Consider the following 72,089-nt stretch of genomic DNA (forward strand, 5'->3'; position numbering starts at 1 on the left):
TACACCTTTTTCAGGTGTTTTCAGCGCTTTTTACCAGTGGTCTCTCACACCCCTGAGCCTGTCATGCTTTGCGTTTGCTTTTGAAAGCTGTTATCATCACAATTAGTTCATGCAGCAACCTTTCATATAACAAAAGGGATTGCATCATCATTGTAGAAATGTTCATTGTTCACAGGTGTTGCAAATGAAGTTTGCGCCTATTTTTCTGTTTGGCGTTGAAATAAAGCAATCAAAAATAAAGAACTTGGTGGGTTTTTTTCGCTTCTTCTTGGTAAAACATCTAATGTCCACAACTTTGCATTCCTTTGATATCTCAAATCTTTATTTACACGAACATACTCAACTCAATCTTTTAACAACATCTGAAGAATGGACGGATTATCAAATTTTGAAATTTTAGCTGTTAATTTTAAACAATGTACTGTATAACAATTCAACATTCAAACGGAAGTATAAGGCACTACATACGCAATGCAGGAGGAACTATGTGTACAAAAGCAATCAATCTTGGTCTTCACAGAATAAAATACAGTACATCAGTATTTACGTATTTACATTATGTACAATGGAAAACATGTTTTGGTTCTACAGTTGCAACAATTTAATTTCCATGCTTAAAAACATAAACATCAACTAGTGTAACATCAACTAGTGTTTCTCTTTCGTGCTGCAACAAACTGGTGCTTGAGATCTGAAGTTCGGACGGAGTGATAATTTGGAAGAAATTAGCACCGTTAACTGAAACTTAAGGCATTAATTAATGTAGGAAGGCATCCTTTGGTTCTATTTACGTTTAGAAATCTGATGAACCAAATAAATATCTTATCATGAGTGCAGGTGATGGCTAATTTTAGCTCTAATTTTGTAAACTGTTGACCATGTGTACATATGGACCAAAAACAAAATATGCATCTTCATTTATAACCAGTTCACGCCGGATGACGTGTGTACCCGCAAAGGTTTTGCGGTATTCGGAACGGCCATGACGGATTAACATGTGTAAAGTAAATCTTACACGAGAGCGTTCAATTAAGCCATCACGTTACACTCGTGTCTGCCCCGGTGTCAACCACCACTGCCCCAGCTCGCGAACGCATCTTTGGTGGCTCGGCTGACCTGGTGAAATGGCGTAACTGGACGATTTCGTGGCTAGTTAGATTGCAAACGGCGGGAACTTGAATTCGAAGCGTGTACATGTACAGTGGCGAGATTAATCACACAGATACTTCCTGATTAACAACAATGTTCAATTGGATGGCCATATTTGTGATAATTCAGAGCATATCCTCTGATTTCAGCTATTATTGATCTGGTTACAGTGATAAAACTAAACTTACCAGTGAGGAAGACAACTCCACAGTGTACCTGGTGTGTTTACATTTTAAAGTACCCACTCGAACCTTTGACCTTAATTTTGCCCACAACGCCCTGGCGAATACACCGCAGCATTCCCTTAGCCTCATTTTGTGGCTTCCCTGATGCTATGTTTCCTGCACAAGTACATGTACATGTAGTTTGTAAAAGAGACTAGTTCTTCCCTCATCCCTGATATGGGCACTTTTACTTTTTCAAAAAAATAAATAATGATAATCTCATTACCAAGGCATGAATTTCAAGCTTATGAATACTCAATATTGGATACATGCATGTCATGACAACAATGCGCCTCATGTTGCAAAAACCAATGCTCAAGTGAACATTTGGGTCCATCAAATCACGACATCTCCAAATTACACGCATGCAACTTTTCCTCAGATCCGTTGATTTCCTCGCTTTTTGCTTCTCATCATGAATGCCATTACAAATTGAAAAACACTGTACAAAGTCTTGTGTGGTTTAGAGTTTGCTCATATTTGTTTTCTTATAAATTCCCAGCAGCATGCCTGAAATAGACATCCTTACTTCTTAAAAATGCAGTCATTATTATAATATATACACATACAAGTTCAAAACAAACAATATTTTGTCTCTACCTAAAACACATTGGAAATCTGCTTTCTCAATAAACAAATTTCATGGAAACACCTTTTTGGAAAATTAATACAGACTTAAAAAAAAATCCAACTTGAGAGCCAGTTGTATTCATTATCACCCAAGTTTTGCGGAGGTGTTCCCCCGCTGGCCTAACCCAATCTTCCCTCCTGATGACAAATTTACAAGAGATCATTACGCGGGAGAACTTTCTACTGGAAGAGCGCCACCGCCGGTCCCTCTATCCTCCTCTCAACCTCCTTGCAGTATTTCTCGGGAACGCCGGCATTTCTGTCAAACGAAACAAGAAATTGATAAGTTTGAGCACTCTCCTCCGAACTACTTCTAATCTACCTTGGTGTATCACCTGCAACTCGTAAACTTAACTTCCAAGGTCCGTGGGCTCTGTGCGCAAGTACCCCCTCAACGGTAAGGAAGAGTTTGGGGAGACAACTGGGAGAGACATTCGAATGCATTGCCGATGAGCCTGACGCTCAAGTGAAGACGCTATGGCTTTGGGCACGTTCAGAATAATATGAGTCGTGCTTAATACTTAGTGCTATATGCGCGCCAACCAGTACGCGCATACGGTGTATCCAATCCACGGGGCCCTCGAAAGGGGAATCAGGTTGGCGTAGCGGTACTTTCCTCGCCTTCCACCGCTGTGACCCCGGTTCCAATCCCGCCTGGGCCAACATGTGGATTGGGTTTTTAGTCCCTGCCTGATTCCGTGGCTTTTTACCAGAATGTATTCTGGGCTTTTCCTCCCACCTATAAAACTGTAATTTCATCTCATTGTCTTCTCTCTAAGTTGGTGTGATGTTTCCCATGGGATGCGCTTTACCGACTATAATGATTCAGATAAAGTGGTAAATAAACACTCTCTCTTGTTCCCTCGCAGAGCCCATAACATCCACTGATTCAATTGTTTTGCCTCCAAACTTAACCCAGAGGTTAACATGTATCAAGACTACATCAAACTAACCCTTCACCTACCAATCCTATCCTGAACTACCCCTCAAATACCCCAAGAACGCTTGACCCTTAAAAGAATCCCCCACCCGGCCATTGACACACACCTGCCTTTTAAAGGTTCAACTGGAAATGACCCACTGGATCCCTAAAATTGCCTTGATTGATAGAAACCTAACATAAAAGAAGTAAAGTCTGTCATGAGCCAATGTGGTCCATCAGGCCAACGTTTATCTCCCGTTACAGTAGCATGAAACGACTATATTTCTACTCCCCCTGGATGGGATGCTAGTCCATCGCAGGTTGCTCCCCAGCTAATGCCGGTAACCATTTATACTCCTGGGTGGAGAGAGGCAAGTGGGGATGAAGTGGCTTGCCCAAGGACACAACACATGACCAGCAGCTGGATTTGAACCCCTGACCCTCTGATCACAAGTCACAAAACCTAACCACTGGGCCACACTCCCCCTAACATAAACCTCTGTTATTATTCAACATTCTGCTAGGATAGCCTACGGAAGACTTTCAATATGTTTCCAGTGGGTTCTCTCTCTAGGAGATAAGGTACAGAGTAAGAGGTGGGAGGGAAACCCAGGAATGACATTCTAGGGAAATTAATCAACGGAATCAGGAAGCGACTGAAACATTCAAGACCTGGCTTCCAAAACCCAATCAAGAATTTAGTTGCTGCACACCTGACCCTGACCAACGTACGTCGACAACCTTCTGGGTGTTTGTACGTTTATGGAACAGAAACAGAAGCGACTGAAAACCCAATCCACATGTTGCCCTTGATGGGATCAAAAAGAGGTGCACGGAGGGCGAGGAATGTACCGCCAGGACAACCGAACCTCTAGAATGGCTCCTTGATGTCCTACTCTCATCCCCTTCCCTTCTCCCACGAAAAGCCCCCTTCAATCCCCAAATCACTCCACAGAACCCATACATCGCCACCTATACCAGGTGGTGCACCCTTTTACCTCTATAATCACCCCTGTGCACCTATCAATCACCCTCAACCTCATAAATTTCACTTTCACCCCTCTCCTACGGAAAGCCTGTCAGCCCAGCACCCCAGGAATCATCCATGACCACCCACAAATCTCCCCTCCCGTGGGCGACAGGGAACCCCTCCTCACCTGAGTTCATCCAGCTTCTTCTGCTTGATGGCGTCCAGCTTGCTGCGGCGGGCCCGGGCCTCCTCGTTCAGTCGCACCCCTTCCTCGAAGAAGGAGTGCCGCTCAGACACCTTGAGCTGCTCCTTCTGGCGGATCTGCTTGCGGACGTCCTCGGCGTGCCTCAGCCGCTTGTCGTGCTGATCCTGCTCCTCGACCTGCTCCTTCTCCATGGCCTCGTTCTGTGCACTGTTGTTGGAGAAATCAGGGTAAGTTCAGATAAAATATTTGAAGGTTCGCATGGAGGAGGTATAGCAATAAGATCAAGATTTACGGTAGCACCATGTGACAAATCTCTTTTATGAGTTTGTGAGGTTCTGAAAAGAAGCGGGGAGAACTCAACGTTTCGGACAGTATGCTCTGCACGTCGTCAGGAGACTCATGCCGACGGGCAGAGCAAGGCAAGTTCAGAGGAGTTATCACAAATTCCAAATATGGACTCTTGGCATTTTGTGACCACTCGTGAGACCTGTGTGTGCAGGACATACTGCATATACACTCCTTTGCTGGCGTGCAGCGCACAATTTGGATGATTTATTTCATTTTTGATGTGCACGAAACCCAGCCGCCCAAACCCACAGCGTCTTTTACATGGCTGCCAGAAGAATGATGGCAATGGCGTTCAGGTGTCTGCCAAACTCTCTCTCTCTTTGTCGCCATTTTGGGAGAAAAAAATACGGTGGAGGGAGCATCTCAAGAGTCGGAACATTCCCGTTCTGTATGGAACATTCCTTTTAGGAGCACTGTGTGTTCCAATCGGGAACGCGTTGTGTTCCCGGCATATTCCCAACTGGAAAAGATCGTGCCCAAGTAAGTGTGCACACGCATAGACCAACGTTCCCACGCAGAATCACCTGGCGTTCCCAGGCTGTTCCAAGTGGAAACAACCCAGTTGCAAAAGGTGATGGTCCCTGACGTTCCCTAACTGGCTTTATCCAATTCTAATCTGTACCAGCGATCAGTAGTACACAGAAACTGAATCCTTGGCAGATTTAATGGAGAGTTTGTGGTGACGCTATCTCTCTTTCAGTGGTCAAAATGGTGCCACATCAGACCTGGCCTAGATTTCAAACACAACAGTCAGAATTCTACATGCAGAATTTTTTTGGAGTCTTACTCAGAGACCTAAACGAGGACATGCTGAAACTTGTACTTTATCCTACATTTGACATAATGTTAACAACACAAACTCAGGACTCTAGCATTCAAAACATCTTTGGAGTCTGATCAAGACACTTACTTGAGGACACGCTCAAACTCGTGACGCTCCCGCTTGGCCTGGACGGCCAGGAAGTGCTCCTTGTTCTGGACCTGCACCTCCCGGGCAATCTTGAGCATCTGCTCCGTCTCGGCTTTCTTCACGGCTTCCTCCTTCTCCTTCTGTCTCCACTCCCGCTCCCTCTGCTCCTGGTTGCGCTTGGCCCGCAGGGCGTCCTTCTCTGCCATGTAGTCCCTGGCACGCTCCTGTAGATAAAGAAACATGAAACTATTAGCTCTATGGCAGTGTTGTTGTGAAGTCCGTCATAAGTTTTGTCACAAGTAAATCACAAGCATAGAGCTATATTAAATTACTAGAGCGCTAACCCGATGTACAAAATAATGCCTGATGGGCGCATCCATGTTTGTGCACAAACCTATGGAAAACTCGAAATTTTGTACGGCTTTTGTACGGCTATTTGCATATATCTGCGTTTGTATTCCATACCGGTGCGTCATCGAAGCAAATACGCTCATACCCGAAATGCACGATCAGCAAATGAGCGTTTCATTTTGCTCAACGCAAACAGCGCAACGTGTGCGCGTCTCTCCGCTGCAGATGCTTTCGCCGTGACGTTTTGTTGAACCGTCATGCCGCACTTATAAGTTGTTTGGATATCTTCTACTTGCGCGTTGCATTTAGAGTACACTTTTAAAATTCAATCCATCTATTTTGATTGTGTTCTACAAACACGCACACAAATTCAAAATGTCTGCGCCCAGAGCGGCTTCAAAGCGTCTCCGTGCGCAAGAATGAGGAGTTAGCACTCCAGTAATTTAATATAGCCCTATGATCACAAGTCATTTCACAAACACGGAAACAAAGAAATGCCAACGTGTCACAGTTCATTTGAATAGCAATTTTACTTGACTTGTGGCTGAATTAATTGTGTGGACTTGTCAGAGGGTACATGTGAGAGGTTGCAAACTTTGATCAACCCTTCCATGTACATCGTAGTGCTGTGTTGGGCTGCGCACTGACATCAATCAATCAAGTCAAGGCCCTTTGGCAGCTCGAGCCCTCCCAATGATCTCGGTCCAGATGTCCTGGTTCAGCATGCAGGAGCGCAGCTCCTCAGGGGTGGTCAAGCCGATGTCCCATTTCAGCATGTCCACAAAGGACATCAGTCAGTACATAAATTGAAAATCGTAATCAACTTTAACACCTTGATTTCGGCTGACGGCTCTAGATGCAGCTCGATAAAAGCCGATTAGCCGGGGACTGCTATAGCCACACTCCTGCTGCAATGCGCATCCATTCATAGACAACGGCTGAATGCCTGCACGTAAACATTCCACCCAAAGTGCAGCTGTCCGTGGCCGAACAATACCGCCGTCAAGGGGTTAAGAAATGTTTACTGGCAATGGATCCCCAGAGCAGACCAAATGTGTCTTGGATAAATGTAAGGACCCACTTCAATGCTAACAAAGCGTTGCTTTTCATTTTGAAATCCAACCACCAGAAAGACTAGTATTTGTGTTCCTGAGCAGGATGCTTTACCACAATTTCCTCTCACCATTCAGGAGTGGCTAACACAATAATACAAAACCAACACATTTCATGTGAATCAGCTTTCTAATTCTGAAAGCAATGCACCGATTCCATCCTCATTCTCGTCGCAGATTTTACGGTTGCACGTTCAAATTCTGGAGGAAAAGAGTGCCCTCCGGAGGCATGCGTCACTACCGTACCTGCATGGCGCGCAGTCGGGCAATCTCCTTCTCCTTCTCCACGCGGATGCGTTCCTGCTCGGCCTCAAACTCGGCCTCCCTCGCCGCCTTCTTCTTGGTGAACTCGGTCACCTTCAGGTCGGCCAACTTCTCTTGCTCCTGGCGTCGGACGCGCTGCTCCTCTGCCTCCTGGTTGGCCCGGGAAATCTCCTTCTGCGCTTCCAGGGTCATCTGATGCTTGCGCTCCAGCTCCTGTTAAGAATAAGAAGAGAAAAAAAAAATGACAATTCAAGATTTATACTTATCAACTACGTGCACTTATGTATCTTCAACATGCAAATATCAACATATCACCCTATATCCTTCATGAACTTCATTGGCTTCCAGTTTCCGAGAGAATCAAAATCAAAATCATGCTCTTCATCTGGAAATGCATTCACTCCTCAGCACCCTTCTACCTAAACAATCCCCTCACTTTTTATCACCGCGAAAGCCGACTCCGTAAACTACAAGACTCAACAACACTCTCCACACCCATATGTAACAAATCAATCGACCAGGGTGCCTTCGGTTATTCTGGCCCCCATCTGTGGAACAAGCTCCCTCAAGAAATCCGTCAGTCTGACACGGTGACAACATTTCGGAAATGTTTGAAGACAGAACTATTCAGAGCTCATTAATTCATTATTATTGGGTAATTTTTTTGTCATGCGCCTTGATCTAGCTTTGTTTAGGATATGTGCGTTTTAGAAGAACATGATTATTATTATTATTATTATTATTCTTAATCTGGGTCCAGTTTCTCGGGCTGGGGCCTTCGCCAACAAAGCTGCTCTATAGTCCGGCACCAAACCCGATAACTCTATTTTACCAATCACACCATGTTTCTTGATTGTTTCAAGGCCTGCTGATTTCGAATCTGGATGATGCCGCCTCAGCATCCAGCATTCACTGGAGACGCTCCCTTACCTTGAGGTCTTCCATCTGGAGTTTCTCCAGATACTTGAGCATGTGCTGGGCCTCTTGGTCTCGGCGCTCCTGATCCAGCAATCGCTCCTCCTCCCTCTGGGCAATCTGGGTGAGAACCTGTGACGCACCCCTGGTGAAGCACGCAAAGGTCAAACAATGTATGCTTTAAAGGGAATGTACATCATTGGCTTTTGCCGTAATTTTCAGAAATGAACTATTTGAGGGGTTAGTATAATAGGTCAAATATTGTTACACTGACATGTTTGAAGTTTTGTGTTCGAAAATGCTGGAAAAACCAAGAAAAACGAAAATGTTCAAGTAGTCTGGTTCCCCGACTTCACTAAGGATAAAATGGATCAATTTACAGATGCCGGAAAATTGTAACGTAAGGGAACCAGTGTAGCTGGCCTGCACCCGTTCATGAACATGTTACCAATAGCAAACAAAATTTGGACTGAAAAAATTGTAAATTTGAAGCAGAAGTTGAAAAGTTAAGTTAGGTGTTTCCAACGGTGATCGGCCGACCACTGTTGGAAATGTATACAAAAATACCAATTTTTTGAAAATGACTTCACACCAGGAGCCATAATTTTACAGGATGCTTTTTACTGTCATTTACCAACATCAAGTAAGGTATTTCGTAAAAACTTGATAGTTTTATTTTTTCGATGTTTGCAAATGTTGTATATTCCCTTTAATGGGTGAGGCATTCTGATTTCAAAAGGACCTAGCCAAATATAAATTGACTTCATTTTATGTTTATGTGCCAATTTACTACTTGCTGTTGATCGTTTGCCTTAAAATAGGCCCTTGGTCAGATGACACACACACACACACAAGTGTGTATTTGCCAGCAATCGGGGACCCCCTATTGTCCCTCTTTTGTTTGTACTCTAACTTTTCAGGAAGACCTCCCGTATGTTTTGTACACAATCGTCAATTGGGGACCTTCGGGAATTGGGGACCCTATTGTCCTCTATTGTTCAACGTCCCCTGTTGAATGCAGAAACAAACTCACACACACGCCGAGGCTCCACTGGCTAGACTTGAACCCATAATCCTTAGGACTGCAAGGTTTTTCAATCTTAAGGCCACAGCAGACCATAATTTGACTTTTGATCTGACAAAGACAACCCTTAGTTCTTGTTCATTCCATGTTGCTTAAGGGACTGTGACCATTCAGCCCTGGTATGGAAAGGGCCCCCCGGTACCTCGTCCGGTCCAGAGCCAGTCCGGTCTTCAGCCCAGTCTCGTCCGGTACATGGTCCTGTCTGACCAGAAGTTTTGAAGTCAGTCAGGCGCATCAATTTATTGCCCTTCAGAAAACGTCCAGAGCAGAACAATAGCAGATTTACCGGATTAAAGATAAAATCCTTCCAAACGCCTTTCTAATTTACTGTCCCATTGTGCGTGAAACCGCATGGCAGGGGTTTTGATCTGTGCCGACGAAAGCGTTCTATTGTTTCGCGCTGAGTGATGAAAACCACAAGCAGGTTTCTTCTGGGATATATTACATGTGTCAATACTTGCAAACAATAGACCCCAGGACAGAGGAGTTCCTGATTAGCAACCGGACCAGCTCCTGGGCCGGTAGCTGGGACGGTACGAAAGGACTTCTAGGGAGGGGACGAGCTTACCGGGGGGCCCTTTTCATACCAGGGTTGAATGGTCACGGTCCCTAATCGTGACTGGCCTTGTGAATTGACTTGTGATTCATCCGTGACTGGACTTGTGAAGGACTTGAATCCAACTCTGGCGTAACTCTGTCTAGCGAATCGCTGAAATTCAAGTTAACAATGCTCTATCTGATGTTATCAACGACCAGGTCAAAAAAGCAAACAGCGTGCTCCATCTATACTCACTCATATCTCTCTTCCTTCTTTTGCCTCTCGATTTCTTCCTGCAGCTCTAGCGACCTCTTGCGTTCCACCTCCATCATCAGGTCCAGCCGTTTCTCCTCGTCCGTTCTCTCCTCTTTGATCTGTCCCTTCTCCAGGATCTGGGCGTCCCGGATGGCGTGGCACTTGGCGTTGAGAATCAGCTGTGATGGGGAGGACAAGAGTAGGAAAATGTGGCTGGGTTAAAACCTGGGCCCGACTATAAGCTCTAATTGTCTCATTTTTCTTTCTTTTTTGGTAACTGTTGATAAACCTACACACTACTACTGAAAACAATCAATGCATCTACTTTCTGTGACCGTAACATTTTAACTCAACCTTCCTGTTTATTCCCGGCAAAAGGACGTTTTAATTTAACACGCCCCTTAAGCCCACGTTTAAGGCAGAGGGAGTGCCCGGTAAAAGGTCGTTAGCATAAAAATGTAAATAACTTCAAAACTAAGTAATACTTTGAATTAAAATGTACAATATTATTTTAATTATTAACAAATTTCATGAATCCGAAGTTCAGCTTTTCTTGATTTTTATTTTGGAAATAGGAGCACCAAAACCTTTTAACTTGATTATCTCTAATAGAGTCTTTCACGTGCCTAGTGCCTAACATGCCTAAGCTGCTTTTGACCTTCTCCTTGGCACACTATGATGTAGTGATTGCATGCGGTGTTCTGTGGACTTTTGGTCACGCTCGCAATTAATTCCCAAAAAAAATGGCATTCGGTATATTCAACAAAGTAATTAACTGGAGCAGCATTCGAACCTCTGAGCTCCAGGACACCTTTTCAGAGCTCTACCAACCGAGTTAACGTGACCCGTCAAAAAGTTCATTCACGGGGTGCCGGGAGGAAGTCATATGAAACATTATGCCATGCAAAATGCAAAAAAGTGGAACATTCGAATTCTTTGGAGTTCCGAGACATTTCGTGAGTCCCGGCTGATCGCGTACCTCGTTGAGATGTTTGATCTCATCCTCTTGCTCCTCCTGTTGCTCCTTGGCCTTCTGCAGGAGGTACTCTGCCTTCTGTTTGGCCTCCTCCTCCAGGTCGTTCAGTTTCTCATTCTTCTGTCGGGCGCGGTCCCGGGCTTGCATCTGCAGTTTGCCTTCATTAACTGCCTCCTATATTTCCAAAAAAAATACAAAATAAATCCAATGATTTTTTTAAATAAATATTATTGATGTTCTTCATTTCTGCCTAGTTATAAAAAAAATTGTGGGAGTGATTGTGTTGAAGGTTACATATAAATATTCAAATCAAAACTGTGTCTACTTTTTTTGTAAAAGACCTAAGTGCAGAAGCACAAAATACAATGGTTAATGGGAGGCGCGCTTTTTCTTCTGATTATCATATCAAGATTTTCCATCTTGTCAGGAGTTTCTTATGTTTTTCTTTATTTCTCGATTTTTGCTGCCCTAAAAGGGTAGCCAAATTCCAACCAATCATTGGCCTTATAAATGCGCGCGTGGCTACTACCCGGACGTGTGACGCTCGTACGCGCCTAAATCAAGTTAGAAAAAAGGCTTGAGGCTTCGCCACTTGCGAACGCTGGCTTGGTCTTTGCTCCAGTCGCTTCATGGTACGCAGCTTCACCGCTCTAAAACCAAAGTGGCCTTGGCGAAAAACTATCTGAATTAAGTCAGGGTTAATTGGCATGTGAAAAAAAATGATTCACTTGTTTTCTTTTGTTCTTTTTGGAAACTTTACATTTTTTGGAAACTTTACATTATCTCCATGAAAACACTCTACAACGTATTCTATTACGCAAAACATGACGTTCATGATGAAAAATGTGGCAAAATTGCTTCACCAAGATTTATCACGCCCACTCTTGATCAACATGCAAATTGAGGTCAAAGTAATGCATTAGTATAAGACTCCAAAAAACAACAAAAAAAAAACCCACCAATTAGCGAATTCACCCCTTCGTGAAAACGCTAAAGTGAGTACGTGCAGATTTCGCCCTACTGCAGTCCGAGTCATGGCATTTTTTGTACAGTACGCGCAGAATTTGCCCCACTGCGCGTGCGCCTTAAAATTCGCCCCGTTGCGAAAACTTTTCATTGCACCCGCCTGAAATTAGCCCCTTCATGATAACGCTTCATTGTATTACAATGTATTGATTTACTGAAAGTTTCTTAATACCATAGAGTGCGGAAATTCGCCCCTTCGTAAAAACGCAAAACAGCACTTGTGGCAAATTCGCCCATTCGTTAATTAGATTAATTGTGATTCTAATTATTTTTTTGAAAGTATAGCTTCACCAGGTTGTAGATATTGATATGTTTATTCATTTGTACCCAAAAACAAATTTTGAAAAACGGACATTTTTCATGAAATTTGCCCCTTTGTGAAAACAGTGACAAAATACCCCCTCCACAGTTTCAAAGATAGAGTAAGAAGAAACCACCAGGGCATTTTAATGAATTGCCTTGGCTTCTACACACTTTGTGCTGCAGTGATTGTGCTATTATGAAAATTCCTTCCATATGCCACATATTTTTTTTAAAACTAATTTGCATTTTGCTAACCTGTGCAGCCTCCTTCTCCCTCTGTCTTCTCTCCTCGATGGCGTTGCGTTCCTCCTGCGTCAGGACACGCGCTGCGTTGATGATGCGGTGGTACTCCCCGCGGGGAAGCACCACGGATTGGCCGGATGGGTCGTCCCTGGGTACACTACCGAACCAAGAAGAGAAAACAGAACAAACTCTTGGGGTTAGGACATGCTTGACAGAATGTCTTTGCCGTTCTTCTACTGGTCCAAAAGTTTGGGACTCTCAATACTGTGTATGAGAATCCCAAAATTAACCCTAACAGAACTCAACCCATCAAACCCCAACGGCATGTCTTGTTGGAATCTGTCAGGATGGGTACAGTACCCCAAAACTGACAGGCTTTTACATTGGGTTGGCACACCTCCAGAAACAAAGTCAGAAATATGTGTGTGCACAGTTTCCCATATGGTGTTGGAATTTGCCAGGATGGGTATGGTTCCTAATATATCATGCTAGGGAGTTAGGGTTAAGATAGTGAAAACATGCAATAACAAGAAAATAGAATGGCACATGAAACAACCAGTCCAAAACCCTTTTAGTACTGCCCTGACTGTGTCATTGTGGTACTCAGTCTGTATTTCTACACATTTCCATAGCCTGCCACCAGAATACCGAAGTGTCAATCTTCTCATTGGTCATTGGGCGCTTCGACGGCGCCCAATCAAGGCGCCCTGTGATTGGCCTGTCGAATGCTAGGCATAGCCATCCACAAGTCAAACACAGCTAGTCGATTCAAAATGGCATCCGTGGGGCATTTACAACGGAGCATTCTCCGATAAACGGGAAATTTTTCACTTTTCATCCGGATCGTAAGTAAACCTTAGTACCTCTATCTTTAATCATTGATCTGTACTTGTACCTCAGGTGACGTTTAGATCTTGTAATTTTGTGGCCATTTTGAGGATAAAATCTGATGTTTTTGTTGGGCAATGTTGGGTAATTTGGTCAAATGAAGAGTTGTGTCACGCCATGGCAGCAGCCTAACTTGGACCTTACTATCGTCAGACCATGTCCAAATGTTAAAAAAGGCGATCGACTTGTGTTCGACTTGTGATTATTTTGAGATTGACTTGTGATGGCTTAATTGCAACTCTTGTTGGCTCCCAATACATGCAGCAATCGCCCCTAAATTCTTGGACAATTCTGTCGGCACTGAAGGCCTCCGTCTGTTCTACACTGTCCACTAGCGATGGCACTCACATTAGGTTGCGAATCAGGTCTTTGGTGATGACCTGCACCACTTCCCTCTTGCCAGAAGTCCTCTTTTTCCCGTTAGTCGGTTGCGTCTCCAGCACGGGCTCAGCCGACCGCGACTCGTTGCGCCGGCTCCTGGCCACGGCGTTGTGCTCGCCGAACAGCGACTCATCCACCGTGGAGGTCTTGCTGACGGTGAAGTACTTGCGGGTGTTGGCGTGCCGGGAGCCGCTGCTGCCGGCGGACTGTGTACTCTGCACACTGCGAGGCTGTCATGGGAAGAGAAAGAATTACAAATTGGTTATCAGGGGTTTGATTCCGGAATGGTAATAAAAAAAAAAAAACCTATGTTGTATTTCCACATAAATTTTGGGGACATCTATTGTGTATTTGATCTTATTGTGCTATAGGCCTAATGATAGGCCTACTGACTGTACTGTCTCTGTTGTTTTTAAATTAATATTAATGTTTTTCAATTTTTGGCAAAACTTTTATTGAATTATTAATATAAAAATTAACATGCCAAACAAACTAAGGCAAAAGAAACAAAAAATAAGAAACAAACTTCAAATCAACAAATGATAAACAATCTTCAACTTTAGTTCAAGTTCAATCATGAAATGACAACACATGCAGATGACACAGTATTGCCTCAAAGGCTCAGAGGGGTCGCACTAAAAAGCGTCAACACAGCGTCAACACAGCGTCAACACATGACAGAAGCGTCAACACACCGTCAACACATCCAAAACACAACTTGAATTGACAAAAATGGTATATAATTATAAAGCATAGAATAAAAGAGATTTTCCATTGGATTGAGTTTCCATTTCGTGGTAAAAAATATAGTATTTTCACGCGAAAAAATGACCTTTCACTTGCACGGCTGTTGTCCGCCATCTTGACTTCGCACAAAGCTTGGACTACACCATTTCAAGTAGGGGTGTGTAGGTAATGACATTATCGTGTCATAAACATTAACAACAGAGGGATACCAGATCTGTAAGGACTGAGAATCGGAGTGGTGCAGGTGGATCATTAATTTGTGAGTTGTGTTTATGTTTCATTTTATACTTTATTGAAATGGACATCTTTTGGTATTGGCCGGCCGCGCCTTCTCTGTTGGTTTATTGTACAACGTTATCACTCTTTAGCATAATGGTATGGTCTACCGAGGCAACATGGCAGCCGATTTCGGAGCGGCACGGAGAGCCAATATTCTTGAACGGATAATCGCAATTTTCAGAAGCTTAACAGACGTTTAACCTATTAATTTTAAGCCAAATTTTGTTTCTGTCCATAATGTATGGGTTACATACTGCTTTTGTCACTTTTGATGCATTTTGGATGTGTTGACACTGTGTTGACGCTTTGGAGTGTGTTGACGCTGTGTTGACGCTTTTTAGTATGACCGCTCAGAGGAAATCACAATTATTCTCAATTTTAAAACAAAATGTAAGTTTACACATGTACACAAACTGTGTTGAACATGATACTCCTCAATACATGAAATAACGATGGAGCAATGACCCAGAAACAAATTCTATCAGTATTACAATCGGCCTCGAAAATTCAACCGGCTCACGAAAGTCGAGACTCAAATTTCATTCAAGAGTCAAACTCAAATTAATGTCACTGAATGTTCAAGCGCGGACGCTAGCCGCGAAACACCACTGATCATGATTATTTAGCAACACTGACGAAGGAAATATACTCACCATTTTACTTCAGGGTGTCTTAGTTCTCACACTCAAGTTGACTGAAGGTTTTATTTGATAAAATTGTGGGTAAAAATATTGATGGGATTGACTTCTATTCGTGTAGGCCTGCTTCGTTTCTTCACTGCACGACAACGTACAGTACATGCAGAGCATGCGCAAAAAAACTATTTACAGGGCCGTTACCTTAGGAACGATGGTAAATAACGGAATATCTCGCGTGAATCTCCGAGATCGATGATCCCTCGGGCTCGGGGTCAAAGTTCATTTTTTTTGAGATCGCATGTGTTGTGCACGATGAGAAAAACGTGATACCGATTTTTGTTGATTTTTTCTTGCATATCTAAGGAAGAAAAATGAAATTGATCAAGAAAGTAGCCTTTCTTACACGGCATATTTCCAGGTGTAAGTATTCGAGTTTAAATGAATCAGGAGCGCGGCGGTCGTTGTTTAAGATAACAAATGTCGGTGTCCAGTTTGGAAACAGGTCAACTCGTACGCGAACCAACTCGTACGCGAGTCAACTCGTACGCGGATTGGTCAACTCGTACGCGAGACAACTCGTACGCGAACCAACTCGTACGCGTGCCAACTCGTACGCGTGCCAACTCGTACGCGAGCCAACTCGTACGCGAGCCAACTCGTACGCGAACCAACTCGTACGCGGGCCATTTTAGGAGTGGTTTCGAGGATTGGGTTGGCATGGTTGGGAAGAATTTGGGAATAGTGTGACGGGTAGTCCGTAGTTCAATGTGTGACCGTTGTGTGTGATTGGGAGTGAGAGAATAGACAATTGCACTAACTGAAAACCCAATCGGTCCTTTTCAGGGCCACCACGCATTTGCAGTGATACTAAATAAAATTCAATTTTTTTTAAAATAAATCAAATTCAACTCCCCATTGTTTTATTTTACAAAATATAATTTGGAGACATAATAATTAGGACTAAAAATTATCGGACCAAAGCTAAAAATTAAATTTCGGATCCAAGAAAAAAAAATATTTTCAGGGCAACCTCGAATTTCTGGTGAAATTAAATAAAATTCTAATTTTAAAAAATCAATGAAATTCACCTCCCCATTGTTTTAATTTACAAAATATAATTTGGATATATAATAATTAGGACTAAAAAACTATCTGACCCAAGCAAAAAACTGGCGGACACTGTTCGTACAACTGTATAAGCATGCGTGATGCTATATTCCTTTTTTTTATAGTAGCTCCTTTTTATACAATAGACCTCGCAAATATCGGTGTTTTCTTGTCATTTTACTTGTCTAACCAACCAGCAATTGTACCGCGGCATACACAGGTTACAGCGATTCAATCATGAATTCTTTATACACAGTGCGCGGTGCGGCGGGAACCAATCATACTGGTTATCGCGAAGACAACTTCCCAATCAATCAAGCGAACTTGTAAAAAAAACTGTAAGTAGCACTGTAAGTAGCACTGGCGGATCAAAAATCAACTACATTTAATTTGAAAATCTCAACCTTTCAGAAAAGGTAAAATTATGCCGACCTACCGTACCGAACCTAATTTCATCTGTCCATGTGAGCTAAACCAATCGTCTAAACTCACGCGTACGAGTTGGTCCGCGTACGAGTTGGTCCGCGTACGAGTCGGTCCGCGTACGAGTCGGTCCGCGTACGAGTCGGTTCGCGTACGAATTGACCCGCGTACGAGTTGGTCGCGTACGAGTTGGTTCGCGTACGAGTTGACCTGTATTCTCCAGTTTCCGGACAATGGTTGATTTGCACTAGCTTGCACTGCAGCGCATTTGTCATGCTTGGCAAGTGACAAATGCAAATTATTATACTAGAATGGGAAAAATATATTTGGTACAGTGCGATTATTTGTAAGAAATCGTGAAATTGTGAAATTAAATAAATAATTAAAAGTCCCCACATCTTTTTGGTCTCTTTCAAATTTCAAGTTTCATTTTTAATATTTTCTTGGCAGTGGATATTTTGCCGGAGACGGCAAACCTTTAGTAAATGTTAGTTTGCCGGATATGCACTGAACATGCGCAGTTTCTGTTTTTTTTGTACTTAAAACATTTTCCGGTGACAAATTTTAGTCTGGCTCCATGCCAATATTATCGCAGACTGGGACCGTGAGTGCATAAAAACGTGCAAAATTACTACTGACGTTTTTTTACTCACCATTCAGCTAATTAATGCCCACACAACACATACATCAAATTGCTTAAGTTGCAAGCATGTCACCTGCAAAATTTGAGACCTTAAATCCAATTTTAAGGCAAGTTTTTGACAGTTCAAAAACCATCCACGTCATTCTCCATGCTTTAGAAATGGTGGTGTGATTCCCAAGGTATTGTAGGAAGAGCCTTGCAGCTTACTTGTTTTTTAATCGATGGCCAAATGAACATAGCGCCCTCTGTTAAAAAATGAAACATTCTGCATTCACTCAGATCAACAAGAGGGCGCTGTTTTATCTACACGATGAAAATGTTTTAGCTGAGGAGTCTTTTTGCACAATGCATTGCAGTACACATCAATGTGATGTTTCGCGTTTGGATTTCGATAACTCCCTGCAAAATTAGAATTAAACGCTGAATTTTTGGTGATGCAATGCTCACAACAGCAACTTTGCAGGGCAGAAGTTTCGGGGATTATTGAAGAAACTGTAGTGAGTAAGAAGCTTGCAAATTTGATTCACACTGGTTTTATTATGCAGCACAAACTTTTGCACAATATGGATACCTTAAGTTTTGGGACTCTCATACACAGTATTGAGAGTCCCACATTTTTGGACTAATATTATCGCTGTAACCTCGTATTCACAAGATGGGATTCAGACCATTTTATAATTTCGGACTTTATTTCCCTTTTAAAAAAAATCCTCCAGAGCCACAAATCTGAAAAAGAAAATGTAATACTCTGCAATAAAATGTTTGAGACATGTTAAAATAATAAAAGAAGAATATTCTTATTTATTTGGGGATGGGAAAAAAAAACTTAAAAATGTGGCGGGGATCGGGATCGAACCCGAATCATCCCGCTCACCAAAGCCTTTGCTTAACCACTACACCAAACGTGCTACACAACTTTTGATGGGAATTTAATACATCTTATAATTCAGCCCTATACAGCGCCCCCTGTTGATATGGATTGCCGCCGGCAAACCTTTAGTAAACGTTAGTTTGCCGTCATTACCTCCGGCAAAATATCCACTATCTATTTTCTTTTAAATTGTTTTCCAGGACCAGGCTGGGCCGGGGCCCGATCAGGCCGGGGGGGGGGGGGGGGGGGGGGATTTTGTGTTTGCTGTTATTGTTCTGTTTACAATACATATTTAAATGACTGACCTTCACTGAGTCTGAGATTGATGGCATGATGCACAATATTTGTCACAAAATAAACACTTCCAAAGATTGGCTTCAAACTCAAGCATTGCCTGTTTTGTTTTAGTCTCAAGATAAATCAACGAAAACTTTTGCGAGGATCCACATCTTCAAATTTTCATTTCAAGTGGAAAATGTTGTAAACCAAATTAATACAAATGTATCTCACCACATATATACATGATGATTTATATTCTATCAGGTTTTTCATCAGAGGCGACAGCGGCAAGCACTGCCATCACGCCCAGGCAAAATGAGATCTTCAACCAGGAGAAGGAACGTCAGCTGTCTCTCATCAAAAGGATTGAGAAGATCGAAGTGGACCACATCGGCGCAGACGAACCCTGCAAACTCGCCATGAACAAATATCTGTCAACGCCTTACAATGTTGCCATGCGTAAGAATGCCCCGGTTGTTGATATTCTAATGCAACATCAGTCCTTCTGATTTGACTTGAGGCGTGCGATCACACCCCCACACCATCGCACACCTAAAAGCTTCCAAAGAAGTGTGAATAATTGCACGCCTGAATTTCCCTGGACCACAGATCACACACCTAGAAAACCACACACCTAGAAAAAGCACACACCTAGAAAAATCCAGGTCTGCCTTTTTCCACACGCCTGTGATTTTCAAATCAGAAGGACTGCAACATTTACGAAAGCTTAAGACTGCCTAAGTTGTTGAAAATCTAATACACGTACATGTATGATGTGAAGTGGTTAAAGATCCCTAACCCCTTGGAGTGATTTACTAGGAACCCTTTCTCATTCCTGCAAATTCTAACACCATACCGTAAACTCCACACCCAAACTGTTGGACTCTGATTAGTGTGGTGTGCCTGACCCCATGTAAAGCATAATCAGTTTACTAGTGCAGTACTCACTCCAACAGATTCCAATCCCTTGTTCGGCTTGTACCTTACAATTTATATGTCTTAGGATGTAGCACTGATGCATTTCCGGTAGTTTGTATAATTACTCAATGTTTAGCGCAGTAAAGGTAAAGGTAAAGATCCCATAGCCATTACTGGCCATAGGGGCAGTGGGATGTTAGAGGTCCACTGTGTCTTGGGCGCGGCATATGAGTGGCGGTGCCCAGTCCTCTCCTCTCGCTGTCTTACCTTCCCTGAACGAATCAGGTACCCTTTTTTCTGTTGGGTCGTCACTAAATGATGGGCCTGTTGCGCTTAAGATGCCACTATTATTATTGAGTAACAAGTGTATCTTCCCTTTTTTTTCCCGCACAGATTTGAATCAGAGATACATGGATCGCTCAGCCATTGCCATGGTGAATGGCAAACCCTGGCACATGTTGCAGCCACTCACGGAGGACTGTGAGCTACGATTTATCACGCTGAAGGACGATGATGTCACAGAGGTCAACCAGGTGAGTTATATGACATGCTAGGTATGTTGCCAGATTCCATTTCTCGAGCTTGGGCACGCTCTTGGTGACAGTCGTAGTATAAAGCGGAGACTGATGTTGGACACAAATCGGCTTGGACAGATCTGTGCCGTGCATTTAGAACTCACGGTAAACAATTTGTTCGAACAAACATATATGTAAATAGTCTGACATTATTATTTTTATAATATTCACTCTCTGTAATTATCCGAGGGCAGTGTTGTAACCAAGTCAAGTCAAGTCACATGTCAAATATTCATAAGTCAAGTCAAGTCACAAGTCAATTTTTCCCGAGTCAAGTCCAGTTGCAAGTCAAATTTTCACCAAAAAAAGTCAAGTCGCAAGTCAGTTTTTCCAAGTCAAGTTTATTATTTCTCAAGTCGGGTCAAGTGTTATTAAAAAAAAGTAGCGACTCGCCCTGGACTCGAGTCCAAGCCAGCGAATTGAGTCAACATCACTGCCAGAGGGTCAAGTAAATATCTGTACCATATGATCCTTCTCATCGCAGAGCCACTTCTCTGTTTAGAGTTGGTTACATTTGTGTGCCACAAAACATGGAGTAGAACATCTTCCTAGTGCCATCATCATTGTTCGTTTCCTGTTATTTGTGTCTTGACATGTGCCCTGGCCTGTATTACGACTGTTCCTATCATTATGACAGTGTTTTCATCTCTATCCTCGCCAGGCATTCTGGAAGTCATGCTCCCTGATGATGGCTGCCGTCTTGCAGTCGGCATTCAAAGACGACATCCCGGTAGAACTTGCGAGGGCGCCAGACATTCCAAGTAAGACATAGCTGTACATATTATGAGAATGAGGCAGTTCTAGAATTCATTGGCTACAGACCAGCAGTGTCACACAGTGTCTATCGAAAACGGCGGGAAAAAAATGTTACAACCTGACGCCACTTTTTTCTTCATATATCATCTCAATGGAGGGCAGTCATTGCAAAAATGATGATAAGACATGAATCTGGGACTGAGAAACATTTCCAATTTCGTTAGGAAATACTTAGAAAATTGTCTTCACTCTCTGTGGACTTTGTACACAACCGCTAAAGTGGCATCAGGTTGCAACATATTTTCCAAAGCAACTTCCATATGCCAGTGTGTAATTATAGCCAAGTTATTTGCGCTTAAACTCCTCATCCTTTCGCGCGGATATACTTTGAAGCCGTCCTGGGCGAAGACATTTTGAATTTATGTGCGTGTTTGTAGAAGATAATGAGTAAGATGGAGTGAATTTTGAAAGTGTACTCTAAAATACAACGCGCAAGTACAGCATACACAAACAACTTAAGCGCGTCATGAAGGTTAAAAACGTCACGGCAAGAAATAATCTGCAACGGATACGCGCACAGGCGTTTGCGTTCTAATTGTTTGCCCAGAGCAAAATGAAACGCTCATTTACTGATAGTACGTTTCGTTTTTGGGCGTATCCCCAATTAGTTCCCCAATTAGTCAATATATTTGTTCAAGGGGCGCAAATCAGAAGCCATAAGCCTGGTCAGTTGCCCTGTGTGGTTCATTTGAAAATTACAGGTTGTTTGTTCCAGACAATAAACAGTTTAAAATAAAATACAAATATCTTTTAAATAGATCAACAAAGCTGCTGATTAAAAAAGGCACCATGGGATGAGAGAATTGTTTGTGTAGGTCCTAGGGAGCGGTCGTTTATAGGAAGATCTCACATTTTTTTTGTTAATTGTATTATGCTTCATGGGGAAGGGGTGTCTCAAATTTCTCATGTACTTCATTTACCTGTCTTTAATAATGGACATAATTTCCAGCACCTTGAGTACCTAATTGTTGTTAGGTATTATAGATATGTGCGTTATATAAGACTTCTGTATTATTATTATTATTATTATTATTTCTTTAACCCTAAATCCCTATGCCTTTTTGCTAGGATGTAGCCTCAATCCTGCAAAATCCTCCATTATTTCTTGGATATGGTCCGTGGAGGGGTGACCACTGTCTGAATCTTGCGTCAGTGACTGTCAATATGTCGAGGCTTGGCCAGTGACATCCTGGAGCAGTACGGAGGATTTCAAGCATAATCCAAGCCTACATATATGCATGGCTGAGCAAAAACAACACAAGGTCCAGCCCAAGACCTTGACAAAGTGCATCCTGCGAAATCAGTAACGCACTTTTGCCATGTTACCTCAATCCTCCAAACTCAAAGAGGATTTTGAAGGATTCAGGGCGGTTAGGGTTAACCTTGTGATTCGAGATTAGCCTTGTTCTATGAATAACATTTTCACAGAGTCAACTTTTTTTCCCCATCTTAAGTCACAACCGGCTGTTTTGCGTACGACGTCAATCTTCCCTTCAAGTGGCAACCAACCAGGGAGGAGCTGATATGCCTCAACCGACAGGCCTTCATGATGGCCGACAGAAAGGTCAACTTTGAGAGGTTAGAGGTCAGCAGAGAGGTCGCCAACCGAATATTTGAAGACAATGCGTAAGTACTGACATGTAATAAACCTATCCAGTTAGATTGGTCATTAACCCTGACCGCCCTGAATCCTTTAAAATATTCTTTGCCAAAGTGGAGGAATTTGGAGGATTTGGGTTACATGGCAAAAGTGCGTTACTGATTTGGCAGGATGCACTTTGTCAAGGTCTTGGGCCAGACCTTATGTTGTTTTTTCTCAGCCATAGGCCCGGATTATGCTTGAAATCCTCTGTACTGCTCCAGGATGTCACTGGCCAAGCCTCAACATATGGACAGTCACTGCCGCAGGATTTTGCAGGATTCAGGCAGTGGTCATTCCTCCACGGACCTTATTCAAGAAATTTTGTTTCATATGATGATATTGGAGGATTTGAGAAGGCTCTACTAAAACACCAAGGAAGTCCGGTTTAATTGTTGACTTAAAGTCCTTGATCTTTTCCATTTGGTTCACTAGGTACAAGAAGCATCAAGTTGAACACACCGAAGCCGACAGGGTAGTGCTGTTCAGACTGGGAGATTTTGTGGACATCACCGACGGACCGCTGATCACTAACACAGGATTCATGGGACCACACAGATATGTCTTCACTTGCGTAAGTTTGATCATTGTTACTTTACTTCCTGCCCCTCCCCTCCCTACCCCTCCCCTCCCTACCCCTCCCCTCCCTACCACCCGTCCACTCGACCCTCCACCCGACCCTCCAGTACCTAGTCTGAGTATCACCTGTTCTCCACGGAGCCCAGTCTCCTGTATAACGTCTGATATGTCTAAACATGCAGATAAATGCAAGCTGCGTGCCAGCCAATGGGAAGCCACTTTACTTAATCGTGACATCATTTCATTGACTAAATGGTTTGATTGGTGAATTCGAATGCAGTGTTGTGTAATATCGCATAACATGATACAGAGCGCGTGACACATGTTTTTTTTCCCATGTCTATGACGTGCAACGGGTGAATAACCAGAGACCCGATATACAAATGTAGAAAGCGTCCGCTGATTGGTCAAAATCCAGAGGTCAAGATGCGGTTGTCTTGCATAATTAATCAGCAAATCTGCTCAAATTTAATAGACCATGGCGAAATCTATTACATAGACTATCCAGTACCCTCCCCACCTCCCAAAAGAAAAACAGGGGTATTGATAAAGAATCTTATGAAATTTGAACCAAGTGTGGGAAGAAGCTATGCAAAGTAAAGACAACTGCAAATCGTTTTCTCTTTTTTTTGGGGGGGGGGGGCGGTAGGGGGGAGGGTTCACTGCAAACACACAAAAAAAATTTGTTAATTTACCAGGAAATTTTCTCAGAGTTAAGGGTTAGAATTTTACTTGATTAAAAGTTGAATTCTCATTAAGTGATTTCTACACCACCACCTCCAGATTGCTTCGTAAAGTTAGCTCATGATATCCTGGTCTACACGACATCGTGGTTTTACGACTTCTGAGTAGCTTCCCCTGAAATAAAAAGAAATAGATAAACTGGAAGACTGCTAGCAAAGGCCAAAGTAGCTTATGTGTAGGGCAGTGGTACAGGCTCCAATCATGCTGCAAATAATTTCCTCATTAAAAATTAAAAAAAAATACATATCTACAATAGGCAGCTGCCTTTTGATTTATTTGATAGCATTGCTTGAAGCAAGTGCAGGAAGCAGTAAGGAACAGAGGGCACTTTCTTAGGAGCTTTCAATATGCCCTCTATGTGCGCCTTGAGTACCTAATTGTTGGTAGATACGTGCGCTATATAAGACTTCGGTATTATTATTATTATTATTAATCGATATCCATTCATAACATTGATAATAAAAAGTGATTTACAGTATTTTAATGTCTTCTTTTTTTTTCAATATATTTTCTTTTTATAGGTTCATAGTGTGGATGACTACCTGAAACCTACAGTAAGTGGAGAGGTTAAGAAAACTGCAAAATTGATAAAATTTTCACAAAAACACCCGGAGTTGTCTATTTTGAACAGAAGACAGCACGATATATAAGGCTGTGCATTTTCAAGTAAATTAGAATCCATTTTTTTTTTCAATTTGGACTTAATCAAATATTAAAATTTTCGATTTTGAGATTTTAGAATGCATTGATCAATATTTCGCAGATGGGGTCTAGACAAAACCAATGAAACTATGCTTTTGGTTTTTCAGGCAACTGATTTTGCTTAGTATTGTTTTAAATACACATGATCAATTTCAAATGATTCTATTTGCCATTTTCTTTGGCACAGAACAAGCTGCTGAGATTCCAAGGGGTGGCGGTTCCCTCAGAGTTTCGAGTTCACCACACCACGTGGAGCATCCTTGAAGAAAGGGCTCGCAAACCAGTGAGTTGACTTCTTTTTAGACATTCAATGATTTTCATCTCACTAAAATCAGTGGATATGAGTATCAATAAGAAAGGGAGTTTCTTTTTTTTAAATCTCTGTCCAATTTTGTGCTTCTGTGGACAGGAAACCCATTGGAAGTGTTTTACATTATTATTGTGGCCTTATGGGGTACAAAGAGTAGCAGTGAGGACAATGGGAACAAACAATTCTGGTAGGGATGTGCATTTACGGGTACTATGGGAACCGGGAAGCCGATTGAAAAAAATACGGGTACCCGGGTACCCGTGAAAGAAGCCCAACGCGAAATTCAAATCTCGGAAGTTGCTGTTGAGATTCTTCATAAAGGTCTGCACGATAATACATTTTCCCATGCAGCCTGGTTTCCATTTTTGAAATCCTCCACAAATGGCATTCGAAGCCTTTCTTTTCTATTGTCTGGGAAGTTACTTAGTAATATGTGAAGTTGGTTGCGGATACCCGATCCATAATCTGGAACCGGTTTCTGACATGAACGGTCGGGTACTCGGGTACCCAGTTCCAATGCACAGCCCTAAATTCTGGTCTTAAGAAAATTGAGTACACCACAAAAATAAATACGATGAATAAATTGTAATGCTCATGCAGCGCTTTCCATCGTGTCAACAATCTCAAAGCGCTTTACAATTATTCCCCTGTTAATCAGGCCACGAGACCACGCGTCAGCCGATATCAGCGCACAATCGGTCCTCTACCCTCACAGCTACCCATTCATACTCCTGGGTGGAGAGAGGCAATGGGGGACTTTTGACACATTGGTGGCAGCAAGTACACTTGTCCTTTTTCTCCATTGTTTGCATCATATTGAGCCTGCTCGCTTTATTAAACTTAAACATGACGCAAACAATTCAAAAGGACCAATGTGTTTGCTGCCACCAACGTCTCAAAAGTCTCCCATTGTAGATGAGTGTCTTGCCCAAGGGCACAAGAGCCATGTTCCTGGCATGTTCCTTCTATGTTCCTGTACGTCATGCGCCTATCAATTGTTCCCCCGAACGTGGGGATTGTCACTTTTGAAGTGACAAAATCCCCACCCCTCGGGCAAAATTTAAGTGACAATCCAATCCCCGACCATTCCCCGACTTGCATACGTGGGGCGCACTAGTGATTGCCTTTCCATGTCGTACGGCAATGTTAACAATGTAATTTGAGTGACCAAAATCCCGATATCGGACTTGGGGCAGCTCTGGGGGGGGGGGGGGAGGGGGGGGGGAACATTTGATAGGCGCATTAGTCAAACACCGTAATAAGTGGACCATTTCATTCTACAAAAAAGTGAAGCACTAATGGGTTTTGAGATTTCATTAAAAAACATGAAAAAAGGAGAACAATATTACATAAAAAATGTCTTTTATAGTTGTGCCCTTTTCTACCAGCTGACTGCAAATGTAGTCCTCAGAAGTTTCCAACATCTGTCTTTTTTTTCAATAGGTTCTGGTTGACTTGGCACCTAACATGAAATCCAGACACAGAATAGACAAAGCACAAGAAGACACTGCATCATGATGCACAGATGGGTCGTCAGGATTTGTACAAACAAGGTCACGAAGCCAGGCTATACACCAAAGGCTATGGAGCAGGGCACCCGTTTGCTTCATGAGGTTTTGTCATAAGCATGAGAAAGGAACAAGACATCAGTTAATAATTAAACGATACTTCGAGCAGTTACCCGATTTCTGGCAAACTCCTTTCAACAAGACTTTGTGCTGGAAAGAAACTTTCACTGCAAGATTATTCAGTCATGTTGCCATCTCATTGCACAGTTTATCACTTTGAGTGTTTATCTGTTATCTGAGTTTCTGGCAAGGTGACCAGTCTTGATGTTCTTGATTAGTCAAGTCAATCACATCTCAAATTACGAGTAAGATCACTAGTAACAGGAAAGAAAGATGGACAAAGGAATGTCTCTTTCATAGATTATATGAATTACTTGTTACGTGTTCTTCACTTGAGCCTGGATGACGTGTGATGGGCTTTAGAGCCCTTCTTTTAGCTGTTGCTCGTTGCCTTTAAATAAAAACAGGGCGAGTCAAAAAAACAGGAAACACAAATGTCAGGACGTTTTTGTAATGAAGTCCTGCATGTAGCACTGTCAAACTCTTGGATTTAAAAAGCCCAATTAATAGGCTTTCTTTTAGTACAAGAATCATTCAAATCACTCATGTACTTTTTAAGTTACGGAATTTAAAACACAACCACCGTTTTAAAGCTCTGTCCACAGATCACAAAAAAAGGTAAGTTTTCTTTCAGCAAAATGAAAACAAGTCACAAAGGGGTGCGCAGGTGTGTGTGAATGGTTTTCGTTTTACTGAAAGAACACACTTTGTGGTCTGTGGATAGAACTTTAAAACAGTGTTTGTGTTTAAAATTTGGTAACTTGAAAAGTGCATGAGTGATCTGAGTGATTCTTGTACTAAAAGAAAACTTAGTAATTTGGCTTTCATATCCTAGATTTTGAAAGTGCTACATGTAGAACTTCACTAAAACAATGGTCCTGACATTTGGGTTTCTTTTTTCTTTTTTTTTACTCACCCTGATATGAAAATGAACAAACAACCCTTTTGACATCCCCCAATGGCCAACATTTCATGTGGCCCACAGGTAGTTATGCGGGATGTAAGACCACCTGCAATTGACTGATTTTAGGCTTTCTTCAAATTGTAAACAAAACATTGGCATCATATACAAGTGTGTGTACTTTTCCTTTATACATGTACATGTTCCTCAAATTTCAGGCAAAATGCCATTACCCACTTACACCACTTGTTAGGAATTTGCCATATTCAAAGGCTAATCAAACCCCATTTTGTCAAATATAATGGTAGCAGTTTACTTGGAAGTCATGGATGAACAGTTTACATGGCCAACAGCCTCATCAGGTCACCAATCCATGTAGGACATTAGTGAAGCATCACTAACGGTGTGCAAAACGTTAAACAAAGGCACACAAAGAAATTGACTTTGTTCAGCCTTGTACACTTATTGATTATAAATTGACATGGATTCGAAAGAGTTGAGTAATCTTAAAACTGGAGAATGCTGTTAATAAAACTTCATTATGATTGGTTACCAAATATGTCATATTTTGTTCTGTTTCTATTAATTGCATGTTAAGAAGGATGTTTAGGTCTGTCGGATGTTTACATGTATTTACATAAAACCATAGAGTTTAATAATGTGCTGAACATTGTGTTCCGTAAGTCTGTTTTGGGATAAAGCCAAGGTGTTCTGGTGTTAATTCAAAATGGTACAGACTACAGGCGTTAACACTACATGTATAAAGTTGGGAAGCTTTACGAGCTTTGCGAAGCTTAAATTTATCCCCTGCAGTAACTTTCTACAAAGGCAAACCCAAACATTTCACCTAAACATTGAGTCATTTTACAATGGCCTTTTGAACTTAAACTGCTCTGCAATAACATCGCGTGGATTACTTAGCGCAACCCGCGCCCCAACACTCGACCCGGATTTCAGCATACCGTGCGGTCTAGCAGCTATTGTTACACCACGGCTGAACGCCTTCTGTAACGAGCGCGCCGATTCGTCGACTATCAAGCGGGTTAATGAGGCGTGACGGCGAGGACCAATCGGAGCAGCGGAAAGTAAACGGACGGGAGAAAGTGGCGGTTGAGTCATGCGCAGTCGGCTATTGTCTGCCAACACGTACAGCAACGGTATAAACTACTCGCCGTGTTTAGCGGGCCTACCGACGGTTGCTACGGCCAAGATGTTTACTCTATTGTTATGGTTTGCCCCCTTCAGTATCGGGAGCACCACAACTGCCATTACTGAACCAGATTGCCTTTGTAACCGCTAACCTTCGCATGCCGTATTTCACTTTCTGCGACTGACATTCTGTGCATTTCTCCTCGTCTTCACGTGTTTTAACCGAGGATTTTTACTCTACCTTCATGGATATGGATATAATACGCATACCTTTTCACCGATAGCGCCATTCCAACGGATGATTTTTGCCAAAGTGACTTCCTTATTGGCGTATTTTGTTGGTCTGTCTGTGGAAAATTTATAACTTATTTTATATTAGAAGAGAAGGAAACCCATCTTTCATCTTGGATTTATTCCGGAGCTACGCAAAGCCATAGCGAGAAATTACTGATTTGGTAAGTGTGTTCTTCGTGGTCGATCTATTATCTCTTGATCTTTCGAACATCGAGTAAAGTTGTGTCTTATCATGGTTTACCAACGAATTATTTCCAACATTTTTTATCAGAAACATCCCCTGTGAGTGCAATGAGCAAATGCATCTAATTTTGATTTTATAGCTTTATCATGATATTCTTTCAATGTAGTCCTATGTACCTGAAGCTATAAAAAGTAGTGGAATTTATTACCCCTAAAAAATAGTTTTAGCCAATTTTAATGTAAACCTATGTGATGCATTCCTTGTTCTATGGTGTAAGCATTTTCTCAATTTTGACATAAATTTCAAGGTATCTTTATTATATTTCGTCTATTTTGCTTGGATGTTACATAAAACCATGATGAACTTTAGAAACGCCTCTGCATAGCAGGATTATCTTGAAGACATTAATTTCTGGGAATTGATGTGTCTGTTTCCAGAGTTGAATAACTCGGGGGGAAATGAAATATCACTTTATATATCGTTTCGAAAATGTCTTCAAATTTGCTGAAAAAGTCATTAAAGGCCTATAATATAATTTCAAGATGTCCATTTAGAAAAATCAAGTTGTTATGACTTCGGGAATGTTTGTGACAACACAAAATAAGATGAAAATTTTCAGGGTTTTTAACACGATTATTGATGTTATACATGTAGGCTTAGCCGTAACATTTTCCAAAAATCAAATTATCAATTAATTAATGCCTCCTTGTTAGACTTCCGCGTGGAGTATTCAGGAGGATAACTACCAAGTGTATATACCAAGTACCAAGTAATTATTGAAGTACTGTTCCAATCTTCCACCAAATGAGGAGAAATGGTATTTATAATTGAGGGTATTCAGAAGTACATTTTGTATGACTGCACCATATATAGATTTCGTTCAGTACATAGGGTTAGTCAAAAAGAAAATGACTGAATACATGCGGGGAAAAAATATTTAAACCATGTGTGGATAAAGTACATGTTATTGACTAATAACTGTGAAAATGTCACTTAATTTGGTGCATACTCTTTTCAAGCTCTAACTTTTTTAATAAGAAGACCACAAAATTCAGCGGTCCACCACTGATCATTTACCGTTCTATACGATTACTGATGAATACCCATTAAACACAATGAAATAAAAACGCTTTCTCACCGAATACAGGTCAACTCGTACGCGAACCAACTCGTACGCGACCAACTCGTACGCGGGACAATTCGTACGCGAACCGACTCGTACGCGGACCGACTCGTACGCGGACCGACTCGTACGCGGACCAACTCGTACGCGGACCAACTCGTACGCGTGAGTTTAGACGATTGGTTTAGCTCACATGGACAGATGAAATTAGGTTCGGTACGGTAGGTCGGCATAATTTTACCTTTTCTGAAAGGTTGAGATTTTCAAATTAAAGGGAAAATACAACATTTGCAAACATCAAAAAATAAAACTACCAAATCATTTTGAAATACCTTGCTGGACTGTTAGTGAATGACAGTGGTAAAGCATCCTGTAAAATCATGGCACCTGGTATACTGTCATTTTCATAGAAAAGTGGTATTTTGTATCAGTTTCCAACGCTGATCGGCCGATCAGCGTTGGAAACAACTGGCTTTTTTTTTTCAAATACTGGCCCCAATTGACCATCGGGAAATGGGTCAACTCGTACCCGAGTTAACTCGTACCCGAGTCAACTCGTACCCCAAAATTGACACCCAAGTCAAGTCGTACCCGAGTTAGGTCGTACCCGAGTCAAGTCGTACCACAGTCAACTCGTACCCGAGTTGACTCGTACCCGAGTTGACTCGTACCCGAGTCAACTCGTACCCGCAGCTCAAAAAAGTTGCCTATTTTCGAAAAGAAAATCAGTGAAACGAACGGAAGATCGGAGGGATATGGCCGGTTGTCCGTGCACGGCCCGGTGACATCGTTTGTGCCGAGCCTGTGCGCGCACTCGCTGGTCAACGTGGTCGTACCGTGCACAGTGACATCGTTTTTGCCGGGCCCGTGCGCGCACTCATCGGCCAACGTGGTCGTACCGTGCACGGTGACATCGTTTTTGCCGGGCCTGTGCGCACACTCATCGGTCAACGTGGTCGTACCGTGCACGGTGACATCGTTTTTGCCGGGCCTGTGCGCACACTCATCGGTCAACGTGGTCGTACCGTGCACGGTGACATCGTTTTTGCCGGGCCTGTGCGCGCACTCATCGGTCAACGTGGTCGTACCGTGCACGGTGACATCGTTTTTGCCGAGCCTGTGCGCGCACTCATCGGCCAAAGTATGCATGCTTTTATCAATTTATTTTATTTTTATATTACAGATGATCCGGTGGTTTTCCGATGAACCATTTTCTGCTGCTCAAACCGATCGATCGGATGGTCTGTCACACAGTTCATGATGAATCGAATCGGATGTCAAGTTTCGAGGACGAAACAAATAATTAAAAATCCTACATTTCTGTTGACAAAATAATATTCTACTTGAACTTATCGCAGAAACTTTATTTAAGCTGCACAAGATTTTTTTTACGACATTTACCGAACTAATTGTACAAAAAATGACCAACATATTAAAGAATCATTATAAATTAAATAACGATGTCCGTGTGACTCTTTTAAGTTTCCTGTAATATATTTTTTCTTCAGATTTTTCTACACAAATTTTAAAATAACACATCTGATGATCTGGATGAAAAGTGAAATTTACCGTTTATCAGCGAGGGCTCCGTCGACTCGCGAGTACCACACTGATGCCGTTTTGAAAATGTTCTCCGCGCGGTACCCGTCCGTTCGCGATGAAGCCCTTGCCGATGAACGGTACATTTTCCCTTTCAACCGCCTTCAACTAATCCTTGAACTTTATTTGTATTTCTGGCGGCGTAACTACTATTTCTCAGTCGCCGTTTTTGAGGGTAAAATCGGAAGTTTTGTTAACCATCCATCCGTACTTCCAAACTAAAAAAGGAGGGGAGTACGAGTTGACCTGGGTGCGAGTTGACTCGGGTACGAGTTGACTCGGGTACGAGTTAACCTGGGTACGAGTTAACTCGGGTACGAGTTAACCTGGGTACGAGTTGACCCGGGTACGAGTTGACTCGAGTACGAGTTGACTCGGGTACGAGTTGACTCGGGTACGAGTTGACCCAAAATCGACCATCGCACTTGTTTGCAATCGATTACAAACCTATGAACGGGTACGAGCCAGCTAGACTGGTTCCCTGACCTTACAATTCCCCAATGTATGTAAACTACTCTGTTTACAAACCCAAAACCTCAAAAAAGTCAGTGTAACTATATTTGCTATATATTTCTAACCCCCCAATTCCATCCATTTATGAAAATTACAGCAAAAGCAAATGATGTATATTCCCTTTAAATGTAGTTGATTTTTGAATCCGCCAGTGCTACTTACATTCGCGATTTTTTAGAGAAGATTTCTGCGTTTTTTTTTTTTACAAGTTCGCTTGATTGATTGGGAAGTTGTCTTCGCGATAACCAGTATGATTGGTTCCCGCCGCACCGCGCACTGTTTTAAAGAATGCATGATTGAATCGCTGTAACCTGTGTATGCCGCGGTACAATTGCTGGCTGGTTAGACAAGTAAAATGACAAGAAAAAACCCATATTTGCGAGGTCTATTGTATAAAAAGGAGCTACTATAAAAAAAGGTATATAGCATCACGCATGCTTATACAGTTGTACGAACAGTGTCCGCCAGTTTTTTGCTTGGGTCAGATAGTTTTTTAGTCCTAATTATTATGTCTCCAAATTATATTTTGTAAAATAAAACAATGGGGAGGTGAATTTTATTTATTTTTAAAAATTTGAATTTTATTCATTATCACTGCAAATGCGTGGTGGCCCTGTGTTATGCTGCAAACAGATTTAAAATGGCTCAAAGGATAGAATTAAAAAGGAGAGGAAACGAAAATGGAGAGGGCAAGGAAGGCTGGGGAAGAACAATAATAAAAAAAGGAGAGAACAATTACATTGGGGCGGAATGTGCAGGGTTCGACCTCAACTTCTTTTGTTCACTAGCCAGCCGGGCTACTGGCCCACGGGCATTTCTACTAGCCCGCATTTTTTTCTTATATCAGATACAAAATGGCGTATTTCCAAGCGCAATTCTGAGGGACTTTTGTTGGTGTTTTTGATTAACAGATCAGATAATTTAATCTTTAAAACAGTTGATAATTAGACACAAATTAAAGGGGTTTCCTTTTTGAATTTTATGATTTTTTTTCTTTCTGTTCGTTGATCTTTGCCGTATCCCAATAATTTTTCACTCGCACGCCGGCCTGGTTAAGGAATAGTTTGTCTAGCCCCGGCCGCCGCTGTTTTGACCAGCATTTGGTTAGCGGGCTATACCGCTAATTTCGAACCCTGATGTGTTATGTGTTATACCTCCATGGTTATACCAAGCATTTCAGTTGTAAATAGAAATTGCCTACGGATGTCCCCGCGTGTCTGCTTTTTAATTGATCTAATTGATCAATGGTTGTGAACCACAGTGAAAGTTGAGTGACAGGCAGTTGACAAGTCTGATCGATCTCTTTTGATCTTCTAAACCCGCCGGTTCTTTTAGGACGCCGAACCGCGAGAACAGATCCATGGTAGTCCAGAGCGTTGCAATTGGGTCAGTTTGACAATGGTGACAATTAATTGACTGACAGGTACATTGATTAAAAAAACACAAAAAATGCAACTGGTACATCGTTGCATTAATATATGGAATTAAATTTGACGTGACAAGGCTACAGGTATGCACAAAACAATACAACACTCGTCTAACTACAAAAATCAGTTACTTTATTATCATCATTCACGGGTTCACTCCCAATCACACACAACGGTCACACATTGAACTACGGACTACCCGTCACACTATTCCCAAATTCTTCCCAACCATGCCAACCCAATCCTCGAAACCACTCCTAAAACGGCCCGCGTACGAGTTGGTTCGCGTACGAGTTGGCTCGCGTACGAGTTGGCTCGCGTGCGAGTTGGCACGCGTACGAGTTGGTTCGCGTACGAGTTGTCTCGCATACGAGTTGACCAATCCACGTACGAGTTGACTCGCGTACGAGTTGGTTCGCGTACGAGTTGACCTGTTTCCTTCTCACCTCCATGAATGAACGAAAACTTGCACGGAAAAACAGACAAAATTCGCCGTCAGTATTTCAGGGCAAAACAAGAGAGTGAACATTGACAGTAAAAATCTGACAGTAAAAATAATCTCATTTGTGTATTTGAATGCGTGTGTGTAATCTGTAGCATCCAATATCATTCCACGGACATAAAGAGTTGGTTATTAATGTGTTACTTTGGTAAAACATACATAACTTCTGAAAGCAGGGATACATGTTAGATTTTGCTAAGTGAAACTACATGCTCTTTTAAGACATACTTGATTCGTGTATTAAATTTAATTGCTTTTTAAGAAGAAAAAACCCATTAATCCAGGTCACTTTCTTTTTGACTCACCCTGTATACAATCAAGTTGACTTGTCCACTTTGTCAGGGATTCAGGGAATTGTACTTGCTTCCAGTTTGAAGTATATCCAAACTCGTAATGCGACAACATAGGCCTAGTTATTCACGATATTATAAAGGTCTTAAAAACTCACTACCAAAAATACAAAATAGCGTGTCAACCTTGATATTCACATTACGTGCTTTGTAAATTAACAGAGTGAAAACAGAACACTCGTAACGAAAACGGTTGTCCGTCATTGCTCTTTAAAAAAAGTGGAAGTTTCACTAGTAGAGTGAAGTTTTCATGTTTTAGAGTGTTTTTTTTTATAGTGAAAAAAAAAAACACGCCCAAAAATTTCACTCTCTAAGCCAGATGGCGGACAACTCTTTTCGTTACGAGGTTTTCTCCACTCTTTTACATTATATGTATTTCTGTTCTAGACACATTTGAAACGAACGTATTAATGCTGTATTTATTTGATCAATTTAATGGACAGTTATCTGGGTGTGACGGTGTATGAGTGTCGGGTTTTCTTTTTATTGTCATGGCGTTTTGTTCCAAGGCGTGGCAGTCATTCGTTGTATGAATCACCGATGAATAAGGCACGCTTTCAAAAGCAAACGGTTTTATAAGACATTGATTTTTATTTGGCAAACGGATTGTACAAGACATTTAGAGTGCGATCAAAAGACGCTCTCGTTACGTAACACGAGGAGACATTCTCCGAACGCCGAAGCGTAACCCACGAGAACGCTGATGGCAATGGAAGACATCACATCAACGACAAATTGTATTATTATTTCTAACAAAATCTACGAGGAGCCGTGTCCTCATTAGAATTGACCCATTTGGTTTAGAACGAATATTGTAACTACACAAAAAAATATGTGCGTATCATACAAATTTTAAAGTGTCTTTATTTTTATTGATGAAATCTGCTCAGTGATAGTGTTGTCCTGTTCGGAGTTGGTTATAGGAATTAGGCGGGATGTTTCTCTGAAAATTTTAACGAAATTATTTTCAGAGATGACTAAAAAGACATCTTTTTGAGTTTTAAGTAACTGGAGGCCAACGTGGAATGTACTAACATTTTATTTGTTACTTTAGGCCTACAGGATGAGTAAAAAAAAAAAACGAAACCCAAATGTCGGGACCATTGTTTTAGTGAAGTTCTGCATGTAGCACTTTCAAAATTTATAAAATATGAAAGCCCAATTCATAAGCTTTATTTTAGTACAAGAATCATTCAAATCACTCATACTTTATAAGTTACGGAATTTCAAACACAACCATAAAGTTCTGTCCACGGTTCACAAAAAGTTAAGTGTTTTTTTTGGGGGGGGGGGTGGGGGGGGGTGGTTTGCGTTTTTCAGCGAATTCCTAAGCCAGCATTAAGCCTGTCTTTCTTTGTCAATCGACAAAAAAAACGTTCTCTGTAAACATAATGGCATTATTCAACTTGACAACTGTACATGTACAAACACTTTTACCGACAATAACTTTTCAAAATGTTCGATACCGTTTTTCTCCCTTAACTAAGGCAGTTTTGAGATAAATATTGAAGTCATATGAATGTTTAGGTATTGAGCAATAACACTGCGTCTTGGATTTCTTTACAACCAAATTTGTGTCTTTTTCCCCCAATAGGAAATCCGGGTTTATACACCGATAGATCACCATGGATCCGACCAGGCGCAGTAATGCCGTTACGGCAACAATATACTTCTTTATCATGTTGATAGGATTTGGTGAGTGTTTGATCCGTTTACTTCTTTCTTATGATGTTTATGCAAGCAAAGAAAACCAATATTTCATTTCTATTGAATAAAACCCTTCAAACCAAGAGTGTTTAGAAGACATGCTAATAGGCTTATTACCACGTAGAGAACCTATTTTTCGTTCTTTTAGGGCGACATCAGCCGAGCATCAATCAAAAGTATAATATTGTTCCACAACATATTTGGCTGTTTATGTGCCTAATGAATTCGAATTTATCCCTCGTCGCTTAATATTTCGCCTGTATGCGCTTCGTTCCGTGTTTTGTGTGTGAACACAATGTTCACTTCCTTTTAAATTTTACACTGGGGCAAAGAGTTATGAATAGTTTAATTGCAGTACCCGCTGCTATGTAGATCAGATTATTGGGACCGCAAATAAGTTATTTTTTTTACTTTTTTTTGCGTTGTCCCCGCTTTTTCCACTGCATGGGGATTTTCTAAGTTATATTTTTAAGGGTTTTTTTTTTACGATTTTTGATAAATTTTGATGTGTTTGATTAAATGTTAACTTATATTCAAACTGTATCATCATTGTTTGGAAATTGCAAATACATTTAAATCAAATCAAAGATTCGAACCAGCGAACCGAGTGATTTTTTCCAACTTTCACTCTGGAGGTAACATACTGAGTAGGCTTAAAACAGTGTTTATACGTCGGTGAAGGGCAAAACTCATATTGATTTATATCACCCGGACGCAAATATGTCATCTTATGAAATAGTTATCGGTAGTTAACTGTTTTGTCCCTCAACAAATTCTCGTCGAGAACTTGAGTGTAATTTGTGAGCCGCAGTGGAGTCATAAGAAAAGTAGGCCTAGCTTACAATTTTTAAATTTTGCCAAATATATTTCTCGAAATATCAGGAGAACAACAAATTGAGTATTATCTGGACGATCGTCTGCACGCACGTTGCCAGCGTTTTGCTTGTCTCCCAAATTATCGATGTTTTTCATGGGCCCATCGAAATATGAAAAGGAAGCACATTAATTTCATTCTATAAGGTGGTCAACGATTTCTTCTTCTATTTCTCGCTTCAGCGCAAGCCCAGCAGGCATTCAGCGTCCAGCCCTCGGACACCCAGGTCACCGAGGGCAACACCGCCACCCTCCGCTGCTCCGTCACCAACAAGGGCGGCACCCTGACCTGGACCAGGGACGGTGCCCCGATCAGCGTGGAGGGCAACATCATCGACACCACCAACACGCGGTACACCATCCAGGGCGACGCCAGCTCCACCTACGACCTGCAGATCACCGAGGCGGTGCTGGCGGACTCGGGCCAGTACCAGTGCCTGGTCACGGCGGGCGGGGTAGGGTCCGACGAGATCCTGTCCGACCTGGCCACGCTGACCGTGCTCCGTAAGTTGATCGGGAACGAATTCATTGACATTACGTGATAATTGAAGTTGGTGTATGCGTGCTTTTTGGGTATGGCAACTTAACAAATACATGTAGATTTACAAAGGGAATTGATAATGTTTATGAGCTTTCCAATGACACGTCGCACGAAAAAATCGGCCCATGACAACTAATCAATTTTTTAATTTCAAATTTTGAATTAAGAGGGGGACGCTCCTAATTCGTTCTGAATAGTGCGCGCAATTTCTGAACTGGAGCGCGCCATTTAAACCAATTTTTTAAAACTGTATCAAGGCCTGCAAAAACAAACAAAACAGGGAACCGTGTACCAGATCATAATTTCAGGTACATTCAGTTTAGACCAACCAATTCCGTATATGGATAAAAAAAATCATCAGTTTGTATAATGAATCGTTTCTGTTTTGGTCTGCAGAGGTCCAGAGCTTCATCAAAGTTCCAGGCGACACAAGCGTGTCCCAGGAGACGACCGCCACGCTGGAGTGCCAAATCGACAACAAAGAGGGCTTCCTCTATTGGCTGAGGGACGGCGTTATCATCAGCAACGACACGCAAATAACCAATGGCATCGTCCGTTACTCCATCGTGGGCGACCAGGCGGCGGGCGAGTACAATCTCAGGATTGTGTCGGCGCAAGAAGACGCCGACCAAGGCTCGTACCAATGCGTGGTGACGGCCGCGGGGACCAGCGAAAGGATCGAGTCACGTGTGGCCTCCCTATCAATTCAAGGTTAATTGGGCTCAATATTTTTTCACATTCTTGCTACAAAGTTACTCTTATTTTGTTGCGAAGTTCCCTTTATTTTGTTACATCGATAATTAAAATGGGCTTTATTTTATAAAACAATATTAGCATTCAAAAACTTCTAAATATATTTTTTGAAAAAAAATACTGCATTGACGTTTATCATGGAGCTACTACTTTGCGACTACGATGCCTGGTGAACGCGAAAGCGCAGATTCAAAAGTAGTAAATAAAATATTTCCAATCATATTTAATATGTCTCCAATTTTCTTTTCCTACGAAGGTTCCGGCCAGCGGCTGACTATCGTGCCATCGAACGCCGTCTTCACGGAGGGCACCACGGCGCTAATGAGATGCCGAGTGGCTGACAAAGCAGGCACGTTGTCATGGCTACAGAACAGCCAGCCAATCAGCTACGACAAAGAAGTCAGCCTGGGCAATTCTCGGTAGGTTTCGCGCCATTCCTGGGCTCTCCTGTATTCGTCTGCTTTGTAGTGATTTGTTTTTGCTTTATGGTGATTAGCTGTTGAACTGAAACACATTTACACAAAAAAGATTGAAAGCTTATGGTGTACCTTTTATCCTAGCATTAATTCATTTTAAAAAAGCCAAAAATTTTGCAGATTTATTACATTTCTTGCTTTACCTTCAGTTTCCAAGTAGGTCTCCATGTACTTTTTTAGTGATGAAACGCCCGGGGAAAGTTAATATTTTCCCATTAAACATTCGAAAATCTTTGTCACTTTGCAACATACAATTAATATTCTCCCATTATTGTTGGTTTTTCTAGATACTCCATCGTTGGTGACGAAGCGGAGGGTGACTTCAATCTTCAGATACAGGATGCGTCGCCCAACGACGTGGGCACCTATCACTGCATAGTGAGTGCGGCCAGCGGTGCCGGCAACGAGGCCATATCGTCCAGCGGCGCCACCCTCACAGTCATAGGTGAATACAAATATTAGTTTTGTTTCACACACACATTTTAACTCCGATACATTAACGATCAATGTCAATCAATGTTGTTGCAATGTCTCGACGGATTGCGTTTTACATAGTTCCTGTAAGCAGATTTTCCTGAGCAAATTCAGATGGCAGAAAGTACTGTTAAAGCATATAACCAATAAATACAATACCATTTTGGCTTAATGCCATTTCAAATTTGAAACGGGTTTCAAGAGTTCCGCTCCGAACTACAACAGTATTTTATCTGAAACCTCGCCTGTTTCAAGAGTTCCGCTCCGAACTACAACAGTATTTTATATGAAACCTCGCCTGTAACATGCATCGCCAAAGTATTGGAGTTTTTGCTGGTACAAACATTTCCGATTCTGGTATTATGTTTTTTTGACCAGGTGGTTATCGGTCCAATAAAATTAAATCACTATTAAAAAAAGACTTCAATGGTTCGTTATAATAACCTTTCTTTAATGGTTATTTTCCCCCATCTCCATAGCCGCCACGGCGCCTGACAGTGGCTACCCGGTCTGCAGCCTGGTCCCTTCCACGGACCTGAAGGAGGGAGACAACGTGACCATCTCCTGCACCTCGCGGGGCGGCGAGCCCCAGCCCAAGCTGGACTGGCTGCGCGACAACCTGGCCTTCGACGGCAACTACGTGGCGCTGAGCCTGAACGCCCGCAACGACGTGTCCTTCCGGCTGACCAATGACATGGTGGGCGCGGTGTTCGAGTGCCTGTCCAGCCACCCGGCGTACACCACCACGCAGAAATGCCAGCTGGACCCGCTCACCTTTGAACGTAAGTATCGTGTTTCGAGTCTTTGCTCGAATACCAAAACCGGCCTATCGAAAAGGCAATGCTGACTTCTGGGCAATATTAAAAATTGTATTTGTCTTTGATGGCCTGAAGAACTACCGAAACATGTTGGGGAAGACGAGTTTCATTTCTCCCGTTTGTTCCATTAGCTGGCAGTGTATTTTGGTTGCCTCCACGTTGTCCGGGAATACAGTCAACTCTCGTTCATAAAATCACTGTCAAAACTAATTCTGGATATCGAATATCACCTCAAATCCTTCAATAATATATATATTCTTGGTGAGTAAAAAAAAACGAAACAGAAATGTCGGGACTATTGTTTTAGTCAAGTTCTTTGCATGTAGCACTTTCAAAATCAAGGATATGAAAGCCCAATCAATAAGCTTTCTTTCAGTCCAAGAATCATTCAAATTACTCATGCATTTTTTAAGTTACGGAATTTTAAACAAAACCACCGTTTTAAAGTTCTGTTCACGGATCACAAAAAGGTAAGTGTTCTTGAAACGAAAATAATTCACATAGGGTTGTGTTTGAATAATTTCGTTTTGCTGAAATCACTAACACTTTTTTATGATCCGTGGACAGAACTTTTAAACGGTGGTTGTGTCTAAAATTCCGTAACTTGAAAAGTACATGAGCGATTTGAATGATTCTTGTACTAAAAGAAAGCTTATTAATTGGGCTTTTATATCCGAGAGTTTGAAAGTGCTAAATGCAGAACTTTATTAAGAAAATTGGCTGGCCATTTGGGTTTCGTTTTTGACTCACCCTGTACAGTCAACTCTTGTTACAAACACTGTCGATACGAATACTGGTTATCAAATATCATGTCAAATCCTCCACTGATATACGTGATGCCACCTCTGCAATAGCTTCTAATTGCGGTGGCTGAAATACTCCAGACGTGATTAAAACTCAACCCTTCTGTGTGTTATTCACATATCAGTGACCCCGACCATCCAAGTCTCGCTGGACACTCTAACCCTGGAAATCAAGGAGGACGAGACGGGGGCGGTGGAGTGCACGGCCACGGGCGACCCGGCCGTGCTGGGCTACAGCTGGTACTACAACGGCGTGCAGATCGCCGAGACGGACGCCCGCTTCCTGATCACCGAGGAGGGCTCGAGCAAGTCCACGCTGACCGTCACCTCGGCCTCGCTCAGCATGGACGAGGCGGTGGTGTCCTGCGAGGCCCGGAACAGGATCGACTCGGAGAGCGTCTACGCCGTGGTCAGAATCATTGGTAGGTGGCAATATTAGTCTCTGTAATATTTTACCGTGATAATTGAATAAGGATTGCATGGTGGACATGAACAATGAATGGGATGTCGGCGGTTAACACCATGTGAATGATGTCTCTTTTAAGTTGTGGGGTTCAGTCTCCTGATGACGAACAGAGCCCACTGTTCGAAACGTCGAGTTAAAGCAACTGGTTCTTTTTAGAACCGCACAACTCAAAAGAAAATGTTTAATGTAGTTCATGATTCACATGGTGTTACAACAAACATCTCATTCATGATAATTGAACATATTTGTTCCCAATTTATTGATATTGATGATGTGATACCCTTTTGAACTTTTGTTAGAGAAATATGACCATGCGGAAGATATCGGAATTCGTGAAATTTGTTTCCACACGATAAGAATTTCTCCAAACGTAGACGAATTTTAGAATGCTACATTCGTAAATTACACTGCACTGTTTAAGAGTAATCTTTTGGTGCTCATTCGAAATTGAAATTTGCAATGAAGCCCAATGACGTCGCGTTCTGGAATGAAATTAAAGTATCTTGTCATATTGGAATTATAATAAGTGCTAAAGTGACCGGGGAAATACCTTCCTTTTTCATCATTGGTTACTAATTTCAAATTCTTTGTGTTTTTTCAACCCAACAGAGGACGACTTGTACCAGATAGTCCTGGCCGTATTGGCTTTAATTGCCTTCTTCGTCTTCGCGCTGATTGTTGTGCCGATCATTGTGTACTACTGCTACCGCAAACAACAGAAAAAAACAAAAGGTAATTATCAAACAAAAGGTAAACATTATCTTGCAGCTTTTTGTGCAAACATGTTATCTTATCGGTAATTGATCACACTCTTAAAATTATGCATTACAATATCCACTTCTGTGCTGTTGGAAAGGTTTGTTTTTAATGGGAGCAGGAGAGGGGCATTGGACATCAATTTAAATGATATGTACAAATGTACACACGTCTTTTCTTTCAATCGTGATTCTTATCCCACTGCTGACACCAGTTGGTTAAGGTCGGGAATCGTGTGCAAAAAATGACCTGCTAATTTCTCGAACAAGTCTATTTGTCTGGGTGGCTATCCTGTGTACTTCACTGGATGTCATTGGTAATGAAGGGAACAGGTCAATATAACTACTGACTCTTATAGATAGATGAATCGCTTCGTTCTTAACTGATCTAAGAAATGGTTAGTCTAAGTAACATGTTTTGTCTTATTTCGTATAGTTGCTCCAATCGAGAACGGTACAGCCACAATAAGCGGCACCAAGGTCACCTCCAACTACTTCATCACCGAGGAGACAATCCCCAACGGCAACGCTAAAAAGTCCCCGAGCCGCAGTTCCAGCAAACCCAAAGTCCTGGACCACGAGACCAAGCGAGTCGACAGCGCCGACGAGGGTAGCTACGGCAGCCCCACCCCGCTGCCGGACCTGACCGGCCGCGGTCGGTACCCTCAGCCCATCCGCAGCCAGACGCCGGACGGCTTCATGAACGACACCATGGACTCGGCTCGCAGCGGCCGGGTCGGCTCATACGACGTGGAGGCCGCCCAGCTGCAGCACGAGGCCGAGCTCCAGGGCAGCGTCAAAGCGCGCCGGCCGTCCTCCTCGCGCCGGAGCTCCGTGTCGACGCCGCCGCCGCCGCTCAACAACAAAGTCTCGCTGTCACCCGGCGAGTACCTGATCAGGGACGAGTACGAGAGGAAACTGAAGGAGCTGGAGTCCATGAAGAAGAGCATGACGGGCTCCGGGATGATTCAGGATGACGCCAAGTCCAGAAAGTCGAGGGATGGAGGGGAGAGGAGGAAACACAAACACAAGAAGAGGGACAAGGAGAGAGATGACAAGGACAAAGAAAGCCACAAAGTAAGTGCCTTATGTATTGCAACCATCATTGATTCGTTATGTAATTCAGTGTTGCAATTCAGGGAAGATTAAAGATAATAATGATGGGGAAGAGTATCAGGACAAAGCTGTGGCGACGATGACAACACTTCTCACTGTCGTTGTAATTTTATGAAGTACATGTACATTTTGTACATCAGTGACAGAGATAAATTCAGTTTGAAAGCTACAAGTGTTATACTCATGCCGTTTACTGATTATGCAAATGTTGTTTTTCTTGACAGAAATCCAAGTCAAAGGAGCACAGGGAACACCGCGACAAGAAAGACAAGAAAGAGCGCAAGGACAAGAAGGAGAAGAAGGACAGGAAGAAGGACTCGTCGAGATGAAACTAGTACGTCATCGCTGCCATCCACCAATCAACGCCACGTTTTTGCCACGGACAACACTGGCCCTGGCCAATGAAAATTGGCCGTCGGGATTCGAACTTGGATCCGTGCGGAGCCCGGATGTAAAATCAAAGTGTTGCTGCTCACGAAATGCATTTTGTAATGAGCAATTTATGAAATAGTTCGTAAAAATTAGCAAATGGCGTCCCTGCTCCAGCAAAATGACGATCAATCCAGCTTCCTGAACATTTTGTACATAGTTGATTTTGCAACTCATTTTGTAAAAAAAAGAACAGTACATGTATACATTTAATAGCATCAGTAAATGTTTTGTTTACTACAATGCCTCAAATACAGTCATACCATGTTGGAGACTATACATCATGCATTGCATATGGTATAACTATTTTTATTCTAAGACTATTTTTTAATCAAGAGTAAAATGTGGCTCTCATTGCTAAACACACTATGTGACTTTTGGGAGGTTTTTAAAATCCTCGCCAGAAAAGCTGAGCCTGCAGGCCCTCGGTTTTACGAAAATTTTGTGAAATTCTCAGTCCTTAATTTGTGTGAAAAACTTATATATACAACTTGCGTGGATTTCCGCTGTTTCTTGTTTGATTGGAATGTACATCACAATACATGCACACATGTAATGCCCTTCGAGTGACTTCAATACCACACATTTAACCCTATTGTTTACATTATTTCTGAGAAAATGAAGTCGTTAATATCCGTTACGTTGCATGTGTTATGTCATAATTATAAATTGGTATTAATGCATTGCATACATATGAACAATTTCTATGACACAATACATGTCACGTGACTGGTGATGTCTATTTGAATTCAGGCATAATAACTTCGAAATCAAGAGTTTTGGCTGCAAAACAAGCAACTCTAAATTTTCAATCAAGATTTGTTAATAATTTACATCTACATTTGATACATCTGAATTTCCTTTTCTGTATACACCCTGTACAATACCGCGTTCCCGACGTCACGGTGTTTTTGCGCCTAGTATGAAGCGTTTCAGTGGGGGTAGGGGAAATATGCATTTTTTTTTTCAATTTTGAAAGTACACGTTCATTGTACGCGGAATATTGAGGTCATGGTCTTGGTAACATTGAAATTCCCTCGTCATGGAATTCACGACTCTTTCCGGTTGAAATAGAAATGTAACGGTCGCTTTGCGCATTCATTACATGAACTCTGATTTGGGTTGACACATATTTATTTTAAAATATGTACAATATGTTTTTGTATTTTGGTTTGTAAATATTAGAAAGGTTTTTGTACAGTTTTGTATAAAAGATATGGAAATGAATAAATAACACATTTTTGTAAACATAACTATTGCAACTGTCTTGTATACAATACCATGCCTCGTAACTTGTAACACATATGGGCCTAGACCTATTTTATTTTAATATTCTTTTTTTGTTCACGTGTTAAAGCCTTGGGTATTGATTGTAGCCTAAAAAGGAATGTCATGAACAAGCGAATTCGGTTTTTTGGTTAGTTTCCAGTGAATAATAAATGCGCAACTCTTCAAAAACCTTGCGGAAACCAATGAACTAAGAATGTACAAAACATCACAGGGGTTTAGCGAGGTCGTTTTTATTGGGGGGATGGGGGTTAAACATTTCTTGAAAAGGGCACTTGCACATCCGTGCTGAAATGTAGACACGTGTTGTTTTTTTCTGCGGACACTTTGGCCTCCGCAAAATCAAATAGTGTGGGGGGGGGGGGCTGGGTCTGGTACCATCTGTCGATTGGGGCGCTGTTAAAAACCGACGATTATGCACACAAACGGCCAATATATGGTGCTTTTCAGAGCGATACATGCCGAATTCACAATAAGGCACCCGTAACGGCCGATGGCACAAAAAAAGGCCACGATTTTTTTTTATGAGGCAACTTGTTCAGAAAAAGGGACACTTGTTAACAGAAGAAGGGCAAATTTGCACGGAAAAGGGTAGTCTTTATAAAATATGGGGAGATACCCCTCCTTACACCCCCCCCCCTTCCCCGCTGGCTATGTCTATGAATCACCCAGAAACCCAAAAAGGACATATACAATTAAAAACACTGGACAATTAAAAAGACTTACAATTCACTGAGAATGCAAAGCAATATTTAAAAAAGGACGGGTGGGGTATCGCCGAATTACAAATTCCCATTGCCAGCGATTCATTTTACTATCAGTGTCCCCCAAGGACCGGAACGGCATACTTCCACTACATTGAGACTCAAACCACCCGTGGATGGAGAATCTCTTTAGGAGAAATATGATACCAAGATCTCCCGATTCGGTCCAGTAGTCATTGCTGCAGAGCCCTTTTTTGTGAAGCACGCGTTTTTCATGTGGTACATTCCTTCCATCCATTAAAGTCAAATTCGCGGGCGTGGTTTAGTTATTCATCGGGAGCAAATGTCTCCAGACTCAGTGTTACACACAAAAAAAGGCTCTCCAGGGTGAGTAACAAAAAAGAAACCGAAATGTCGGAACTATTGTTTCATTGAAGTTCTGCATGTAGCATTTTAAAAATCAAGAACAATTCAAATCACTTATGTACTTTTTAAGTTATGGAGTTTTAAACACAACCACCGATTTAAAGTTCTGTCCACGGATCACAAAAAATGGTGTGTGTTCTTTCAGCAAAACGAAAACAATTCACACACATCTCTATGTGATTTGTTTTCGTTTTGCTGACAAAACACTGAATTGTTTGTGATCCGTGGACGGAACCTAAAAACGGTGGTTGTGTTTAAAATTCCGTGATTTGAATGAGTCTTGTACTAAAAGAAAGCTTATGAACGGGACTTTTTATGTCCTAGATTTTGAAAGTGCTACATGTAGAACTTCTCAAAAACAATGGCCCCAACCTTTGGGTTTCGTTTTGTTGACTCACCCTGTAGAACAAAAACTACTGGACCAAATCAGGTGATCTTGGTCTCCTGGTAGCGGAAATGCGCCGTTCCGTTTTATGTTGTACCGCCCCGTATTATTGATGGCTCACCAGTATTTGTTATCGCAAGAAAAAGAAGGCTAGTTTACAAACTGTTATGTATGTCGTGGTTAGGATAAACATGGACATGAGACCAAACAGAGCTAATTAATTAAGCTAAGTACGCGATGAGTTTGGGTCTAAAAACGCGCTATACCTATACTTCTTGGAGACAAGTTCAATATTGTCGGTGATTTTTTCCGCAACAAAAAGTTATTTGTTAACGAGAATCGAGAATGATTAAGCAACAGCATAATTTCGGATTTTGCATCGCTGCAGCCAAATTGGATTTCAGGCTAAATTGAATACTTTAAAGTCTCACACACACACAAAAAGTGTTAAGGTCACAAAAAAAGCTGTTTCATATGTATTTATGAAGTAAATAAGTTGCCATGGTAACCAAAGATATCAAACAGAAGTGGTTTATAAATAAACATGCAGCTATGGGATGGACATTACAACAAAGGTGAACTTGAACTGTCTGTTGAAATGTTATCCACTTATTTGTAGCCGAGTGCGTGGATGATGCGGAGGCGAAATTCAATACTTTGACTCGAGGTGAAGATGGTGGTGATCTGCACGTGACATGTGCAGGGATTAATTGCTCTGATGTTGCCGTGCGTTCTATAGCTCTTGGTTGGTTCTTGGTTGGTTTATCTCCTAAATGCTCCGCGTGGGAGTTTATACAGGAGAGCAGAAACACCGGGGCAAGCCCTTTCTCTTTATAACGATAAGTGTCACTGGGTTCTTTTACAAGCATTGGATTTACACAACACACGGGACCTACTGCTCTACGTCCCATCCGAAGGACGAAGCAGTAATGGTTAAGTGCCTTGCTCGAGGGTACAAGTCCACCCGGCGGGCTCGAACCCACGCCACTGTTGCCTCTGAAACACCAGAGCATGAGTCCGGTGTTCTTAACCGCTAGGTCATGACACTCACTGCTAGGGTGTCCTCACTGGTTCACCAGAAATGATGGATTAAGAGTCTTTTGTTGCTTACATCACAGAGAATCATTCTGATTTCATCCATCCAGATGATTTCGGCATCTGATGGGCCAGGATTAACCGTAAAGAATCGCACCAAGCCACTGGGATAGACATCAAAGATGGACGTTTCGAAATGCAGCTCATCTGATGAACTCAGTGGCAACTTGCTTCCGTATCGAGCCTTCAGGCCTTCTGTGCGAACCTGAAACGCAGTCATGACAGATTCGATTTCCGATAGCAGTTGTCCAAGTGGGTTGTAAACGCACACAGTCATGCGAGAATAATGCGACAACCTTGTATAACACTCCCCGGTGACAAAGTACAGTAGTATCACATTGTTTACCAATTGCACACCTTTCTGGTAACACAGAGGTGTGGATACGTCTATTTCGTTTTGGCAGACTCCCGTGTCCTGGCTCCAGATGCTGATTACATGCTCGTTTTCCTCTTTGCTGAAACCGACAATAATGTTTCCCCCAAGTTTGACTTGGAAAAAGTGTCCCGGACGCGTCAGTTCATGCACAGACTCGCCGCACCTTGCGTCCCACACGTGGATGGAGTTCTTACCGTGGGTAGCTGCCACCAGCTCGTCCCGGTAATCTACATCTACAAAGTAGAACAACTCCGAACGAGGATTCACCGTGAGAGTGCAGTGACGAATTCCGCCTACGACAGACCACACGTGGATGTAGGCGAATCTGTCATGGACCCAATGGTCAATAATCAAGCCGAGGGGGTAAGGCCAAAAGGGTATAGCATGGGAGATCACGAATTCGCCATCAAAGAACAATGACGCAATCTCATCGGGTTGGTGTTCCTCAATCTCTTGTAGCATTTGCCCTGTCCTTGCATCGAACACGCGGACCATTCCATCTGCACAGCCCACCACCAACACCCCGTCTTTGATCTTGATAAATCCCGTCCTTATGGCGACACGCACATGGATAGTTTGTTGAAGGGTGCCCTTCCGAATGTCGAATACATGGACCGTCTCATCGGAGGTGCGCATTGCCAGAAGATTTCCGTCTACACAAGTATCTGGATAAGGATGCGATTGCTTATACAATTCTAACTCTTTGAAATGAGAGCAATTTGTTGCCCAGTTTCTATCCAGATGGTAAGCTCTCATGTAGACGCCTTTCCACCTGCAAGTGCTGGTTAAACCCGCTGTGTTGTCATCAGTCACGATCATATCATTCTGGAAGGTGACGTTGTAGTGACCTGATTTTGCAGCGCCAGTTGCTTGCTTGGAGGGTCCGTAGGAGGCTATCTTGGCCAGGTCTGTGGTGGTGCCGTAGTGCTCCCATCCTCTGCTTTGACAAAGAGGGCGCCAGAGCGAATCCTGATTGGCTAAATCCCGTAGCCAACGGCTGCATGATGCCACGTGACACAGGTCAGAAGCACTGAGATACTGCAAAATCGTCTGTATCAAGTTGTCAGGGAGGGCGTACATAGAATTAGACGACCCAGTCGACGCGTCCGTAACGCATTGATCCTTGCTGTCACGCTCATAAATTGTGTCAGCGGCCTTGGCAAATCGACCTGTCAAGAAGATTGTTTTTTGATGTTGTAATTCTGGGGTTATCAATATGAGCTGAAGTTGTGCTGTAGTCCTGTGACATTTAAGCTTAGTACGACATAACGGAGATCAATTTTTCTAACAGCCAAATATACTTTCATCATCTTCGACTGAATCTCATGTAATACGCTAAGCAGAAAGAAAAAGCAAATTGTCGGGGTACACTAAATACCAGCTGATGGGAACAAGACTAATAAGCAACGACTAGATTCGACTGGATTTTACCTGTTTTAATTGAACACGTCTCCCATGTTTAGCACAATTCTATTTTAAGCTGCTGACGACGTCAAGTTGATTTAGAATCACCTTTAGTCAGTTTTGAGCGATAATATAAGTGACTCGTCAATACGTTTACATGGGAGATCTATGCTTTAATACCTTGCTCCTCCTTGCAAAATCCGTCACAATGATTCTACAGTCAAAAACCAAATAATAAATGTACAGGGTGAGTAAAAAAAACCAGAAACCCAAATGTCGGGACTATTGTTTTAGTGAAGTTCTACAGGTAGCACTTTCAAAATCTAGGATATTTAAAGCCGAAGTCATAAGCTTTCTTTTAGTACAAAAATAATTCAAATGACTTATGTGCTTTTCAAGAATTTTAAACACAATCAACGTTTTACAGTTCTGTCCATAGATCACAAAAAAAGTGTCCATTCTTTCAAGAAAACGATAACAAGTCACACACATCCCTAAGAGATTTCTTTTCGTTTTGCTGAAAGAACACTTGGTGGACAGAGCTTTAAAACGGGGGTTGTGTTCAAAATTCCGTCACTTCAAAATTAAATAAGTGATCTGAATGATTCTTGTACTAAAAGAAAGGTTTTGAATTTCGCTTTCATATCCGCGATTTTGATAGTGCTACATGCAATACTTCACTAAAAACAATAGTCCCGACATTCGGGTTTCATTTTTTTTTACTCGCTCTGTATACCGAATATGGGTAGTGGAATAGTTTCAAATTACCCCATAAAGTCAGATAACCAATCTACCATAGAGACTTTATTTCATTCAAATCGATGCATTGGAACAAACGCTAATGCTTCTTCGAACTCAAGGGTTGAAAATCGTCTTGGGCCACTTTCCTTGAAAGTGAGAAGGCACAGATACTTATTCTACCAGCTTTGATCTGTAAACTTGATCAATAAAACAGTAGCCCAGGTGGTTTTTCAAGTCCCGTTTTGTGATTGCTGTATCTTTGAAACGAAACATCCTAATGAAATCAACTAATTAAAAGAGCATTTGGAGGACCAATTATTCTACTCGACACGATTTTGAGTACTACCCCCACTTTTTGAAACCATGTCCGATTCGACTGTTTAAGAAAAAGAGCGAATTTTCAAAATGTTGTAACATGACTTACTGGTCGTTATTTAAAAACAGCCATTAAGAAACCTACATTAAAAGAGTGTTTTCCCAACTCTTGCTAATAAATTAATACACTTACGTGGAACGTTTCCCATAATTTTGATGACCTAAATGTAACAGATGTAGCTAACACGAAACAGTGCAAGTGCGAGTCAACTGTTGCTGCATGCATAAACCAAGCCACTATGAGGAAGTGATTGACAAAATGGCGCACGGAAATAAAGCAGTTTAATAAAAGCGCACACGATCACACTGCGAATCAAGGTGTATCTGCACACGTGAAAAGGCTAATCCTGCACGAACACAATAGATCAAGGGGAAAGGTTCAAGTTGATAGCGAGTGTTGCATGGATTAGCCCAGGTGCATGCGCATTATTATTTTCTTTTACCGCAGGCAACTTGGTCTAGCTTCAGTGATTCTTTCACACATCTACATGTACTTTTCCTTTGCAGACATTTGACAGGCATTATTATGACGCATATTCATAGGCCTCATCTCATTCGTGGATAAACCCCAGCTTTGACCTTCATCTCGCTCCATGCTAAAACGATTGTCACAAAAAAACCACAATACTTTATATCACGTATGCCTAATTTATTTCCAGATCTCCTGGCGTGATCTCTGGTTCCACAAGAGGTTATATGTGAAATGACACGTCTGGGTTTTGTGTCCACTCCTCGGGATGTGAAAGGAACATCATCATGCTTTGTCGAACCCGGGTCACAGTTAGTCTGAATATCACCCGTCATCCTGTATAACGTCTGATAAGTCTAGACAAATCGATATGCAAGCCAATCGGAGTCGACTTTACTAAATTGTGACGTCATTTCATTCCCACATCAGGACTGAATGGTTGGACTGGTCAATTAAAATGCAGTGCAAAGTTTTGTAATACAACAACAGCCGGGCGCAATATGCGCGTAACATGATGCAGAGCGCGTGTCAGAGTTTTTTTTATCCATTGTCTATGACGCACAACTGGTGAATGTTGACAGACCCGATATAGAAAGCGCCCTCTGATTGGTCAGAATCTAGAGGTGGTTGTCTGGCCTAATCAATCAACAATCTGCCCACATTTAAAAGAGCCTGGCATTCGCCGTGGTCTATTACCTAGACAAGATCACAGTGGTGGAAGGCGAGGCAAGTTCCACTATACGCGGCCTTACTTTACGGACGAGCCATTGAAATATCTAGTGCCATGTCGCTACTCCAGTGATTTGCAGATCATATAAGTCATAAACAGTTTACCGTTAAGGGCTGAAGACTATCATAAAACGGCTGTGAACAGACAGAATCTTGTCCCAAGGGCAAATATTAATTTCCAATGTGTCGCACTATACAATGTGTATCAAAAAAGCGAACACAATACAACGGAATATCAGACGTGGAATGTGCAACCAATATAGATAATATAGATATGGTTTGATAGATACGCCTTCTCACTTTAAAATAAGACATCCAATATCCAAATTTGATATTTTTTTGACAGAGTTATGAGTAATATTCCAAGAGAGGTCAAATTGACAATCTGCACAAAAAAAGGGGGGGGGGGGACCCTGTACCGTACACCGCTCTGGAGTCTGCGTTTAGAAAAAGGGACACCGCATCGAGTTATTATATATATTTTTTTATGCGTGTACCTCATGCGTATACCGTTTTCCCTTTTATACAGTTGAAATATAAAAACAGCAGACTCGTATTCGGTTTATCTTATTTGACTGAAACACAAACAACTGAAAACTGCGACGACACTTTGTACCAAAATAAAAAAGGGAAAAAAAGGTTAACAGCAAAAGGAAAAACGAAACCCTTTACTAGTTTACGCGCAATGAAACTTGAGTGCGGCTGAGTTCGTCCGAAAGTGTCTTGGCTGTTTCCAGGGGGAAAAAAAAGAAAAAAGCTTATGCTGTTGTCTTACTATGTCTAAGTAACTTTTTCGCAGTTTTCTTGAAGAATTTTCTTGCATTTTCAAAGATGGATACATTTGTTGTATTCAGAGGCAGTAAACGACTATCTTTGAGAGAATAAGATATGTCCACGGCAAAGATCATGAGCAGTATTTTTCAGGTATACGTATTTGATTATACTTTTACAGTAAATTTTTAATCAGGCCTTGAAGTTCAAATTGGTTGGGCCCCAAAAATACTGGCGCATCTTTCTTTACTAATAATACTAGTTTGCTGAGTGGGGGACCTTTTTCGGGGCACTGGACATTTATGGAGGCCAACGTGTCCCACTAGCCCCCCCCCCCCCCGACCGACATGGCTATGCCACTACTGTCCCATTTCACTCAAAATAGTATTCAAACATGTGCAAAATAGTATTATTACATTAGAACAAAGTGTTATTAGAAAATCTGAGGGCGCTATTCATTTGGTGACCCTTTTCCTGAATAAGGTGTATGTAATCAGAGCACTGTGTGGTTGGGGTGCTCTAAGATAACCGTATCCAATCAGAGCACTGTGTGGCTGGGGTGCTCTAATCAGAGGACTGTGAGGCCGGGGTGCTCAAAGAGAACCGTATGCAAAAATACTGGCGCATCTGTCTTTACTAATAATACTAGTTTGCTGAGTGGGGGACTTTTTTGGGGGCACTGGACATTTATGGAGGCCAACGTGTCCCACTAGCCCCCCCCCCCCGACCGACATGGCTATGCCACTACTGTCCCATTTCACTCAAAATAGTATTCAAACATGTGCAAAATAGTATTATTACATTAGAACAAAGTGTTATTAGAAAATCTGAGGGCGCTATTCATTTTGTGACCCTTTTCCTGAATAAGGTGTATGCAATCATGTGTGGTTGGGGTGTTCTAAAATAACTGTATCCAATCAGAGGACTGTGAGGCCGGGGTGCTCTAATCAGAGCATTGTGAGGTTGGGGTGCTCTAAGAGAACCGTATTCAATCAGAGCACTGTGTGCCTGGGGTGCTCTAAGAGTGTGACTGGGGTGCTCTAAGAGAACTGCGTGCAATCAGAGCACTGTGTGACTGGGATGCTCCAAGAGAACCGCATGCAATCAGAGCGCTGTGTGACTGGGGTGCTCTAAGAGAACCGCATGCAATCAGAGCATTGTGTGGTTGGGGTGCTCTAAGAGAACCGTATGCAATCAGAGCACTGTTGGTTGGGGTGCTCTAAGAGAACCGTATGCAATCAGAGCACGGTGTGATTGGGGTGCTCTAAGAGAACCGTACGCAATCAGAGCACTGTGTGGTTGAGGTGCTCTAAGAGAACCGTATGCAATCAGAGCACTGTGTGGCTGGGATGCTCCAATATAGAACCGTATGCAATCAGAGTATTGTGAGGCTTGGGTGCTCTCAAAGAACCGTATGCAATCAGAGCACTGTGTGGCTAGGGTGCTCTAAGAGAACCGTATGCAATCAGAGCACTGTTGGTTGGGGTGCTCTAAGAGAACCGTATGCAATCAGAGCACGGTGTGATTGGGGTGCTCTAAGAGAACCGTACGCAATCAGAGCACTGTGTGGTTGAGGTGCTCTAAGAGAACCGTATGCAATCAGAGCACTGTGTGGCTGGGATGCTCCAATATAGAACCGTATGCAATCAGAGTATTGTGAGGCTTGGGTGCTCTCAAAGAACCGTATGCAATCAGAGCACTGTGTGGCTAGGGTGCTCTAAGAGAACCGCATGCAATCAGAGCAGTGTGGGCTGGGATGCACCAAGAGAACCGTATAGTCTAATCCGCGTAGACTTTTTTCTACCCGCGTAGAAGTATTCATTGTGTAGACATTTTGTGTACAGTGTATAATGATTTAGGGTTGTGGAATCCCCTTTCCCCTGAAATACATCTTTTATTTTTCCATAGCGTTTAATGCGTTTCAGGAGCAGCTCATATTCTCCAAACGTAGCTCAATACAAAATACCAGTATGTAGGGATTTTAGACACTTGTTGCCCCTACACAACACATGCTCTGAGAACTTACAACCCAAATGGAACACCAAATGCTGACGTTTCACAAAATGGAAAAACAGTGAAATCTCGATAAGTCAAACTCTGATAACTCAATGCAACTGTTAAGTCAAAGAATCCATTCCCTTCATTAGTAAAACAATGATATACAACCATGATCAACTAAAAACTCTGCTTAAGTAAAATTTTGAATCCGAGATTTGACTTACTGAGATTTCACTGTATTGACATTGTGTATTTCTTTGTGCACCAACAATACTGTAACGTCGAACGAATCTAGGGTTCTCACACGCCAGACGAAGGAAACCACAGACACTATTCTTCAGGGTTTCGGGGCTCTCCGGCCATTTATTCTTGCCACTTTCTTTTACACGAGGCTCTCTCTTTATACAACTCCGACAAAAAAGGACGCTATACAAAAGTCACACTACTGAGTCGGCGCAGTCTGGCAACGGGTCTCCCTGGCCCAGCAGCAGGGGTCCCAACGCTACGGTTGCACCGTGGGTCCGTGCTGGCGCCCTCTGCCGGCGGCCCGGCACCGCCGTTTTACAGCCCCCTCCGAGGACCCTTGTTCGTCCCCGAACAAGGCGGCGCCTCCGCTGGGGTATCCGCTTGGGTCTCCTGGTCTCCTCTGTGGTCTCCTCCGGGGTCACCTCTGGGGTCTCTTCTGGGTTTTCCTCTGGGTTCTCCGTTTGGATCACCTCTGGGATCACCTCTGGGTTCTCCTCTTGGCCCACCCCGGGGTCTCCTCTCCATTGACTCCTGTGCAGAGAAACTCCATCGGCTCCGCTCCATTGAGTCCCGTGCAGAGCAACTGCGCCGGCTCCTCTCCATTGACTCCCGTGCGGAGCAACTCCACGGTTCCGCTCCATTAACTCCCGTGCGGAGCCACTCTGTCGGCTCAACTCCATTTACTCCCGTGCGGCGCATCTCCCTCGGCTCCGCTCCATTTACTCCCGTGCGGCGCAACTCCCTCGGCTCCGCTCCATAGACTCCCGTGCGGAGCAACCTCGCCGGCTCCGCTCCATTGAATCCCGTGCGGAGCAACTTCACCGGCTCCGCTCCATTGATTCCCGTGCGGAGCAACTTCGCCAGCTCCGCTCCATTGAATCCCGTGCGGAGCAACTCTACCGGCTCCGCTCCATTGATTCCCGTGCAGAGCAACTCTACCGGCTCCACTCCATTGATTCCCGTGCGGAGCAACTTCGCCGGCTCCGCTCCATTGATTCCCGTGCGGAGCAACTTCGCCAGCTCCGCTCCATTGAATCCCGTGCGGAGCAACTTCGCCAGCTCCGCTCCATTGAATCCCGTGCGGAGCAACTCTACCGGGGAACACGCATCCGGCGCTTGTACATGCGCGGAACGGGGCCGTTTCGGAGGGAAACCGTGCCCGGTGTATTGGTGTCCGTGAAACGGAGCAGTTCCGGCTGAAACATGCGTCCGTTGTATGAATGTGTGTGTTACGGGGCTGTTCCCATCGCGGGCCCTGGCACGTGTGTTGATGCAGGGCGTCTCCGGACGATCAAGCCCGGCCAGCCCCGCTTTATCAACAGGCGCAACTCGGCAGTGTTCCGAGTGGAACAGAGCGTCTGTTGCGCCGTGGTGCACAGTGCGGCGCGATTCCACAAGGGATGCGTCCGTTGTATGAATGTGTGTGTTACGGGGCAGTTCCGGGGGGAACGTGCACCCGGTGAATTGGTGTTTGTAAAACGGAGCTGTTCCGGAGAAAAACATGCGTCCGTTGTATGGTGTGTGTGTTACGGGGCTGTTCCCATCGTGGGCCCTGGCACGTGTGTTGATGCGGGGTGTCTCCGGACGATCAAGCCCGGCCAGCCCCGCTTTATCAACAGGCGCAACTCGGCAGTGTTCCGAGTGGAACAGAGCGTCTGTTGCGCCGTGGTGCACAGTGCGGCGCGATTCTCCATGGGATGTAGCATGTGGGCCTAGCTGGCTCCCCGAAACACTGAAAAAGTCCAACTCCGAGTCATCCAACGTGACGAACGCATTGCTGGCCATCTCACCAGGTTGGTTTACGCTCTGCGAGGCCCTGATCCAGCGTGCGTACCCGCCGAGTGGCGAGTCGGACGCCAGACTAACTCGACCCGGTGTATTCATGGCGAAAAACACTCCAAATTCTACCTGTTTTTCCTCCGTCAGACATGCCACGGCTGCCACCAATGTAACGTCGAACGGATCCTGGGTTCTCACACGCCAGACGAAGGAAACCACAGACACTATTCTTCAGGGTTTCGGGGCTCTCCGGCCATTTATTCTTGCCACTTTCTTTTACACGAGGCTCTCTCTTTATACAACTCCGACAAAAAAGGACGCTATACAAAAGTCACACTACTGAGTCGGCGCAGTCTGGCAACGGGTCTCCCTGGCCCAGCAGCAGGGGTCCCAACGCTACGGTTGCACCGTGGGTCCGTGCTGGCGCCCTCTGCCGGCGGCCCGGCACCGCCGTTACAATACTGTGCATTCAGCAAATTCTTTCGATCTGAACTTTTAACCTGAAAGCTATTGTACTCATGCAGGGATAGGCCTAGTCCATTGCAACCATTACACCTGAACTCGCAGTGCCGTGTACAAGCGCATGCAGCATAATTATAGTACTGCATGTCTGCGTGCGCCATGTTGAAAATCTCCGTAATGCAGTGGCCGTATTCTGTACGAAGCTACTGTTGATGACGCGCACGTACAGTATTTGCATCAGCACGTATCATCTCTGTGACCAGGAAAACACTGGAATATAAGACATGTAAGTAGATTGTATTTGGCACAAGCAAACAAAACAAATTCAAAATGAGGAGCTGCATTTGTCTGAAATGTGGGACTGAAGATGCTGGGTTTTTTGAAAGTGAATTTAGCTTTGGAAATCCAAGCCCTATATTGCTTATCATTAAAAATTATCAGTGGCTAGTGCATGGGTGAGCACAACGTTCTAGAATGATTTAGTAGGTCAACAGAATTGCTACTCGGATTATCCCTTTCATGACCTGTTATGTTTTGTTTAACAAAACAGGAGGGAGCTTGAGACATTTTGTTTTGCTCAGATGCATCTACTTTGGATTTTATCATGAAACTGCTGAGTTACCATAGCTCTTGAAATTTCTGGTTAATGACGTCACAATTAAGTCATGAAGTATCATATTACAAGTAATCCAAGATTTTCAGATTTAATCTTTGAAAATCAATGTAAAATCTAAACTACTAGAGATTTGATTTTGTTTTTTTTATGGCAATCAAAACAATGTTGCATTCGGTATTAAGTGCAGGATGGGACGTGACCCTTCCTTCCAGTCGAAACCGGAAGTGCCTTATTATTTGAAATTGTCAGAAGATACGAGCCTGCTTTCAACGATGTGAGTGTCTGCCTAGGCTGTACTTAAAAAAAAAATTACATGTGACGTCATGAAATGTTAGAGCGCCCTCTAGCAGCAGGTTGAAAATGTCAAAAATTAAATTTCAGTTGATATGTGTGTGGCCAATTTTGTAGTAATCACTTCAAAATTAATGTATTTGATGACCTTAATGCAGACAAGTCCTGTGCGCGAAAAAAAAAAAAATTTCGTCATCGGACCGGAAGTTACTAAAAAACCTTTAAACCTAAAAAATGAAAAATAAAATCAATCGTGAGAGATATAATCAAGATGTGGTTATATATAGCATAGTAAATGTAGCTCTGTAGGTTTCTTCTAATTACGTCACTATGACGTCATCAAGTATCACATTACAAGCAAATAAAGACTTCCATATTTAATCTTTGAAAATCAACATATAATCAACTGTTACAGATTTCATTTTGGTTTTTTTTGTGACAATCGATACAATATTGCAGGGTCTTTATTTTTTGGTATTAAGGGCAAAATCACCGGACCCTTCCTTTCGGACGAAACCGGAAGTGCCCTTTAATTTAAAATTGGCAAAAACGTGCACTTGCTTTCAACGCTGTGAATTTCTGCCTAGGCTGTACTTACAGGTGACGTCATAGAGTGCGACAGTGCCCTCTAGTGACATGTTGGCAAAGCCAAACATGCACTAAACATGCATTTTAAGTTGGTGTGTGGCAAATTTTTGCTGTTAATAATGGCCCAACACCGCGTGGCCGTTCCTACAACCTCTAGTTAATATTATTTTACAAGACACATTCGTTTCCGGAAACAGTTTGTCGACATGAAAAGTGATATGAACTTTAATTGTGAATGCAAAACCCACTGAAGATGACGTCATCATGGGGTCACGTGACGTCACTTCAAAAAATAATAAATTTAATGTCTGAAATCCAATATAAAATCAACCGTGAGAGACCGGAACTTGAATTTTGCGGGAATCGATATAAAAATACGTGTTTTTCATTTTATCTCGTGCGCGTCAACTCACGTGACCCGTTCTTCCGGTCGAAACCAGAAGTGCCTAATAATTTGAAAGTGGAAAAAGATATGAGCTTGCTTTAAACGATGTTAGTCTATGGCAGGGTTGATCTTTCCTAAAAAGTTGATCGGTGACGTCATGAAGTGACGTCTTGAAAATGTCGAAAACGCAATTTTCTGTTGATGTCTGTGGCGAAACTTGCGGCAATCGCTTCAAAATTAATATACATAATGACCTCAATGCAGACAAGACCTGTGCGTGATAAAAAAAAATAATAAGTACGTCATCAGACCGGAAGTTACAATGCAAATACCTCTTTCCCTTTAAAAATTCCTGGCAAATCAACCCTGAGAGATTTAATCTCAATTTGTGCTTTAATGGCACCTTAATAATATTTTTAATATTTCCCCAGGTTTCATTACAATAAGTAAATAAAAGATGCCCTGCAGCCCCCTTGAAATTCGAAGTTGACAACGTCTATGCCATGAAACGTTCATTGAATGCCATGTACTATAGCTTATGGCGTGTGTACAGCAAATGGGGATGATTGCGTACAAAAGGGGTTTCCCCCCAGTTCCCCCTCTGTCTGGTTTTACGACTGCTTTATGTTAACTATTGAGCCACATGTCACAGCTGTTTGATGGACCAATTTATTTTAAGTGTTTTTACAAATGTTGTGTACACGTTTAAATGACAACTTCTTCACGGAAGCACATTTTCAAATTTTGATGAAGTCAGATGAACTCAAAAGTATTTCGCATTAGGGTAAAGAGTGCATGGCGAGCATTATTTTGTATTGCGCCAATGGTGTGCGAGCTTTGCTTTTAGAGATATGAGCTATTTAATGGGTTTTTGTCATGATTGTACTTGATAAGTTTTCACTACAGCAGCATACCCGTGCAGATATTTACCTGACTATTTTTAATTATCCACTTTATAATTACTACAGGCGCTATTTTTTTAACCGTCAACCCTCAACATAAACATCAACAATCAACAATCAACGTCAACATCACCACTCAAACCACTCAACATCAACACTCAACATCAAAAATCAATTAACAGTCAACATCGACAATCAACATCAACAGTCTAGATCAACAATCAACATCAACAGTCTAGATTAACAATCAACATCAACAATCAACAATCAACATCAACAATCAACATAAATAGTCATTAACCAACATCAAAAATCAACATCAACAAGCAACAATCAACATCAATATCAACATCACCAATCACCATCAACTAATCAACAATCAAAAATCAAAATCGACAATCATCATCATCAATCAACAGTCAACATCAACAATCAACGTCAACAATCAACACTCGACATCAACTTCAACAATCAACAATTAACAATGCGAAAAAGTCATTTGTTCTGTTAATTTAACAGACATAAACCTCTATCCCAACACTGTGTGTTTGTTCCTTCACACTCTAGTTCTTTATTGTCTTTTTTATTGTTATATTTACTGACAGATATCTGTTGATATGGCAGACTGTGGAATTTCTGGAAGTGATATCATGTGTGAATCAACCACCGCTGCGTCGAGTGGATCTCTTCTTTATGCTGTCCCCGATGACATAATGCAAACGATTTTGCAACATCTGAGGGCGTCTGACCTGTGTCACGTGGCATCATGCTGCCGTTGGCTACGCGATGCAACCAATCAGGATTCACTCTGGCGCCCTCTTTGTCAAAGCAGAGGATGGGAGCACTATGGCACCACCACAGACCTGGCCAAGATAGCCTCTTACGGACCTTCCGAGCAGCAAGCAACTGGCGCTAATGAAGCAAGTCACTGCAGCGTGACCTTCCAGAATGATAGGATCGTGACTGATGACAACACAGCGGGTTTAACCAGCACTTGCAGGTGGAAAGGCGTCTACATGCGAGCTGACCATCTAGATAAGAACTGGGCTACAAATCGGTTTCATTTCAAGCAAATCCCGTTTGATGAGGAAAAAGGCCGCTGTCCTGATTCCAACACAGTTTTTGTCGACGGGGATCTTCTGGCAATATACACATTTTGCAAAACAATCCAGGTCTTTGACATTCGGAAGGAGAACCTTCAGTGTGTTATTCCTTTCATCAAATCAGCGGGCGAAATCAAGTTTAAAGATGGCGTAATTGTGGTGCCTTGTTTTGATGGGATGGCCTATGCCTGCAATGCAAGGACAGGGCAAACGTTACAAACGATGGAGGGAAACTGGGGACGTAGCATCGTTTCACTGTTCTTTGATGGTGAACTGGTCATTACACGTGTGCCTCGTTGTGATTGGATAAACAGCAAGAAGTTTCGTGACATTAACGTGTGGTGTGTCAAAGACGGCCAACTTAAATGCATACTAACAGCGGACCCTACAGACGGTGACTACGTTTGTTATAACATGGACTATCGGGACAAAATAGTAGCGGCTGCCTACGATGATGACTACATTCGCGTGTGGGATGCAAAGAGCGGAAAGTGTTTGCATAAACTGAAATGTCCAGGGAAATACTCAGACGTCAAACTTGGTGATAATGTTATCGTTGGTTTCAGCACGAAAGACGACACTTGCGTTAGTATTTGGAGCCAGAACACGGGAGAGTGCCAACAGGTGATACCCCTCGCGAATACGTACTGTCACCCTCAGGTCGTGAACAATTTGATACTACTGGAGCCTTTAACCGAACTGGAGTACCAGCATATCGGTATTTACCTCTCGGTGCATCCTGTGAAAGCTTACAATCTGCGTGGAAAATTGGTAACGGAAGTGTGGCGTAAAGTCTTTGAAGTGACGGGAAACGGAAGCAAGCACCCCTTCTATCTGACTGATCAGCCGGTGGAGGGGCGCTTAAGATCTTCGAAAGGTGTCATCTGCAATGCCACTCCAAATGGCTTGGTACCACTATGTAATGCTTGTGCTACCAATATGATCTGGATTGACGATATCAGAATGGTCAGCTATGACGATGAAGAACGAAGACTTATTTTCCATCATTACTGGTGAACCATTAGTTCTTTTGGTTTCCTCCTGAAAATATCTTATTGGGGTCTTTGCTAGGAGGTGGACCGGGAGGTGTCGGCATCTAAATCTCGGTCACGATGTGGTTGTAAATAATTCCCCCTCAAGGTTTTATGTGTCGCAGAGTCAGTAATGTGTTTGGGCAGGTAATTCCATAATTTACTGCTCCTTGAAAAAAAAACATTATTCTTGAATGCAGTTGTTCAGAGTGTTTGTAGTATGTTGAATTAGTTGTTGTTCCCTCTCCTGGATCTCTGCATTTTTGGCTGAAGATGGTCCGATTAGAGAATGATATAAATGATAGGTGTGTCCGCTGTGCAGTAGTATATTTCTCTGACATGCAGAGAATTATATATTGTCGTGGACACAGGTAGTGACACCTAACCAATTTATGAAATCGCCGGTTTCCCAATTCGACAATATCGTGTAGTAAAAAAGAGGAACCGAGAATGAAGAGTCGAGTAGACTATTTATAGTTCATCCTTGTATCACATTAGTTTTTGATAAACTGTGAGAGTTCTCATTTTGATTATGTGCTTCTGCACGACATTACTTGGGCCACCAACGCAACATGAACAAAGATGCTTATCTGTTTGGGTTGCGCAGCGGTTGCCTATCAGCATGACGCCGCTGAGCACATGGTCTTTATACATTCTAAGCATGTATTATACTGTAAATATTGAGTATAATTAAAGAATGATTTAAAATAATAGATGTGTTCCCTGAACACTAATAAATCTCTGTAACATGCAATTAATCTTTTACGTGGACATAGACCACACACGAATATTAAAAAAATCATTATAATTAAGGCAAATCGTATCTGTTTTTCAAAATGTGCGTAGTTGAGTTAGCTCATTTGTCGACAACCTAGTTCATGCATGGAGCTTTAGTACATATAACATGCTTAGTGTGATAGGTATTGAAAACAGTTTTCAATGTCTGGAAGTAATTCTTGGAAAAATTATATAGGTTTGTGTAAATAAGGAAGTTATGATTATTGAAGAGTATGGAGGCCAGCACTTTTTTAACGAGACATCAGTTTTGGATAAATTGTGAGATTTCTCGTTTTGATTATCCGAATTTATTTTCGTGTAAACAAGGAAGGAAAATACCTCTATTGAATATCTGATCTTGTAAATTTTCCCTAGTACACCAACGGGCTTTATCATTTTAATTGCAAATGAATATTATAGACCAAAATTATATATGTATATCATTTCATTTTGATTTGCTGATGACCACTTCGTAGCCTCATTTGCGCAAATAATGCGACATTAAGTCACCAACGAATCTACTCTCTTGTATAAAAAAATGAAGGGAAAAACTCAATTCAATATTGATCAGGTAAATCTGCGCCTGTGGAATGAATATTATCAGTGGCGTCACCAGACTTTTCAGTCTGAGGGGGAACAGGGGGGCACCAGCATTTGATGGGGGGGGGGGGGGGCACTTAGGTGGATACGGATCGCCGTCCTGGGGGAGCGGTCTAAAGGGGAGGGAGTGCCCCCCTCCCCTTTGGAAATTTTTCGCATACGGAGGATGGGCTAGATGCAAAATGGTGCCACATTTGATGCTCATTTGAAGAAAATACGAATTACTGTGCTTCTTTGTCCTTATGAAAAACCAACTCAGATGATGGGAGTTGAATATAACAAAATATATATATATTTTTTTACCAACCCAAATCTCAGATGGAGGGGCACTCGGGGGGCACTAGGTTTTCCAGGGGGGGGGGGGGGCACGTGCCCCCCCCCCCCCCCTGGCGACGCCACTGAATATTATAGAACACGTGAAGTTACAAAACTGCATGTTATTAATTTTGTCGCGTGATGTCCGCTTTCAGCGAACAGTTCTCTTCTGCACTGCGTGTCGGTTTCAAAGTGTTGTTTGGGCCACCTACACAACATGTAAAAAATGCTGAACTGTTTTGGGTTGCCCTGTGTTTGCCTGTCGGCATGACGTCACTGGACCGATCCAGTAAGCACCGCCCCAATGTATTCTGACCAATCACAGCCGTGATTTATGTCCGACGTGCGTGCACAAAAGTCCGACATGCGAGCACGCGCATATGATGCGCGCGGCAGGAAAATGCAGCGTGGCATTGGGGAGGAGCACGTATTAATTTGCCCAGTGCGCAGTGGGCGGGCCTTACTGGATCTGTCACTTGGCACATGGTCTTCACATATGCGCTCTATAAGCATGTGTATTCTGTGAATATCGAGTACATATTTAAGAATGATTTCAAACAACAAAGATGTTCACTGTGCAGTAATATATCTCTCCAACATGCAAATAATCTTATGCGTGGACATGGACTACATACAAATATTAGACAAATAGTATATTCATTTTGGCAAACCGTATCTGTTTTTCCGAATGTGCGTAGTTGATTTTGCTCATTTATCGACAACCTAGTTTATGCATGGAGCTTTACTTCATATAACATGTTTGATGTGATGGGTATTTGAAATATTTTTTAATGTCCCGATGTAATTCTTGGAAAATTTAAACAAGTTTGTGTAAATAAGGAAGATATGGTTATTGACGAGTGTTGTTTATTTGTTTATTTTTTATTTTGCCATAAAGCGGAACATGTAGTCATAAATAATGAGTCATAAACAATATACATGTATTAACTCGTATGAGAATAGGCTGCTCTGTCTATTAGCCATAACACTTGTTGATCAGTCTAAGAGATATATATTTTTTTACAAATAAATAACGACCGTACCACGCTGTAACTCTGGCGGTATTTTTTTTAAAATAATGTGACATTGTTTTTCACTCGAATGTGTTTATGAAATTTCTAGTTTAGAACATTTTTGTTTTCTTTATGTGCGTGGCCTGCTGACAACATTCGAAAATAGCAAATAATCTCCCGAGCCACCGGAATCAGCTACAATCGCAGCTGTACGTGACCGATGTCTGTTCTTTCATTACACAACGGGAATACACACACAGTTTTATTATCGTCTCTGAAGCCCCAAGATCGAATGCATATTTCCTAGACGTACCGGGTCATTCCTTATATTTGGGGTCCAAAGTGTGACATTTTTCCCGTCTCTGTTACCTTGGTACTTTGTAATTTGCAATTCAAGCATCATGAAGAATGACTTCAAATGATTGTATATCTGTTGGGTAGGCAGTTTGCTATTCATAATCACTCTTGGAGGATGACTACATTAAAAAGTGCATCAGAATTATACAATGATAGATGTCAGATGTAACAGGGACGGGAAAAAAAGTGGACCCCAAATTTAAAGAATGACCCACTTAGCCTTGGTCAAGGCGTTTGTGCCGAGCAAAGCGGTATTGGCACATGCTCGTTATGCAGTGCATTAAAAATACGGCGCGAACAGCGACCTCATGTGGCCACTACTTTATGCAAATCATTTGGATCCAGGCGAACGCCTTGGTCAAATCGTCCGCGAAATCTTACGTTTTTTCTTTATTTTGCGCTAGATTTCCAGTAGTCTGTTTGATGTAGACCACACAGTAAATGTAATGCCTACCCAAGCCCACATGCGTTTGTTTATGGTGTAAATCGAGGATTTGATCTTTTGTTCCCCTTCCGTTTTTCCTTTGTTAGTTGTACTCAACTTTTTAGCAACAGCTCTCATTGGTTTTGTACAGGTTTTCCTTGAGGTCGTCCTCAATTTGGTTCCTTTCCTCGATTCACCGATCGATGCTGCATGTGTGTTTCCTCGATTTACACCATACTCACACCCAATCAAGCCGAAGTTACAAAGTCTCACTCAATTTCGTGAAAGGCAGCGATCGGGGTCAGGCGTCTCGGGTCACACGGGTTGTCTGATCGAGCTGTGCATGTGAGCTACGTTTCGAACAAATGGAAATGTTGTAAGTATATTCAGCACTTGTGCACCAGTGCTGTGTATTCAACAAATGCTTTCTCCCTGAATTTAACCTGGGAAGAAGCTGCTGTACTCATGCAGGGATATAGGCCTAGTCGATTGCAACCATACACCTGAACTCGCAGTGCCGTGTATGTGCATGCAGCATAATTATGGCACTGCGAATGTCTGCGTGCGCCATGTTGAAAATCCCCATAATGCTTATGGCCGTAGTCCGTGTGAAGCTACTGTTGACACGCACGTACAGTACTTGCATCAGCACGTTAGTCATCTGTGTGACCAGGAAACACTTGAATAAGACTTGAAGTAGCAAAACAAATTAAACAGTAGGAGCTGCATCTGTCTGAAACGCGGGACTCGACAAGGTGTTTTTGGAAATCCCAGCCCTATATAAAATATTGCATGCTAGACAACAATTCTCAGTGGCCAGTGCATGCACGGTGAGCATACGTTCTAACTTCTACAATCCCGGACAAATCGCGCTGTTCAATGTTGTCTCTCACTGCGCGGTGTGTGCTCCATCAACTGGAGAGAACAACATTGACCGGGGGAGTGGGGGAGCGGGGGCTCACGAAGTGTCCCAACCGTTTTGGCCGGTTTGTAGAATGATTAAGCAGGCCAACAGACATTGCTGTTTGGATTATCCCTTTCATGACCGGATATTCTTTGTTTTATCAAAACAGGAGGGGCTTAAGATTTTTTGTTTTGTTCAGATGAATCGACGTTGGATTCAATCATGTAGGCCTAACTGCCGATAACGAACGGCAATAATATAATATAAGAGAATTATATAGACGATAAATTGTGGACATGAATTTTCATAATTGGTCATGTGGCTTATATCCAATGTTTGACCAGACTGGTCCAAATAGCACCAGTTAGCTTGGCAGGTGGGTTATTATGGCCCTAGAGATGATATTATGAAGGGTGACATCTGGAATTAATTTGAGAGGGACCTAATTTGCATAAATCGTAAATAGCGCCGTTGTGTATATTTCCATATGTTGGCATATTTAAGCATTATACAGCGTGGCCAATACAAATATGCGTACCATTAAGTATCTTTGTGAATTTAAAGCTAATAAATACCGAGGTTTGGCAAAATTATTTTGAATCTGCGGACAAGGTGAATGCGCGCAACTGTAGGGTATAAACGGTAGCCGTTTGGGATCTTTCGTACGTCCTAATCATTATTCAGCCACTTACTTGCTTAAGCAAATATGTAAGTAAGGATATGTGAGTAGAATCCTCAATACAGAATTTCAAACAACAGCAAAAACAACAACATGAATATATTACATGACGGCTATTTTATGCAAATTAAGCACCCTTCAGAAAAGATTTTGAAATGTCACCCTTCCTATTTATATTCCGAGAGGGCTATAAGAATCTATTTCCCAAGTTTGGTGCTTTGGACTAGTTGGTTAGTGGATAAAGTGAAAATGCGGTGTGGTATATTTAAATGAATACTTTAATCACTATGATTGTATAGGTTTCCACGGCAACCACGGATATCTTAATGACTTGTCTGTGTCATATTAAACCCCGAACTAATATTACAGCAACTGTCTACAAATTTCGTGCCAATCGACTAAGACGTATTGGAGTAAATATTTCTGTGGTTGTCCTTGGTGCTGACACAGATATTATCAAAAGAAATAACATGTGTTCAAATAGATCAGTGAAATGAAATAATTAGCTAGATCCCGGTGCGATTAACATTGTTCCTCTTCATTGTTCCACATCACCTAATTTACAGTGAAGATTAATTAAGATGCATGTTCGGCTTTCCATATGCATGAAATTCTTTCAGGGTTTAGAAGAATCATTGAAAACAATTTATCATATCACAAGTGTAATGACTACTCTTTATACATGATGTGTGTTTGAAATTGATCTTTCAGATCAGTTCCTTGAGTTGCACTAAACGAGAATTTTTTTCTCTCCAGATATCTGTAATGGCAGACAGTAAAATTCCTGGAAGTGATAGCATGTGTGAATACACCGCCACTTCTTCGACTGGATCTCTTATCAATGCTGTCCCCGATGACCTAATGCAGACGATTTTACAACGTCTCAGTGCATCTGACTTGTGTCACGTGGCATCGTGCTGCCAGTGGCTGCGCAATGTAGCCAATCAGGATTCATTATGGCGTCCTCTTTGTCAAAGCAGAGGATGGGAGCACTACGGCACTACCAGAGACCTGGCCAAGATAGCTTCATACGGACCTTCCAAGCACGCAACTGGCGCTAAAAAAGGTCACATCAGCGTCACCTTCGACAAAGATAGGATCCTGACTGATGAAAACACAGCGGGTTTAACCAGCACTTGCAGGTGGAAAGGCGTCTACATGCGAGCTTACCATCTGGATAGGAACTGGGCTACAAATTGCTTTCATTCCAAAGGGTTTACCTTGGGGTGGAAAAAGCTGAATGACTATCACCGCATTGTTCGTGTCGATGGGGATCTCTTGGCAATTGACTACGAATTCAAAACCCCTCAGCCAATCAAGGTCTATGACATTCGGAGAAAGACCCTTCAGTGTGTTATTCCTCCTGTCGAATCAACGATCGCACCGGTAGCTGGCGGAATCAAGTTCACAGATGGCGTAATTGTGGTGCCTTGTCTTGGTGGGGTGGCCTGTGCGTTTGATGCAAGGACAGGGAAGCTTCTGCAAAAGATAGACTTACACTTGGGCAGTAGATATATGTTGTTGTTCTTTGACGGTGAACTGGTCATCACTTATGAGTGTGCTGCTAATAAAAGGGAAAACAATGAGAAGTTTTGTGACATTTACGTGTCGCTTGTCAAAGACGGCCAACTTCAACGCACACTAACAGTGGATCATACAGACGGGGTCAAAGTTTGTTATTATAACGTGGACTATCGGGACAAGATGGTAGCGGCTGTCTACAATGATGACTACATTCGCGTGTGGGATGCGAGGAGCGGAGAGTGTTTGCATCAACTTAAATGCCCAGGGGAAGAGTCAAAGGTCAAACTCGGCGATAATGTTATTGTTGGTTTCAGCAAGGCATTCGACATGGAAGTGTGCGATATTATTATTTGGAGCCAGGACACTGGAGAGTGTAAAAAAGTGATACGTGAAGTACCATCGCATAGGTATGTGCGCCCTTATGCATATGTCCTGAATAATTTGATAATATATTATGATCAGATCTCCGGGCCTGGCGATCATTTTTATTTCATGTACGTTTACAATCTACGTAAAGAATCGGGAACGGAGACGGTGCATCATTGCGGCGATCCTCGCCGAAACGAAACAAAGAGCGTCTACATTGTATTAGAGGAGCCAGAGTACCGGGGGGAGAAAGCATGGCCAAGTGCCGTCTGCAATGCCACTCCAAATGGCTTGGTACGGCTCTTTGATGCTGGTACTAACCATATCATCTGGATTGACGACATCAGAATGATCCTCATTGACAATAAAAAACACAAACTGCGTGTCCATCATTACTGGTAAAGCAGTGGTGACACCCAACCAATTCGACTTTACAAACTCAAGTATTATCACCGTAAACACAGCTATCATGTCAAACCACAGCTCTGTCCAACTGTTTAGTACACAATGGACCATGAAACACTGAACCCAGACATAACTGAGTCGACAGCGATGGGGAAAAATATATTACTACAGGACGCTTGTGTTTTGTTGGTTTTGTTTAACCATTTTCGAATATTACATCCTAAACGTGCCATTTCCATCCCTTTTGACATTTGAATGTTATATTCTTAGAATTCTGTTCAAGGCGGTTTTTTTTTCTCTTTGCATTATTTTTTTTATTATTGCATACACAAACACCTTTCTGTAGATTTCTCATCACGACCCTAGACGTTGTTTCTGAAACCAGCTTTTATTTTAGCACATCGTGTGGTTGGACATTGAAGAGAATGAAGAGTCAAGTAGACGAAGTATTATTCATCCTTGTATCACATCAGTTTTGTATAAACTGTAGTGTTAAGAGTTCTTTCACTCGGGAGGTCACACACTGAGTATACGGTGTTTATACGTCGGTGAAGGGCAAACCCTAATGTGATGTTAGAGTTCTCATTTTGTTTCTGTTTTTCCGCACATTATGTAGCCATGTTCGCGCAAACAGTGCATTATTTAAGTCACTCATGAATCTGTTTTGTTGGACAAAAATTAAGAGAAAAACTAAATTGAATAGCTTAATGTGTAAAATACGCGCCTGTATATCAACCTTGTTTAGCATTTCAAATGCAGATGATATTATAGGCTATACGTCACATTTGTTTACAAAACTGCATGGTGTGGTCACGTGAAGCCAGCTTTCAGCCCACAGTTCTCTTTTGTATTATTACTCGAAGCGTGAATGGCTTGGAAAGGTTGACATGTACTGCTTCATGTTGGGTCAAATAACATCCCAACTATCCTCAAGCCTTTGGGTTGCGCGGTGGTTTTCAGTCTGCATGAAGTCACAGGGCACGTTGTCTTTACATTCTTAACATATACAGGGTGTATCAAAAAAGGTCAGCCAAAATCAATCGGCCAAAACGTACAAGTTAGGAAATTGTTGACTAATAAACTGATTCTGTCTTATATGATTGTTCAAAAGCTTTCAATTGAGACCAAATTACGCCTTTCCAGTCACAGATGACTGAGCAACATTGATTGCAACGCTAAGGGAAAAAACAAATCTTTTTCCAAGTTTGCTGGATAAGTAGTGAGTTAAGCTGTGGAAAGAATGCGCTGTCACTGTGGACTGTGCTTTAAAAGGGTATGTCAGGGAACGTTGTTGCATAAAATGGTACATCATACATACATGATAATGTTGTCCAAGAATGATTGATCATTCCAGCAATTGTGTCTATCGTCAACAACACCTACTCTTTCAAAGTCTGCCTGATTCAATGGCAAATTGAGCTGTCAAACAAGAGGAAGTCGAAGGGAATTATGTGTTGAGTGTGAGGAGAGAGACAATCATTTCAAATATTGTTTTGTTTACTCATTAAAATAGTAACTACCTAATGCAAAAGTGTACTCAAATCCTATCAGCTTGTTCGTTTGCCCAACTTGTCATGGCTTTGGCTATACCCATTGCAAGCTGTTTAACATTTTTTTTCCTGTATGTCATTGCTAGTTTGTGGTGAAAAATCTTTGGAATAATTAATAACTGATGGACAACATAAGGTACAATTTTAAGCAACATAATTTATGGACAACATAAGGTACCATTTGAAGCAACAACATCTTCATCACACCCTTTTTAACGCACTGTTCATAGCTGCGACAGTGCATTCTTCTGATAGCTGAACTCACTACGTATGTAATTTCAGTAAACAAGAAAACAGAGGTTTGCTTGCCTTTGTTTTGCAAGCAATGGTGCTCAGTCATTTTGACCGAATGTGTAATTATGGTATCAATTGAAAGCCAATGAACAACCCTTTAAGATGAAACGTGGGGTGAGATGGCCGAGCGGTTAAGAACACTGGACTCATGCTCTGGTGTTTCAGAGGCAACAGTGGCGTGGGTTCGAGCCCGGGCCCGGACACTTGTGCCCTTGAGCAAGGCACTTAACCATTATTGCTTCGTCATTCGGATGGGACGTAAAGCTGTAGGTCCCGTGTGTTGTATAAATGCACGTAAAATAAGCCAGCAAACACTTATCGCTAAGAGAAGGGGTTCGGCCCGGTGTTTCTGGCAGTTATCCTTATACATACACCATGAGGCTGTACGCGATAGCCACACCAGTCGTTTGTACAGAAGCTAACAGATACAGAAATCACTGCAACAGTTTACGATTGTCTAACTTGTTAAATTCGATTTTCATGATCCATGTGATTTTGGACTACTTTTTGTAAACCCTACATTGACTGTAAATGTTGAGTGCAACTGAAGAACAATTTCTTAATGAGTGGTTTGTTTTCATTGTCCAGTAGTATATCTCAGTAACTGCTTATCCAACGGGCATGAACATGCAACAAAGTAAAAAGTAAAACAATAATTTGCGTCTCCACAGATATTTTAATGATGGTTATTGGTATAGAGAGAATTGTTTGCACATGTATGTCAATTCTGAACATTGTGACTTATGAAGCAACTATTTGAAAACATTTTGAATTGCATACTTTTGTCGTGACTTCTCATATGTGATATATATAATTAAAGTAAAGCAAGATGTATTTTTCAGTAGTTGATATTGCACATTTTTGTCGATATAC

At 42.2% G+C, this 72,089-nt stretch overlaps 4 protein-coding genes and 1 long non-coding RNA gene across 6 annotated transcripts; 4 read left to right on the plus strand and 1 right to left on the minus strand.

Annotated features, from left to right (window-relative positions):
* Positions 1 to 403: 403 nt before the first annotated feature.
* On the minus strand, positions 404 to 15,524 carry LOC119735495 (cilia- and flagella-associated protein 45-like). The gene is made up of 10 exons (XM_038209202.1): positions 15,374 to 15,524; positions 13,662 to 13,924; positions 12,438 to 12,582; positions 10,857 to 11,027; positions 9,878 to 10,056; positions 8,016 to 8,145; positions 7,068 to 7,298; positions 5,359 to 5,582; positions 4,083 to 4,307; positions 404 to 2,262 (listed from the first exon to the last, which is right to left on the minus strand). The coding sequence occupies exons 1-10, from the start codon at positions 15,374 to 15,376 to the stop codon at positions 2,184 to 2,186; spliced, it is 1,650 nt and encodes a 549-aa protein (XP_038065130.1). The 5' UTR covers positions 15,377 to 15,524; the 3' UTR covers positions 404 to 2,183.
* Positions 15,525 to 15,621: 97 nt separating this feature from the next.
* On the plus strand, positions 15,622 to 27,014 carry LOC119735496 (39S ribosomal protein L39, mitochondrial-like). 2 transcript variants are annotated; one of them, XM_038209203.1, is made up of 9 exons: positions 15,622 to 15,778; positions 18,946 to 19,140; positions 19,993 to 20,132; positions 20,836 to 20,935; positions 22,445 to 22,616; positions 23,065 to 23,203; positions 24,474 to 24,506; positions 24,842 to 24,937; positions 26,408 to 27,014. In XM_038209203.1, the coding sequence occupies exons 1-9, from the start codon at positions 15,730 to 15,732 to the stop codon at positions 26,480 to 26,482; spliced, it is 999 nt and encodes a 332-aa protein (XP_038065131.1). In that variant the 5' UTR covers positions 15,622 to 15,729; the 3' UTR covers positions 26,483 to 27,014. The 2 variants fall into 2 exon arrangements, with proteins under 2 accessions (XP_038065131.1, XP_038065132.1); XM_038209204.1 differs by lacking the exon at positions 24,474 to 24,506.
* On the plus strand, positions 16,071 to 16,801 carry LOC119735497. The gene is made up of 2 exons (XR_005272185.1): positions 16,071 to 16,685; positions 16,722 to 16,801. It is a non-coding gene; the product is annotated as an uncharacterized LOC119735497 (long non-coding RNA).
* A 1,661-nt stretch (positions 27,015 to 28,675) lies between the features above and the next one.
* LOC119735650 (irregular chiasm C-roughest protein-like) lies at positions 28,676 to 45,098 on the plus strand. Its single transcript, XM_038209443.1, has 11 exons — positions 28,676 to 29,097; positions 36,229 to 36,329; positions 37,398 to 37,718; positions 38,152 to 38,466; positions 38,765 to 38,927; positions 39,272 to 39,429; positions 39,938 to 40,240; positions 41,205 to 41,501; positions 42,155 to 42,277; positions 42,737 to 43,377; positions 43,641 to 45,098. The coding sequence occupies exons 2-11, from the start codon at positions 36,260 to 36,262 to the stop codon at positions 43,743 to 43,745; spliced, it is 2,496 nt and encodes an 831-aa protein (XP_038065371.1). The 5' UTR covers positions 28,676 to 29,097; positions 36,229 to 36,259; the 3' UTR covers positions 43,746 to 45,098.
* A 15,393-nt stretch (positions 45,099 to 60,491) lies between these two features.
* Positions 60,492 to 61,994, plus strand: LOC119735145 (F-box/WD repeat-containing protein 7-like). The gene has a single exon (XM_038208847.1). The coding sequence runs from the start codon at positions 60,492 to 60,494 to the stop codon at positions 61,992 to 61,994; it is 1,503 nt and encodes a 500-aa protein (XP_038064775.1).
* Positions 61,995 to 72,089: the final 10,095 nt, after the last annotated feature.

Source organism: Patiria miniata, unplaced genomic scaffold (assembly GCF_015706575.1).
Source record: "Patiria miniata isolate m_02_andy unplaced genomic scaffold, ASM1570657v1 HiC_scaffold_29, whole genome shotgun sequence".
NCBI lineage: Eukaryota > Metazoa > Echinodermata > Asteroidea > Valvatida > Asterinidae > Patiria > Patiria miniata.

Bases quoted from the DNA above. Each gene is read 5' to 3' on its own strand.
- LOC119735495 (XM_038209202.1), bottom strand. The intron at 10,057-10,856 runs GTACGCGATCAG...TCCCCATCACAG, and splicing joins AGATCAAACATCTCAACGAG to CTGATTCTCAACGCCAAGTG. The intron at 4,308-5,358 runs GTAAGTGTCTTG...CTCCAACAACAG, and splicing joins GAGTTTGAGCGTGTCCTCAA to TGCACAGAACGAGGCCATGG.
- LOC119735650 (XM_038209443.1), top strand. From the start codon at position 36,260: ATGGATCCGACCAGGCGCAGTAATGCCGTTACGGCAACAATATACTTC. The intron at 37,719-38,151 runs GTAAGTTGATCG...TTTGGTCTGCAG, and splicing joins GGCCACGCTGACCGTGCTCC to AGGTCCAGAGCTTCATCAAA. The intron at 40,241-41,204 runs GTAAGTATCGTG...TTCACATATCAG, and splicing joins GGACCCGCTCACCTTTGAAC to TGACCCCGACCATCCAAGTC.
- LOC119735496 (XM_038209203.1), top strand. From the start codon at position 15,730: ATGAAATTGATCAAGAAAGTAGCCTTTCTTACACGGCATATTTCCAGG. The intron at 22,617-23,064 runs GTAAGTACTGAC...TTGGTTCACTAG, and splicing joins CGAATATTTGAAGACAATGC to GTACAAGAAGCATCAAGTTG. The intron at 24,507-24,841 runs GTAAGTGGAGAG...TCTTTGGCACAG, and splicing joins ATGACTACCTGAAACCTACA to AACAAGCTGCTGAGATTCCA.
- LOC119735145 (XM_038208847.1), top strand. From the start codon at position 60,492: ATGGCAGACTGTGGAATTTCTGGAAGTGATATCATGTGTGAATCAACC.